We start from the raw sequence: 72,089 nt of genomic DNA, 5'->3' as shown, positions 1-72,089 counted from the left end.
GCTCTTGATCTCTCCATCTCAGCGAGGGAGTGTGATTAACTTTGTATAACTCTGGTGATGCAGATATCAACTGTCATTCGATTGGTTAACGCCACTGGAAAAAATTAGCTGGACATTTGAGTGAAAGGTGCATCAACCAATCACCAGTGTCCTTATCAAGAGTTTTGCTTTTGCTTCTTATTGCTTCACAAAATTTGTATATGTTGCTTAGCCGTAAACCAGAAGACACATTTGGGGTTGGTACATGATTTAAAGACAAAAACGTGTGGGAACGTTTATCCTCACTATATGCTTTACCACGGGGCTTTTGAATGTTTTATTCTGATGGTTGAGAAATGTTCTACATGTACGCATTATTTTTCGATAAACACACACCTGACCTGTCAAATGTCTTGAAATAACCACCAGAGCAACATCTTAGCAATGTTTGTGGTATAAGTGGAATAATTGACTGCGGTGTAATGGCATTTCCACCTTGGGTGTGCATTATTTTTATATACTTCAAATGTGCTCATCAATTATTCCCTACATATTTGATGCCATGCAGATGAGCATGTTAACAGAGCAAGTCCAGATCTGCCATGAGTGTCTTACTGTTTGAAAAAAAACTGGTCAATTAAATATAAGTTCAGGTGGAGGACCACAATTCATGAGCTTCTTTATTTTGTTATAATGTTTTAAATTGCAAAGCTTCGAGGTAACAAAATCTAAACATGTCAAAACAGGAAACCCACAAGCCCTTTAGACCACGTACAAACTCCACACATTTAGTCTTTCTTCACATCATGAAACTCACACCTATTGGACAACAAGAATACATGTTTCCATTGCTTTGTGGTTTTTGGGTGTTGGGTTAAGTATATGCCTTTACCTGGGGCAACGTTAAAAAAAGCTTTTTTTGAGATACACATTTTGAAACTACATAACTCTGTATTATATTTGTATATGTTTATTATTATTTAGGAGTATGTTTGGCTTCTGTATTATTACTATTATTAGTTGGCACTGAGGATTGGGATGTGTGGATCTTATGACATGGCAGTATTTTAGTCTTTTGTGATGTTTAGTGTATTTTGCCATGACAGATGTAAAAGGCATGAGCTGAGCTTCACTTAAATGAGTCTCAATAAAAACCATATAGAGGTAGTGTAGTGTATAAGATGTTAAATATGGTTACGTGTGTGGGGGGCATGAATAGTGTAAAATGCTATGTTTATTATGCTATAAACATGGTTTATGGGGACACAGGAAGTGAACGGCTTAAAAACCATACTAAATGGTACTTTTACATAGATATTGCGTCAATGGAATTGTCCCTGTAAACCACATATGCCAACGTGTGTGCAGGGGCACCACTAGTAATTTTGGGCCCTATGAAAGGAAATGAGTTTGGGCCCCCTATCAAACCCATTTTGCACAAAACATACTGTACAAGTGTGTGCGTGTGTGTTCGGAACTGCCCCCCAGTGGCAGAAGCTGAAACTACTGCTGAATGGCCTTAATTGAATGAGACTACTGAATAAACCTGACAACAACTCTCTTTCACATACTGTGACACTCACATGACCTATTGCTCTAGACCCCTTCACTTCCTAATCCATGAAATGTACTTTTAGAAGTACATATTCTTTATGTTAGTTGTTAGTTAATATGATGGTTTGTCCAGAAAAAGATATTTACAAACTGCTCTAAGAAAGTTTAGCTATCAGATACATAACTATCAGATATCAGCTAACCCTCATTTTGTCTGCAATATATTTAGGAAGAACAACCGTATACACTGCTGAATGAGATGCAGATTACAAACATCTGCTTGTATTTTACATTGAGCGCTGTCCAATGTGCTGAATTTCTACAGATCCTCCACACAAGAGTTTCCAACAGGGGTCGCCAAAACTCTCTTAAATAATATAAGATCATATGGTGCTGATTGAGGCTCTTTACTGGCAGGCAAGTACTCTTCTGTGTACACAGGCTGAATATAGTGTAAATTGCTAGCTGGAACACAACACAACTGGTCAAAGTTTACTGAAGCAGTTTGTATTTTCTATCATCAATGCATCTTCATCTGGTGGAATACATGGGCTTTAGTAACAGTGCCACTAAATATAATGCATTTAACTTCAAGTTCACTTACAATCAGTAAAAAAGGTCACTATGTCAATGTTGCCAGTAAATAAAGTTAAAATAACCCTTAAAAAAATAACACTATAAATTACTGATCATTTTTTTCACTCATTTCTAGATGCAAAACTAATATTATAATTGTCATGTGATGAACAAAACATGAAAAAAGCTAGATCTGTGAGCTAGTGATGTTACAGGTATTTCTCATCTGAGCTCTATGCAAAGCTTCTTTGTACATCATATTTTAAATGCTGTCTTTGGCACACTGCAGATTCCTTTGCTGGTCCCATTCCTCTTCTTCTCTGTCTTCTCTATATACACTATCCTGTTCTATAAAGCTCTCCCAAAGAAATTAAACAAATTCTGTTCATGTTAAAGTCTGTGAACCAAATGGCAAACATTTTGGGGCTGTCACACTCCTGACCAGGGGTGGACTGGGACTAAAAAGTAGCCCTGGACTTTATCATCCAGAGCGGCCCACCACACCCTGCTTGAAACATAGTACACTGGCTCATTGATGCACCGGTTATTTTTAACACCACAATTCAGAAACATAAATGCTACTTAAAAGAAGTCAAATTTATTATAAAATTATGCATTTGATCTAGGTACCAATGACATCTTACTAACCATAATAACATACAAGAAAACACCTGAGGCTTTGACTTTGAGGGTGATTATCTGTTTAAGTGCATTAAAAGTCTGAACGAAAATGAAATGCGTGTGGCCTAATTAAAAACTAAACCCCACAACATCACAAAGGCAAAAGCAAATGTGGCTCAACACCAATGAATTAGCCACATCGTAAAATATTAACGAATTGCCATGGTAAACAGTCTTTTAACATTGCACTACACAAGCCCAAAACTTAAGCAAATACTCTCCCTTGTAATTATATTAATATACTCCTAACCTACATTTAAATATACGCATATAACGTAAACCTAACACTACTGAGACAAAACCTGCCTTCATTTAAATGGATTGTGATGTGACATAAGGTGCACAGCGACCAAGCCATAGTTTTGGTGTAGTTTCATCTCAGTCCACTAGAGGGCAGTTCAGAATTTTCAGAGACAAAATGCTTCTTGTTCTTGTGGAGTTTCTATGAGACGATAGAGGCTGTTTACACCTGGTATTAATATGCATTTTGGTCGATCGGATCACAAGTGGTTTTTGCAAGATCGGATCAACATCAGCTGTTTTTCAGTCTTGTGATTCGGACCTAGAGGCTCTTGAAGACTAAAGCAGGAGTGTGAGGGGTAAGTGGGGTCACCACTATGTTGAGTGTTTTCCGGGTTAATCTACTATTGTACATGTCCAGAAGAGAATGGAGTATTTTTTTCTGCTGCCTTCACTATGCGCTGCAAGGCTTTGAGGTTGTGGGTGGTGCAATTTTCAAACCACAAAGTGATGCAGGTGGTCAGGATGCTTTCGATGGTGCCCCGGTATAGAATAAGCACATGATGGGTGCTGGGGCTCTGTCTCTCTTCAGTTTCCGGAGGAAATAGAGGCGCTGTTGGGCTTTCCTAGCCAGTGATCTAGTGTTGGTGGTCCAGGAGAGGTCCTATGCACACCCAGAAACTTTTTCTCCATGTTTAAAGAGAGATTATTGTCACTACACCAGCAGGCCAACACAGTTGTGTCGTCCACAAACATTATTAAGAGGTTGGTACTGTACATTGGTGTGGTCTGGGTTGCAGGGTGAAAAGCAGGGGGTTAAGGATGCATTCCTGAGGAGCCCTTGTGTTTAATGTGATTGTGCTGCATGTATTGTTTCTGACCCAACAGCTTGTGGTCTTCTATGAGAAAGTCCAGCAGCCACAAAGTTGCATAAGGAGGTGTTTGAGGCCAAGTCGGTCCAGTTTCTGTATTAAGTGTTGTGGGATGATGGTGTTAAATGTCGAGCTAAAATCAATTAATAGCATTAAATAGGAGTGTTTTTGTTGCAGAGAGTGGAGACTGCATCATCAGTGGAAAGGTTTGCCCTATATGTAGACTGGAGGGGGTCCAGGGAGGGGGGTTGTCTTAATGTGCTTCATGACTATCCTTTCAAAGCACTTTTAAGAGTCAGTGCAACAGGATGGAAATCTGGTATGAATGTGGTCGCTTTGAACCATGTGGGGACAACAGCCTGGTTCAGTGAGATGTTAAAGATGTCTGTGCAGAGCAGACTTTGAGCTCTTCTGCACAGTCCTTCAGCACATGCCCATGTATGTTGTCTGGACCAACTGCTTTGTAAGCATTAATCGAGGTATCTGTTTCGCGCTGGCTGAGGAGATACACAGAACATGGTTGTCGCGAGGGGGTGAAGTCTTCTGTGTAGGCGTTGCATGTTTCAAAGCTCGCAAAAAAGTTGTTACGTTTATTCAGCAGTGATATGTTACTTTCACAGGTTTGTGGGGGGGCTTTGTAATGGTCTGAATTCCCCGCCACAGACTCCTTGTGTCTCTGCCGTTTCTGAAGTTGTGGGTTATGCTCCTGGTATACTGTTTTTTGGCCTTTATAATGCCATGGGACAGGTTGGCTCAAGCTGTTCTTAAGTATACCTCATTACCATCTCTGAAGGCAGCGTTTCGTGCTCTCAGCTCTCATTACAGATTAGCCTACTGTAAGATAATGCATATGTAAACTCAGCTTTCGCCAGTAAAAACAGACAAAACTGTTTGAATAAACTTTGAAGACCAGGATGATGTGTGTTTTATGTTTACTTCAAAACCTTGCGTGTTAGAATAAGCACACGCACAAAGACCGTTGTGACCGCAGTTCAGTGTCTTTCACAACCTAAATGCCAAATAACATCAAATTATAGCACATAAACTGTGCCATTATTGTTTATTTAATAGTAAAGATTGACAATTTAAACAAAACAACTTCAAATGGGTTGAAGTGAAGAATAAACCGCAGTGAGCAAGCTGCCCTTTTTGCATTTGGATGCTAACAACACACAAAACCACATAAAAGCTAATGGAAAAAAAATGTGTCTGATGACCAGCAAAATGAAATGAAGCATGAATTCAGATCAGATAATGTCATGCAGCAGTGAAACTAAAGCATTTATCTTGATTAAGCTTTATCTCATTAATAAAATATTGCATGACATCAAATGTGTCATATTACAGTATAGTGAGACACCTACAATGTACAGTTTAACTAACAAGTAAGTGTTTAAGAGATGGCCTTCACAAGTTAAAGTTACTTAAAAGTAAGTATGACCAGGTGCATAATATAAGTTAAATAAGCATTTTAAAAGTTTTCACAATTGACCTGACACTGACCTAACATTATTTATGTTTAAAAAAGACAATTTAAACCTTTTAGGACATAACAATCTTCCTGTAACATCAGACAAGTTTGTAGTTATGACAAACAATTTGGACATCTTAAAACAGGAAACCACAACCTTGTGCACTAATAGGTGTTAGCTGGTACCTGCTTATTGCACAAATGCAAGAACTGCAAGAATTTGTGGTTATAAGTGGGTTTACACCAAGACTCAAAGCTACACAGTTCTCAGTACACATACTTTAGGACAGAACTTATGCTTATGTGTGCTATAAAATAAAAAGACAAAGAGCAATTATTAAGAAATATTTATTATTATTTACAGGCCTTTTCCTGCGTTTTTTTTTTAAGTAAGAAATGTTTTGGCCATTTAAACTTCTGCAACTTTAGACAGCTTCTGACTAATGTGTATGCAGACATTTACAAGGTAGTTAAAGAAAAGCAACATACCTACAATTATTTATCAATTGGCATAGATGAATAAAATCATAATCTGTTAACACCTAAAATGAAGAAGGCTTGGTGACACCTTTTGGCAACCCCTGTTGGAACAGCCCCCAATGCTCAAACAAGCACACATCTGTAGTCTGTGTGTAATAGTATATTACATACATATACATATATTGACAGAATATAAGGTTATAGTTCTTGAATGATACATTAGCACATAAAAAATATATACATTTCAAATATATTGAACATGTACATTCAACTGTGCAGAGAGATTTAAATCTTTTCATAGTGATTTACAGATGGCAGGAGTCTATAAGTGACTTCAGAATGATGGCAGAACTTTCCAGTCTTACTCATCTCACATTGATGTTTCTCTGTCTGATCCATCTGAAATGAATAAGATACATTTGTTTAACCTTTCCTGTCATCTTTGAAATACAGTTTAATGGTAAAGACATAAATACCTTCATAACATTTACTGTGAACATCTTTGCACTCTCATAACCTTAAAAAAAACACAAAAACACAGTGCAGTGAGAAAATCTACAATGCAATTCTGATAAAGAAACTTTTGAGCAAAAGTTTTGGGTAAAATGATGTTAAGATGTAAACATATGACACGATACTGAACAGTTTATTTAAATTTTACTTTTATTTATAGTTAACCATTATTTAGATATTATATAACACCTTAGATATTATATTAACTATAAGTTATATGTTGCATGTACATGTCACCTTACTCTCATTAGAGTATTAGTAGACTGTTAGGGGTAGGGGTAGGTAAGGGGTTAGGGTTAGTAGAATAAGTTGACATGTACTTGCAAATTTACTTAACAGTCAGTAGAATGTCTGTGGTGTGTTCGTAAATAAAAATGTAAAGTGAACTACTTAAAAAGGATTTTTTTATGTAATGAATAATAAAGACAATAAAATGATAAATATATAAGTACCTTTAGTTTTCCGCTGACAGTGGCAGTACACACAGATGAAGCAGAGGAGAAAACACACAACACAAACACTGAACAGCAGCATCCAGTGGAGGAAACAGTCTGATACAGGAGGAGGAGGAGAGACGGTGCTGCTGGACGGTCCAGAATATGAAGTTACTGAATCAATAAATCAAATACAAACAGTGATAAATATAAATAAACAACTACATTTCCATTGTTTTTATTATTGCCTATATTATTTATTATATATTATTTGCAAGAATCACATGTCTAATAAAGATGAAAAAAGATAAAATTACAAAGAATAAACTAAAAACTGTTGAAAACGTTTTCTTACCACCGAGAAAGAGACGTGTTGTTCGGTTTCCACGATAGTGCACGTTCGATACTATACTTTGATCATTTAGCCCTCTCTTGACTTCAGCACAGTAGTAGAGTCCCAGATCAGAGACTGTAATGTTACTTATATGAAGGTCTAATGAATTAATGTTGGAGTTTTGAAGTAAGCTTAAATGTGGCACAGTTTTACTGAACATTAAGTTGTGATCTATTATGAGAGAGGGTTGATGTTCATGAGAGCAGTTTCTTATCCATACGATGTGGGTACCATCAATTAAAGCACGATCACAATAGAGAGTGATGTTGTCTCCTGGTCTGACCTTCATCTCGATTACTTCTCCATAGATTATTGTCTGACTGAAAAGTAACAGTACATCTACAAGAGCAAAAATTAAATAGATATATATCTTTTTTAAATAAATATTGCAAGGATTTTTTTAAATAAGAAAAAATAATTACAACTAATTACATTTTTAGACCATAGCTGCTTAAAATATTACAATATAACACATGAAGAAGTATATTTTTTCTTACATGAAAGCGCAGTAACTCTTGATCTCTCCATCTCAGCGAGTGAGTGTGAATAACTCTGGTGGTGCAGATATCAGCTCTCATCAGATTGGTTTATGCCAATGGAAAAAATGAGCTGGACATTTGAGTGAAAGGTGCATCAACCAATTACCAGTTTTGCTCTGGTCTTGTGCTTCTTATTGCTTCACAAAAGTTTGATATGTTGCAAAGCCTTAAACCGGAAGACACATTTAGGGTCGGTATATGATTTAAAGACAAAAACATTTTGTGTGTGACCATTTATCATCACATGGGGCTTTTGAATGTTTTTTTCTGATTGGTTGAGAAATGTATTGTAGAGTTATTTTTTAATAAACGCACACCTGACCTGTCAAATGTCTTAAAATAACCACCAACGTCTTAGCAATGTTTGTGGTATACGCAAAATAATTGACTGGTGCATTTCCACCTTGGGTGTGCATTATTTTCGAATAATTCAATGGGTTGTCATCAAATTTTTCCTACATATATTTCAGCATGTTTATGGAGCAAGTCCAGATGTGCCATGAGTGTCTTACTGTTTGAAAAAATTTGTTCCATTAAATATAAGTTCAAGTTCATAATTCATGAGCTTCTTTATTTTGTTATATTGTTTTAAACTGCAAAGCTTCGAGGCAGCAAAATCTAAACATGTCAAAACAGGAAACCCACAAGCACTTTAGACCACTTACAAACTCCACACCTTTAGCCTGTTTTCACATCATGAAACTCACACCTATTGGACACCAAGAATACATGTTTCCATTACCTTTGTAGTTTTTGGGTGTTGGGTTGAGTGTATGCCTTTTCCTGGGGCAATGTTAAAAAACTTATTTTACTTTTTGTTGAGATACACATTTTGAAACTACATAACTTATTTTTCGTAGTATGTTTGGCCTCTGTATTATTATTATTAGTTGGCACTGAGGATTGTGATTGTGACATGTGAATCTTAAAACATGGCAGTATTTGTGTCTTCTGTGATGTTTAGCGTATTTTGACAGATGTAAGAGGCATCAGATCATGTCCATACATATCTTCAGCATAAGAAAATGCCCATGAGTTGATCTTCACTTAAATAAATTTAAATAAAACCATATAGACAGTTTATGAGATGTTACATATGGTTACGTGTGGGGGGGCATGAATAGTGTATACTGACATGTTTATTATGCTATAAACATGATTTATGGGGACACAAGAAGTGAAAGGCTTAAAAACCATACTAAATAGTACTTTTACATAGATATTGCGTCAATGGAATTGTGGTTGACTATAAACCACATATGCCAACATGTGTGCAGAGACACCACTAGTAATTTTGGGCCCTATGATAGAATATGAGGTTGGGGCCCCTACCACACTCATTTTGCACAAAACATACTGTACAATTGTGTGCGTGTGTGTTCGGAACTGCCCCCCAGTGGCAGAAGCTGAAACTACTGCTGAACGGCCTTAATTGAATGAGACTACTGAATAAACCGTACAATTCTCTTTCACTTACTGTGACACTCACATGACTTATGGCTCTAGAGACCCTTCCTAATCCGTCAAATGTACTTTTAGAAGTTGTTGGTTAATAGGATGGTTTGTCCAGAGAAGATATTTACAAACTGCTCTAAGAAAGTGTATATATCAGATATATAGCTATCAGTTATCAGCTAACCCATTTTGTCTGCAAAGTGCTAATGTTTCTTTAAATTCAGGAAGTACATCTGTATATACTGCTGAAATGTCTGCTTTACATTGAGCGCTGTCCAATGTGCTGAATTTCTACAGATCATCAATACAAGAGTTTCCAACAGGGGTCGCTAAAACTCTCCTGAATAATACAAGATCATTTGGGGCTATATAAGGTTCTTTACTGGCAGGCAAGTACTCTTCTGTGTACACAGGCTAAACATAATGTAAATTGCTGGTTAGCAGGGTGGTCTTACAGTGAGAAAGTCCATCAGCCAGCATAGGGAGGTATTAAGACCAAGCAGGAGTACAGTTTCGTATTAACTGTTATCGGGTGATGTTGTTAAATGTCGAACTAAAATCTATTAATTACATAGGAGTCTTTTGTTTCCAGGTGAGAGATTGCAGACTGGAGGGGGCCAGGGAGGGGAATATTGTCTTGATGCTTTGTGAGCTTTTAGAGAGGTATCTCTTCACGCTGGCTTAGGAAAGCCCCAGAACCTGGTTATCGCGAGGGGGTGAAACCTTCTGTGTAGGCGTTGCATGTTTCAAAGCTTGCAAAAAGTTGTTCATTTCATTTAGCAGAGAGATGTTACTTTTACAGGTCTGTGGTGGGGCTTTGTAGTCTGTAATGGTGTGGATTCCCTGCCACAGGCTTCTTGTGTCTCTGCTGTTTTTGAAGTTGTGGGCTATGCTACTGGTATACTGTTTCTTGGCCTTTCTGATGCTCTTCTTACAAATTAGCCTACTGTAAGATAATGCATTTCAGCTAGTGCACATGTTCAATATGTTTTAAATGTATATTTTTTTTATGTGCTAATGTATAATATAAGAAGTATAACCTTATATTCTGTCATTGTATATGTATGTAATATACTTTTACACACGGACTACAGATGTGTGCTTTTGTTTAACATTGGGGACTGTTTCCAACAGGTGTTGGCAAAACTCTTTTTAGTGTCACCAAGCCTTCTTGATATTAGGTGTTAACAGATTATGATTTTACTCATCTTGCCAAACGATAAATAATTGTAGGTAGTTAAAGAAAAGAACAAGAGGCATTAAGTTTTTGCTTATCTTGTAGTTATCTGCATACACATACCAGGTTGCTTTGAGTTTGGGTGTAAACCTATTTCTTATAACCACAAATTGCACATTTGTGTGCAATATGCAGGCACCAGTTAACACCTATTAGTGCACAAGAACAAACACAAGGTTGTGGTTTCCTGTTTTAAGATGTCCTTATTGTTTGTCATAACTACAAACTTGTCTGATGTTACAGGAAGATTTTTATGACCTGAAAGGTTTACATTGTTTGTTTTAGACATAAATAATGTTAAGTCAGTGTCAGGTTTAACTTGTTTATATTATGCACCCGGTCATACTAACATTTTACTAACTTTAACTAGTGAAGACCATCAGTTAAAAACTTACTTGATAAACCCCTGCACAGTACATTGTAGGTGTTTCACTATAATATGACACATTTGATGTCATGAAATATTTTTTATGAGATAAAGATAAATTAAGATAAATGCTTTAGTTTCACTGCTGCATGACATTATCTGATCTGAACTCACACTTCATTTCTTTTTGCTGGTCATCAGACACATTTTTTTTCCATTAGCTTATATGTGGTTTTGTGTGTTGGTTAGCATCCAAATGCAAGAAGGGCAGCTTGCTCACTGCGGTTTATTCTTCACTTCAACCCAGTTAAAATTGTTTTGTTAAAATTGTCAATCTTTACTATTAAATGAGCAATAATGACAAAGTTTATGTGCTATACAATTTGATGTTATTTGCATTTAGGTTGTGAAAGACACTGAACTGCGGTCACAATGGTCATTGTGCATGTACTTATCCTCATACACAAGGTTTTAGAGTAAACATAAAATACACATCATCCTGGTCTTCAAAGTTTATTCAAACAGTTTTGTCTTCATCTTTTCAAAAATTAATTCAAATAAAATAGAATTTATAACCTGAGAATAGCTTTGGATAACCTATATACTCAAATAAAATCTGTATGAATTTATGGAAATACAGTACATAATAAGACTTTTCTCTTTTTTTATAAGTATTTTATTTTAACACATTTTTTAAATGATATTTCATGTAATTCATATGTACTGTATATTCCTTGTTTGGTAGTTTATGTGTTTGTACCTAAATGTGGTTCACATAACTGGGAAAGGTCTGAGATAGCTGAGTACAAAGTGTGCAGTAAACAGTTTCTATTGGTGAAATCTGAGTTTACATAAACTGATCAGAGAGATTCACATCTTTTCATAGTGATGTTCAGATGGCAGGAGTCTGTAAGTAACTTCAGAATGATGGCAGAACCTTCCAGTCTTACTCATCTCACATTGATGTTTCTCTGTCGGATCCATCTGAAGTCAATAACAGATACATTTGTTTAACCTTTCCTGTCCTCTTTGAAATAAAGGGTTAAGTTTGATGGTAAAGACAGAAATACCTTTATAACATTTACTGTGAACATCTTTGCACTCTCATAACCTTAAAAAACACAAAAACACAGTGCAATGAGAAAATCTACAATGCAGTTCTGATAAAGAAACTTTCAGCAAAAGTTTTAGGTAAAATGTTGTTAAGATGTAAATATATGACACAATCCTGAATAGTTTATTTAAAGTTCACTTTTATTTATAGTTAACCATTATTTTTTATTGGTTCATACAGTAAATGTAGCATTTAAAAGATGCATGATTAATTCTGTGTGCAGTCTCTCCTGGTATACATTCTGTTCATTGACAAAAAAAACACCAACCAAGTTATACTTTAGATAGTCCACCTTAGACATTAAATTAACTATAAGTTACATGTTGCATGTACATGTCACCACTCTCAATAGAGTATTAGTAGACTGTTAGGGGTAGGGTTAGCTAAGGGGTTAGTAGAATAAGTTGGCATGTACTTCATAGATAAAAGTGTTTAATTTTAAGATTGTTTAATACTGTAATTATCAGCAGTTGCAAAGCAGTTGCAAAGCAGTTGCAAATTTACTTACTGTTAGTAAAATGTGTAAAGTGAACTACTGAAATAAAGTGTTTCCATGTACTGTAGAAACAATAAAGAATAAAATAATAATTATATAAGCACCTGTAGTTTTCTTCTGACAGAGGCAGTAGACACAGATGAAGCAGAGGAGAAAACACACAACACAAACACTGACCAACAGCACCCAGTGGTGGAAACAGTCTGATACAGGAGGAGGAGGAGAGACGGTGCTGCTAAAGGCTCCAGAACATGAAGTTACTGAATCAATAAAACAAATTCAAACAGTGAAAAATAAACAACTACATTCCATTGTTTTTATTATTTCCTTATACTGAAAAAGTATTGCATGTTTAATTTTAGATTAATAAAGATTAAACTACAAAGAATATACTAAAAAGTGTCGAAAATGTTTTCTTACCATCGAGAGAGAGACGTGTTGTTCGGTTTCCACGATATTGCACTCCTGATACTCTCTTGAATTCAGCACAGTAGTAGAGTCCCAGATCAGAGACTGTAATGTTACTTATATGAAGGTCTAAAGAATTATTGTTGGAGTTTTGAAGAAAGCTTAAATGTGGGAAAGTTGTTTTGTACATTAAGTTGTGATCTATTATGAGAGAGGGATGATCTTCCTGAGAGCAGTTTCTTATCCATACGATGTAACCATTAGTTAAAGGGCGGTCACAGTAGAGAGTTATGTTGTCTCCTGGTCTGACCTTTATCTCGATTTCTTCTCCATAGATTATTGTCTGACTGAACAGTAACAGTACATCTACAAGAGCAAAAATTTAATTAAATATCTTTTAAAAAATAAATATTGCAAGGATTTTTTTTAAATATATGAACAAATAATTAAAACTAATTACATTTTAGACAATAGCTGCTTAAAATATTACAATAAATAATAACACATGAAGAAGTATCATTTTTCTTACATGAAAGCACAGTAACTCTTGATCTCTCCATCTCAGCAAGTGAGTGTGAATAACTGTGTATAACTCTTGTGATGCAGATATCAGCTCTCACCTGATTGGTTCACGTTAATGGAAAAAATGAGCTGGACATTTGAGTGAAAGGTGCATCAACCAATCACCAGAGTCCTTATCAACAGTTTGCTCTGGTTTTGTGTTTCTTATAGCTTTACAAAATGTAATATGTTGCTAAGCCTTAGACACATTTGTCAGATGCAGATGAGCATGTTTACGGAGTCAGATGTGCCATGAGTTTCTTCCTGTTTGAAAAAAGACTGTTCCATTAAATAGGACCATAATTCATGAGCTTCTTTATTTTGTTATAGTGTTTTGAATTGCAAAGCTGTGAGGTAACAAAACAGGAAACCCACAAGCCTGTCAGACCACTTACAAAACGTGAAACTCACATCTATTGGACACAAAGAATGTGTGTGCGCGCGTGCGTGCGTGCGTGCGTGTGTTCTGAACTGCCCCCCAGTGGTAGAAGCTGAAACTAAACCTGAAAGGCCTTCATTAAATGAAATTCTCTTTAATTTACTGTGATACTCACATGACTTGTTGCTCTAGAGCAGTGGTTCTCAATTCCAGTCCTCGGGACCCCCCTCCATAATGTTTTAGATGTCTCCTTATATGAAACACCTGATTTCACTCATCAGGCTCCTTAATTAACACACTAACAAGCTGATGAATTGAATCAGGTGTTTCATATAAGGAAACATCTATAGCATTCTGGAGGGGGGTCCCGAGGACTGGAATTGAGAACCACTGCTCTAGAGCAGGGGTAGGCAAGTTCGATCCTAGAGAGCCGCAATCCTGCATTTTTTAGCCTAAGCACTGATAATGTAACCTGATGTCTAAATCCTAAAGACATTGATTAGCTTCTTCAGGTGTGTTTGATTAGAGTTGGAACTAAACTCTGCAGGACTGCGGCTCTGTAGGACCGAACTTGGCTACACCCGCTCTAGAGACTCTTCCCTTCCTAACTGTCAAATGTACTTCTGAAGTCCACCATCTTAATAAATTAATGTTGGTTAATATGATGCTTTGTCCAAAAATTATATTTACAAACTGCTTTAAGAAAGTAGAATCAGATATCAGCTAACTCCCATTTTGTCTGCAAAGTGCTAATGTCTCTTTAAATATGTCCTGAATATTCAGGAAGTACATCCGTATATACTGCTGAAATGAGATTCAGATTACAAACGTCTGCTTGGATTTAACATTGAGCGCTGTCCAATGTGCTGAAATTGTATAGATCCTCTACACAAGAGTTTCCAATAGGGGTCGCCAAACTCTCCTAAATAATATAAGATCATTTTGGGGCTAATTCAGGCTCTTTGCTGGCAGACAAATACAGGATGAACATCGTGTAAATTGCTAGTTTGTAAAACACAACTGATTAAAGTTTATTGAAGCGGTTTGTATTTTATGTCATCTGTTATAATATATTTCATCGACTTTAGTCACAATGCCATTAAATACACTTAACTTCAAGTTCACTTACATTCAGTAAAAATGGGTCACAATGTCATTGTTCCCAGTAAACAGGTTCAAAATAATCAATTTCAAAACAGAACACATAAACTGCATGAATGTCATGAACAGTTGTTTTGGCACCTGATCATTTTTCATTTTCACTCATTTCTAGATGCATGTGAGCTAGTGATGTTACGGCTGATGATCTTTTGGGCAGTGCACTTTTCTATGCTACTTACTGCTGCTAAAATATGTGTAGGGATGTTCACAAGCATTCTCTTTTGTGATAAGAACCATATTGGTCGTATTGGTCGATGCTACTTTATTAATTTTTAAGGTTGTCACACTCCTGACAATTTTTTCCTTGCACCAGCAGGTGGCCCTAGCGTGCATTTAAATCATAGACTGTAAAAAATAGATTTAAACAAAGCCAGAAAATTAAATGTCTCGTTTGTAAGTCACTTTGGATCAAATGTTAGTTTATTTGGTTGATGTTTATTTTGAAATTAATATTGATTTTATTGTAACCCCATTGTACTCAGTACTAAAATGATGTTAATTTGCATGCAATATATGAGTAGGCCTACACAGATCACGAGAGGGCGCACTTCCGCGTATTGACTCCTATCATTTTGCTACCTAGACAATCCTCTATGTTGCCTATGCAACAGGCAAGCACTAAATGTTTCATCTGACTGAATGCAAAAGACACAAAATCCCCACGTCATGGGGCTTTCCTTTGATACTTACTAAAATCTAAAGCATGGGGTCTGTTGACTCAACTTTATTTCTCTGTGATGTTCACACAACAAAATACACATAAACTCTAAACTACAAACTGAATAACAATTATACAATTTTCATACAATTTATCAAGCATTTGACTGTTTAAATAACTTTGTATAGACCTATTGTAAAGATTTGATAAAAGCAAACTTATAGTGACCCCACCCCATATTCATATTGACTGCTTTGACCACTTAAAGGAGATATGTTTCAGACATGATTAAGAAATATTTCGTGCATTTATAACTGACTATCCAGTGCAAAAAAAAAATGTAGATGCAATAGGTAGAAGAAGTATATTCAGTTCGACTCAGTTTGAGTCTATTTGCTGATATTTCTTAACCATCAGAGAGTGTACAGGAAAACTGCAAACACAACATGCATACAAACTGATTCCACCACACACTGACCACATAAGCAAGCACACACAATGTCACATCTATTTCTGTCTTATATGTGCTGAACTTCAGTGGAAACAATTGTGGTTACGACTGTTTATATGACTGAATGAAAGACCCTTGCCCAAAAAACACAGCTTGTGAAATTAAATAAAATATCTTAAAGATCTATGTGGCGTTTCAAAAAAATATACCTGTACTAAAAATGAAAGTATGTTTTTTTTCTACAATTAAGTAAAATTATTCTGAGGACACTGTAATTGCCATAAAGGCAGGTTTATATTTTGCAGGCTTGATCTTTCAATAAGCTGAGAAATTATTTTAAAAATAAAAAGAGTCAGATAAATGTTTCTTACTTTATATCTAAAAGAAATATACATTACTAAACCAGTGTTAATGCACACAGGAAACCCACTATAACATCCTGTTATTCAGCTCATCCTTATTCGCTTCAACAAAGGTCAGTGACGCATACAACACAACAAACAAAAAAAGAGAAAAAAATAACTTTTAATTTTGGAAACACATATTCACCAACAGAGAGTGAAAGGGTCAGATGCCACAGCCCACTATATCAACACAGTCAATGAATGCTTTAGGCTTAAAGGGGCCATGTCAAAAGACTTTTTAACATGTCAAATAAATCTTTGGTGTCCCCCACATATGTGAAGTTTTAGCTCAAAATACCAAAATAATAATTTATTATAGCATGTTAAAATTGCCACTTTGTAGGTGTGTGCAAAAATGTTTCGTTTTGGGTGTGTCCTTTAAAATGCAAATGAGCGGATGAAGTGCAAACACTGATCGCAATGATGGTGGTTTGCTGCAATTGAAACTCAATTGTGCTGTGAATTATTTTCTCTCTCTCTCTTTATCTCTGCACCAAATGGCAGTGCTGTGGTTGGATAGTGCAGATTAAGGGGTGGTATTATTATAATAAGAGCTCCTTATGACATCATAAGGAGAGCCAAATTTCAACGACCTATTTTTTCATATGCTTCTAGAGAATGATTTACCAAGTTACTGGGTTGTTCTTTTTCAGATTTTATAGGTTGATAGAAGCACTGGAGACCCAATCATAACATGAAAAAAGTCAGATTTTCATGCCATGGCCCCTTTAAGAGACACAAATGCAATATATTGGAGGATGATGAAGTCAGCACTGACGATTAAATGTGATTTATAAGTTGTACATCCTTTAAACAGCACAAATTTTTTAAACTGTACCTTACATTTATTGTTACAGTCTAAACTTTTCAAATAACGGCACCTGGATCTTTTCTAACCATCAGAAAGGTCATCAGAATCCTCATCAGAAGTTCTGTACCGTGTCTGTTCTAAGTGGAGCATAAAAACTGAAGTCAGAAGTCTGCTGTTGTTTCTTCTTGAGTTGTTTCTGTCTTCTGGTTTTCACATCCAAGGAAGCATAAGACACTTCTTCATCATCACCCTGAAATGCAGATTTTTCCTACTCTGAATTAATTATTAAGGTATTTTAGTTAGACTAGAAGTTAAATTGCTAATTTTGTTCAAATAAATATTTGTTAAAAAAAATTGTGTGGTTCATACCTCAAAGCTATTTCTACTAGGCATGTTTATCTTTTCTTTAGGATCTGTTACAGCATCTGAAATGAGTTGTTAAAATGAGACCACCACTTACAGTAAATACATTCATTTATGCAATTAAATTGCATGACTAGCCAATTAGGTGTGCAGATCCATATTCTGCTTATTAATAGATATTTAATGAATGATTGGATTCACAATTACCTGTAGTTTTCTTCTGACAGAGGCAGTACACACAGATGAAGCAGAGGAGAAAACACACAACAGAAACACTGACCAGCAGTGTCCAGCAGAGGAAACAGTCTGATACAGGAGGAGGAGGAGAGACGGTGCTGCTGGACATCTCACTACGGCCAGACACTGGATTTACATAGATGTAAATGTCATTTTAATCTTCCTCATTAAATGTTTAGACAATTAATTTTTAAATGATGTGAGTGTCAGTGCCACTTTTCTGTATGTTTGTTTCTCATGTAGAATTATGGCTAAAGTAAACATCCTCCAATATTATCAACATGAACAAAAGCAGAAAAGTTTTCTTACCCAAGACAGTCAGATGAGTGCTCCTGTTTCCATACTGGTACTCAAACCTTGAGCTTTGGATGCCACCTATTTTCTTTTCTGCTTTTGCACAGTAATAGATTCCTTCATCAAATACGCTGATGTTTTTAATATGTAGATCATAAGAGTTACTGGAGCTGTTGTGCTCAAAGTTAAAACGTGGAAAGGTCCCCTTGAAAAAGTGTTCGGCATTTATCAAAAGCGATGGCTGATTTTCATGCGAGCAGTTTCTAAACCAAACAATGAAGTAACTAAGTGGTATGGAAGAATCACAGAAAAGAGTGACATTGTCTCTTGGTTTAACGTTCATCTTCACTACTGTCCCAGAAATTCTCTGATGTGCAAAGAACCAAACAACTGTGGAAACAGAAACAGATTTTAAAACTTAAATTGAAGATTTCATTAAAATATGCATCTTTCTCAGTTTACAATTACTCTTAATTCAACAACATAAAAAAACTGGACTTACACGCAAGTGTGATGATGGTATTTTGCTCCATCTCTATGAGAAATTGAAAGTGACTAGGGGTCTTCAAAGTAAATGTCAGATGTGATGTGATGTGATTGGTTCGTTCTGGTGGGAGGTATTTCTTCTAAAAGGATTTGATTTTCTCTAAGATGGGAATTTGTGTCTCATTCAGATCAGATGTTTTCCTGTCCTACTGTAAACTTTTCTTTTTTTCAAAAACTATGCAACTTCACCATTCATCAACCAATAAATAGCTTCACAGACATTGATATGATTATTACACATCTGATATTATTATTCATTTGGTTGGCTTCTAAGCATTTTTTAAGTGATCATCCTCACGGTATTTAAAAAGAAACTTTTGTGTTTTCATTGTATCACTGATAATAACAGGTAAGGTGATTTCAAGAGTGGCAAGAGAAAATTGTAAAAAATAAAGCCCCATGCAGTAAAGTCACCTTGAGAATAACCACAACCCTTCGCATTTCCCACTGCATAAAGCCTACAATATATACAACACTGTGTATTTAATTTCAGGGAACAAACAGTATGATAAAATAGATACTCTGAATGCATTGTTGCTATAAGAAAAGCATCTGCCAAATGCATGTCTCAACATTTTTATATCAATTTAGCTTAGTTTGACAACAACATAATGGCTTAATGCTCATTCAGAAAAAAATATTAACATTATGTTACACTTAAAGAACTGATGTGTTATGGCATCTGGACCGGAAAGCTGTTTATTTAAAACCAAAAAAAATTTGAGATGTACTGAAGGACAGAAATTAAAATCAATCATTTTAATATCAGCAGTCATGTTTGTTTACAGCATCTGCTCCTTTGAATTTATTTAAATATATATATATATACATTTTAATTTACAAAATCATAGAAACCATGCGTGTAGCTTACAAAGTAAAAAAAAAATGCATGCACAACCGTATACAAGAGGACAGTCATAAAAACCACTGGAAACATTTGTGGTTTGAACAAAACAACTAGAATGCCAGAGGCTCTTTAGCAGCATAACAATTCACACATATATGAAAACCACTATACAGTACTACATCCTGTGGCCTTAACAACACTGCTGTATTTTAAAAACCTGTTTACACATTTTTTTTACACAATTATGCAATAGCTAACAATAACCTTTTATTATGAACATTAAGGTAAGGACATAAATGTAAACTAAATTTACAGGCAGTAATGTAAGTATTTCAGTTGAGCCCCTCCTTGAAAGGCAGTTTGCCTTGTCCTCTACTGCAGATATCAAATGTTACTGATTAATGTGCTCATCTCCATAAATAAAGAAATAAACATCTGTATGTACATTGTTCTACTTTATTTACTCACATTTAGTCTTTAAATAAACATAATTACAATGTTTATTTGCCATGCTTCTAGAAATAACATTAAAGGAATACAGAGTTGTTTTAAATTAATTACTGCAATGTCTTTTATTATTAAATCAATGTCAGAAGGTTTGATCATAGACAATACATTATACACTTATCTTCAGGACCTAGTGAGAATGACTTGCTGGATGGCAGCCCCATCCTGTGTTAAAACATCATTCAGATGAAAAAAAAAACACATGGAAAAATGTACATCATTACATGAACATGAATTCTAAACGTGCCCATAAAAACTAAGAGGATATTCACCATTGTTCTCCATCTTAATTATAAACACTCTTTTTGGCCTTCCTATGGCGGACAATGATTAAAATGAGCTGGTTTAAGCTGGTCCTCCCTACTAAAAAATCCAGCTAAGACCAGCATAAGCTTGTAGCTGGTTTTAGGTGCTTTAAGGTGGTGGTAGCTGGTTTAAGCTTATCCTCCCCGTCTGACAAAGCTGGTCAAGCTGGTCAGCCAGCTACACCAGCTTAAAAAGTGACCAAAATACAGCTAGACCAGCTTAAAAAGTGACCAAGCTAGATCATCTTGCTACACCAGCAAAACCAGCTAAAACCAAGCTGGGAAACCAGCTTCTCAGCTTATGCATATCAAGACCAGCTTGCTTAACTAGCTAAAACCACAGTATAGGCGGGGCAGTTTTCACTTTGTCGGTACAAGCAGATAAATCTGAGACAGCCTGTAAGTATGTTTGAGTATAATGGACGTTTAATAGGATCATAAAAATAAAACATCATTGATATTTTACACACGAGGTAACTCTAAACATGCTACATGTTCTTTAAAAATGTTGCACTTTATGCTCCCAATACGCCCATTCGTGACGTCACTGTTTAAGACACGCCTCTCCGTTGAACTCACGCTTCCAGCCCCGCCCACTAGATCCAGAGAGGGGAAGCTGGAGCTCCAGCAGCAAACTACCTCTCACGCTATTTGCATAAAAGCAATCCCTGTATGAGAAGCACAGAGTCTGCCAAGTTTTACAATGTCTGCGCCAAAGAAGCGTTATAGTTGTTAGGGTGTACTATAAAACACAAACGTCTCCATAAAGTCCCGCCATCTGAGTCAATGAGAACAGCGTGGTTAAATTTCCTTTTTGATGGAGATATTCCGACGAGGACCAATAAAATATTTCGCGTTTGCGCCAAGCATTTTACATCGGAATGCTATTTTAATGAGGGTCAGTTGGATTAACATCGAGGTTGCTGCTCAAACAGGGAGCAATACCAACACTTCGCGATGAACCCTTGTATCCAAAAAAGTAAGTTATGTATCACTTCATATGTGATAAATCTTTCGAAATTGCCTTTCTGAATGTGTTGTGGCACGATGTACGGCTAATGTTGCTAAAGCTGCCCTCACATTCTATAGGAATTATCATAGTTTCCCCAGTTAAAATTGTACATAGGCTTGTTCAACTTCATGTGGTATCGCAAGAACCGATCGGCGAATGACATAAAAATATCGCGTGAGCTGTTGGAGAAATAGGGCGGAGTCTTCTGTCGAATCGCTCTCGCGGTAATGTGATGTAATTCGCATGTCGATTTCTTGCGGCGCCATGTGAAGTCGAACAAGCGTTCTTTGAGGCTCTTTGAGATTTTTACAATACATTTTTTTTAGAGAGGGCTTGGATGATAGCTATTTCATTATTGGCCAGACGTGCGTTTCCCCAGTTCATAAATTTGTATTTTATATCGGTAGAAACTGTTGAAGTAGCTTTGATAGCTTTTTGTTTCCCTTAGGAAAACAAGTAATGCTAAAGTTGCCACAGCTTTTAGTTTTACAATTGTTACAGCACAGCCAAACTTGTGTTATTTTGTTAAGGCAGATAAAGCAAAAACAACATATAACTGTTAATGACTAACTTCTAGAGCAGGGGTCCCAAAACTTTTACTTAATAAAAAGTAATTAAAACACCCCAAATGCCTTACCTTAAAACCAAAATATTTCACAAACGTAGCATTTTTATCTTGTGTTTGCGCACTAAAATGTAAGTTTTAAGTCTAAACAACATTTTTAGTGCAAAACATTTTGGGCTTCTGGGAAGTTAACTACACAGCAAAATCCCCAGTGTTAAATTAACACTGCTCGGTGTTTATATAATCCACACCAAGATTGGTGTTAAAAAAACACTAAATCAGTGTTAAAGTTAATAAGATAATGAAGTGATTGAGTCATTAATAGTGAACACCTGCTGGTCATTCCGTATCAAATCAACTCAATTTTGGAATGGTTCATGTCTTAAAATTTTTATTTTGTTGACTCTTTTTCTGGAGAAAGTAATCCTAAAATGAGGAAGAAAGCCAAATTATTAAATGCAATAGATGAAATCACCATTGGTAAATGAACACTATCATCATCTCTGTTTGAAAACTAAAATTACAACTTGCTTGCAGAGTTACATGGATGATAGGTTTAACTTCTAAAGAACTGCTGTAAATCTGGTTAATAAAGTAAGTCACCATTGCTCCGATTAGTGTTTCCTTTAGTTGGGTACTTGGGTCTTGAAGTTTAGTGTTAGTTTTCTTCTGCTAATTGTGGCAGTGTGTTTATAAAACACATCTGTTAAAGCAGAGGAAGATGAGAGAAATGAAGTCTATAACTGTTATTATGTTAATTATTATGAAAGTATAAGTCTTGGGATTCAATGATATCATAAAAAAGTAATCACTGAATATAAGTGTTTAATTTATGTTCTGCCAATCCTGTGAGGCTCCAATGAAATCCAACAGTGCTGTAAAAGTCCACATACCCTGAAGAGTTAAATATTGTTTACCCAAATCTAATCTGTGGTGTAAGTCAGACACACTGAGACATCAACAATCAGCCTATAAAACACAATCATGGTGACAATCAACAACAAAGCCGCAATGCATGCTGGGTACCAGGATTGTAGAAAACTCATTCATAAATCCCATCATGCATTGCAACATGACAAAAATATAGCAACTTTCTTACCATTAAATGTCACCATTGTTGAGATTTGTATCAGAAATCATGAAGTCTCTCTTAAGCAAAAAACAACAACAACAAAAAAAAAACACTAAATATTCAATGTCATTTGCATAGAGCTTTTTATATGCCTGTTTCTTCGTAATTAATTTGTGACCAAATGTTTCAATGATTTGTAGAGTAGAATATAATAAAAATAAACAATCTGAGAAGGTCTGGAAGGTTTTCCTCTACATGAAGCAATGAACAAGTGGTCTTACTAAAACAGTGTTGCTATTGCTAAAAGAGCAGAGCTAGATCAATGAAGGTCAAGGGACAAATCCCTAACTAAAGGAAACACTAATCACAGTAATGGTGACTTCAAATGAACTCATAACAAACACAAACTTAAGATTTAATGTGATACATTTTGTGATAAATGTCTATTTGACTTGTGAGACATCAAGTCAGAAAGAAGATTTGTCTACTAAATCACACGTGTGGATGCTGGAATAGACGAGCACTTGTATTTTGTTCTGACAGCTGTTTAGAAGTTAAACTTATCCATTTAGAAAATAACTCTGCAAGTTATCATTTTATTCAAACAGAGATGCTGATAGAGAGGCAAACGTGAAAGATTGCAGCTTTTGGAGGCATACACCCAACAGTATTCATCTATTACATTTAATAATTTGTCTTTCTTTATTATTTTAGTATTTTCTCCAGAAAACGAGTCATCAAAATAAAAATTTAGAGACAGGAAAATGTGCAAAATGTAATTGATTTGAATGACCAGCAGGTGTTCACCATTAATGTCTTAATCATCACTTCATTATCTCATTAACTTTAACACTGATTCAGAGTTATATTTTTAACACCAATCTTTTTTAACACCGATCTTGGTGTGGATTATATAAACACCAAATAGTGTTGATTTAACACTGGTAGAGTTAATTTAACACTGGGGATTTTCCTGTGTACGTACTTTCATTGTACTTACGAGCATTTTCGTGAAACCCCTGGTGTGTATCTGAGCCTGCACACAAATCAAAAAGCGCTGGCTCCTCTTCACAAAATTAGTCTTTTGTCATTGTCCTGCTGTAATAAAATGCCACTGGCTTATCATAAAATATCATATTTCAAAGCAGTCCATCAATTTAATGTGGTGCCAGCAGGAGTTTAACATCTGTTAGGAATGAGGCCACGTTCTCCCTCTATATCTTGCTGTCTCTTGTCCTGTCTCTTTCTTGATCCCTTTCTTTGTCCAGTCCCTTCTTTTTCCTTTTGATAGGAGCAGGACTCATTATGCTTTTATTAGGACAGACTTGCCAGAGGTACGTGTGTGTGTGTGTGTGTGTTGGTGTGCCTGCCTTTGCAAAGACATCACTAAGCCAAAATGTCATTTTACAGTGGGATGTGACTGCCGACAGTTTTTCCTGCTGTAGTTCTTTTCGCCATTTTCGTATACTCCACTTGTTCTACACTGCCAAACAATATGGTGACAAGATGCCCATTTGACCCACAGTGAGCCCATGCAAAATATGCATGCGCGTGAGACAGAGAGGGTCGAGAGACAAACATGTCCATCACGTACGGTCATGAAAGCTGGATGGATTTGAAACTAGAATCGCTATTGTTTGCCATTCGACCAGGGCAGGTGGAAGTGTCTTCAGTGATGTCAACATGAACTTATCACAGTGACACACATAGCACAACAGTGATAAATCATGACTCACCCTATGGGGTCTGACAAGCAACGTTTCGATTACCAGTCTCATTAACTTGTGCTCTGGTTTTTCCTTTGCACACAAATAATATTATAAATATAAATTGTAGGGCACAGAGGCAAAGATATTTTATATAAGAAGACTGGAAGCTTTTACCACGTATACACAATTTTATGAACAATTTGGTACCAGTTAAAGTCTGGGGTATAAAACAGTAAACTGTACCTTTAAAGGTAGACATTAGACTCTTGGGTACAGTAATGTATCTAAACTGCATTGCATGTTTTATTTTGTGCAAATTAACCTTTAACATTTCGTGGTTCGCTTAATTTTTCAGAGCATTTTAACCACATGCTTTCAAAAAGTGGTGGGGACAAAATCAGCCATTTCAAAAAGTGGTGGGGACATGTGCCCAGCGTCCCCAGTGTAAATGACACCTATGCTTCACCTATAGCCTGGTAAGTAATTAAATGTTTTGCTGTAAACAAATGCAAATATTGCATATATTTTTTAAATGTTTTTTTTTAATGCTACCTCGTGGATTTATTGTATATGATGACTTTGTACCTGCGGATATGATTAGATGAGAACCGTTTTTAAGTAATGCTTTTCTCATGTTTGTTACAACTAAAGTATTTTTAGAGAACAAAACTTTTCTTGGATATTTGTAATTAGTTTTTTTTTTTAAGATAACACAGATCATTTTGACTATCCATTCATTTACAGCAATTAAAAGTCTGCTATTTCTACTTCCATGACTGAAAGAAAACGACTTTTAAAGGTTTTAATACAAAAAAAATCAGTTTCAATACAAATGAAAACAGTTTTTTTTATATCAATATTAACCTGTTGGTCCCCCTATTAGTTTTTCAGTTCACAAATTCCGCCATCTAAATAGGAAATCGGCATGGCGTCAACGCAACTGGCTTTTAAAGGGGATGAGAGCTGAGACTCTCATTGGTTTATTGCACATTACGCCCAAAGCCCACCCATTACTCATTACGAGAATATGAACAACCCTTTTAGGCCGCGCGCTTGGCACACAAACCATTTTTTCCTTCGTTAAATTAGCAAAAGTGGAATCGGATACGCCCGTTTAGGCCGTGCACTTTAGACAATATTCTTTGTTCATATTGTTCTGTCGTGAGTCCAGCAGGTGAAAGTAGTGGAAACACAAAATGGAATTTAAATTATATGGACTCGGGACAGTTGACAGTTCCTAAGCCTAGTCCCGGACTAACTCAAATGTTAGTGTTTTCTTGACTGAAAACAACTCTGAAAATATCTTAATATATATCAGTGCGAGTGTTGTGTCTGAAGATGCACATCAGTAATGTTTAGTTATAAATTATGCTTTAAAAATTACTTAAAAATTAATAAGGCCTAGTCCTGGCTTGAGCTAATTCCTAAAAGTAGGATTTGAGAAAACAGCAGCGTTGAAGTCAAGGCTGTTGTTAAAATGTGTAATGGAGTTTAATGTATTAGTGCATTTATCTAGTGGAATGGATAAGATTAATAGATAAATTAGAGAAAAGTGCTTGTCACACTCACATATAATGTTTCTGACACCCATGAGGGGTTGGAATGGACACACAAGCCAAACAATCGCATGGGTTGAAATAAAATATTTATTTTGTTCTAGTGAATTTTTAAATGAGGCACATTAAAGACATTGAAGGCACATTTAAACTATTCAAACTATTTACCAAATAAGTTGACCATGAAATGATGCGGTCTTATTCTGAAAAAAACATCTGTAGTTATGATTATTTTGGTCATCACTAAAGCGTTAAAGGTGCAATGTGGAACTTTTAGAAGGATACTACATAACTATATTAACAGTGGTGTGTAAACACCTTACAAAATGAACTATATTGTTTTTATCTACATACACCGCCAGTCTCCTTACCTGGAAGTAACCGCCATGTTTCTACAGTAGCCCTAAATAGACAAACTATTCTACAGAGCACGTTTTGTCCCTATGTTGTCTCAGGGGCCAATCACACCAAACGCATTAATGGCAGTTGCAGGTGGCTTTTTAAAATGATATATTTTATGGGCAGTGAGCGTAAGCACCCTGTTTATGCGTGCCAAACGCCTTGCGTTTTTTTTGCCGACGATCGCAGCACGCGTTTTTGAAGGAGTGCTGAGAGCGGAAATGCACCCGACGTCATTCATGTCTTTCCATTGTCCTTTTTTTTTTTTAAGGCAGTGCGTCGCGCCTTGCGTTTTCAAGCATTTTAGCCCCTTAGACTACGTCATGTTTGGCCTGTGGCAGCTACCGTAGCTTCTCTTTGCACTTCAATATTGACGTTTTTGCAATTCAATATCTCACCGTTTAATGCCATTTAAACCCACATTAAACCTTTAATGAGAAGAGAAATTAAATAAAAAGCAGCTTTACAGAAATCAAACACTACATACAGAGTTTACAACCATTAACAAAGAACTACACAAGATAAGCAACAGGTAAACCAAAATAATATTTCATAGGGTCAGATAGCAGATCTGTCATATTTTATTAATATATGAAAAAATAATTAAACGTGAATGTTAAAGAAACAAATTAGCATGCTAAAACTCCTTAAAACACAATATGTGACATTGTCTGTGTAATCCAGACTAAAGTCTCATAATCTGATTATTAGATTAGGACCATAAAAGTTTGCTTTCAATAATTAATTTCTTGTTGATTTCAATGAGTGTTAAAGATTTCAAGGTTATATTCACAAAATGTTCTTTATATAGATAGAAAACAGTAAAAAATATAAAAGACTTTAGCTGGTTTTTCAAAGATTGTGTCACATTTGTGAAACTGCATTTACATATATTAGGTTTCTCTAATGATCTAATTAATCTGGTGTCACTGCTGTTTTACAGCATCAGGCATTTGCAGGACTATCTGCATTAGCACGTTCAGTGTCATTCTCCACACCACTACAGCAGCACGCCGGCAGTTTTCCCTGGGACAGATATAAAATCGGCTGTATGACACTACTAAGGTCCATGAAGCCGAAGACGATGTATTGTATGTAGCATTTGAAAATGTCTGGAGAAAAATAGTCTTGGAATGGATAGAGAACCACAGGTGGCAAGTAGTTAAAGACAACGATCATCAGAATGATGAGCACCATCTTACAAGCCTTTTTCTTGATAGGGTGTCTCTTGTCTCGTCCTGGAGCCGACTGTCTTAGAGCCCTAAGAATGGAGATGTTACAGAACACCATGAAGACGAATACGGTGAGGATCATGACGGTGAAAACTCTATCAAAGTCTGGAAAGGTTCCTACACACTTCCCTGCAGAGCAGACCAAAATCACAAACCATGTGACACCAATGCAAACAGGACGGTGCCATGTGTCCTTTAGTTTGGTGAAGATAATGGGATGCATTACAGCCAAATACCTGTCTAAAGAGATACAAGACAAGAAGAGGGGCGAAAAGTCTTTGACACCATAGAAAAAACGCAGGACGTACCAATTGGTGCTGGTAGTCAAATAGACAATGCTTGCAAATTCCAGAGGAAAAATGAGACAGAAGCAAACGTCTAGCACAGAAAGATGGGCGATGAAGATGTCTGATGTGGACGACTCACGCCTTTTCTTCTGAATGAGCCACAGAACTATTACATTGCCTGGGATGCCCAGGAACATGTTGAGAAACCCCAAAGACAGGTAGAAGAAAAGTCCTGCTGGTATGTGTGCACAGATGGCGTAGACAGTCTTATCGGTCTGAGATGAGTTCAGAGGACGATGACTGATGAGCAGGGAAGAGTTGATGTAGGTGAAGTTGTCCATTATCACAAATGTCTGTAAGCAAATACAAACAGCTGAAAAATACAGTAGATTTATAAATATTGGACTCATTTTATTCCATTTCATTTTGACTTTTTTTATTTAGAATAATCATCAAAACTATATGAAATACCACAAATGTAATTTTCTAGTGACCAAAAATGTTGAAAAGATTCAAAGAGAAAGACCGTTTGACCAGCATAAGTTTGTTGAATATTAGTTCTGTATTTTGTCACACAATACTCTTTTTTTCTTTTCTTATTTTAAGTTTTTTTCTGCAAATCAATATTATTATATATAAAACATCATTATTACACACATTCACATACACACTTGCTCTCTAATAGCGGGGCGTGTTGTCACAATGTAATATTTATGTTGTCAAGTGTTAATTTAAGGACACCTCTATCTATATAGTTTATTATTATTATGTAGTTTTATCTTTTCAAGTTAATTTTATTGTAATTAATTGTGAAAATACATTTGTAATTGTAATATTTATTAACTGTTTTGGCCATTTTTTAAAAGATACGATATAAAATAAACAGAAAAATATCTACTCAATTATGTACAAAAATAAAGTTAATAATATTATGATCATAGTGTTGGTTCTGAGACGCGGTAAACACCTTTTTTTTAGTTACCTGCAAAATCAGTATTGCATCAGGTCAGTATTAAAAAGTCAATTCTTAATTTTACGCAAAATCTGATAACCGCCGTGTTATTCTGTCATCTTTTCTAACTTTTTTCCAAACCACGAAAAACGCTAGTTCTCCTTCTCTGCAGAATGCAACCAATCACAGCGCAGCATTTCACGCATTGTAACAATAATGGTGGCGTTTTGAATACACTTTCTCATCTTCTTTGTACTTCGTGATCAACAAACAATCAAAAACAAAATAATACCTCGAATAATTTACATGATAGGCATTCGGGCGAAAGAAATTTGTCAGCTGTTGCTTGTTCTCAACAGCATCAAGCTTCTGTCATGCTAACACATTGACCCCAGAGGATCTTAAGATAAACTTTCCATTATTTTACTCAAAGTCAATGAAAATCAGCCAGGACCAAAACATTTTACAGCTGATCGCTGATGGTTTAGCGACGACGTCCCAAAGATGACAGCAGCAATAACAGTGTTCTTAACATGAGAAAGTAAGTCTTTTGATTAATGCCATTAATGTTTTTTATCAGTGTATACCACTAGTCAACTAAATGAATATAACATTGCAAAGATGAATGCACATTTATATATTGATTCAATAGATTTATAGAATAATAAAAAAAAAAACTTAAAAAATAATAATAATGAATATTTTTATAATAATGGATTTGAACTTTTAATGTTATTATAACCTAAAGATGCTATGTGAAAGTTTGTAAAAGAAAATAGTGGTTTTCATTTTGTCACTTTCTTGGTATAGAAAACATGTTTTTACCCAAATTAGTCAAAATGGATTTATTGCATTTTGGAACCAATGCACGGTGAGTCGCTTTGTGTAAAATATGTGTAATGTTAATGGTTCAATAACAAACTAGCTTGTAAAAACACATAAATATATATTATATACCATTATTATTACATTTTTGAGTTAATGTTTTTCAAAAATTTGTGTATTGAATAATATTTAAGTATATTTTAAGGTTTTTTTCCACAATAGTTTGATATTCCTATTTAAATGGGTCAGGTGGTATAACCAAGCAGTGTCATTTTATTTGCCAGATAAGTTTTCATGCACTCTCTGTGTCATGCTGATAGTGGCATTTAAAATGAAAATCCTAAAAATAGTTTAAAACAACTTTACTATAAAACAAACACCTACAAATATAAGTATGACAACCTTACCTTGCATTTATTGAAAAAAAAATATAAGCTAATTTATTAAAATTAAACCATTAGAGATAAATAGTATCTCATACCTTTAGTCTTTACAGAAGTGTTGAAATGGTCCTCTTCAGAAGTCTACAACAGGATCAGATGAAGTTTGTAGATACAAATACAGATTCACTCCCATGATTCAACACCACAGAGATCTTCAAGAACCAATCAAACTAAGGTATTCTTGATCCTAAAGGCCACTATGAAAATGACCTCTGTCAAATAACTATTTGTATATTAATGTGTTCACTGACCATATAACATCAGCATCTTGATATATTGCTGATGAACTTTGTGGATAGTGAGTTACTTTGATTTTAGTAATGTAAAAAATCATTGTTGCACTTTTAAGTTTAAAAAACTTTTTTTTTGACTATAGTGATGAGTTGCTATAAGTGATGTGGAATGACTTCGAGACCTTTTTGAACTTGATTTGGCTTGTCATGTTAATTTAGCCTATTCAGTCTCCGTATGTTCTGTATGCTATTGTGTATGGTGTAAATAACTGTTTGTTACTTTAATGTATGTACGGACAACTATTCAGCCTGCTGTTCTGTGCTATTATTTAGTTGAATAACATGCCTTTTCAGATTAAAGGTCTGTTCTTCGGCTTCCATTTATGCCTCTTTGGGATCGTTTAGAGTCTTTTTAAACTGCAATTTTAAACTGCATTAAACTGTTAAGTGTTGGGGTACATTAAAGTCCATTAAAATTAGAAAAATCCTAGAATGTTTTCCTCAAAAAACATAATTTCTTCTCGACTGAACAAAGAAAGACATCAACATTTTGGATGACATGGTGGTAAGTAAATTATATGGATTTTTTTTTAAGAAAAAATTGACTAATCCTTTAAGGATACATTCCTTAACAGCACGGATAAATAATTTTGATGCATTTTGAGGCTTCATTCTATCCAGATAGCATGCGCATGTGGGCCACATCAGGCAAAAATGCAGCACTGCTGGCCTTCTTACGGCCCGAATAAAAACCTAATGTGGCTCACATGTAAAATGGCAAAAATGGGCCAAATATATCAAACCACATGTGGGCCTTTTTAGGCAAAGATGCAGTGCTCACGGCAACATGTCATCTGAATATGAACCAAAAGTGGCCCATCCAACAAACAGTAAATATGGCCCAAATATCAAACAACAAATATGTGCCACCTTTGGCAAAAATGCTGCACAACAGACACAGCCTAATCTTGGAATAAACCAAATGTGGCCCTCACATGTTGCAGCAAATATGGCCCAGTTCTTTACAAACGTGTCTGGGTAAGCACCGGCTCATGTGGGTGTGTGTCTAAAGTGGCCACATGTGATGTAGCAAATGTGGCCCAGTTCTTTAAAAACATATCCGGGCCAATTTTCAGATGTAACAAGTGCCATCAATCCATGCCAGGTGTGGGACAGAGAAAGTTGTTGAATCTGGGCTGAATTTGGGCCAAAATTTTAGCCAACTATTACCCAGATTTGGCCAGACCTGCATTATTTGCTTTTTGCTTGGCTGACATGTGGCTTTTCCATGGCTTGCTTTCTGGAAAACAGCGGTGGACCGCTCAAGTGCCATCATTCCATGAAAAAGGTGGGCCAAATCAAAGTGTCAGATGTGAGCCAGATCTGGGCCAGGAATTTTGCTATCTGGGTAAGCATCCTTTGAATTGGACAGCCTTACTAGCCTCAAGTCGCGCTGCTGTGACGCAATCAGTCTTAAAATAAGTCCTTTAGAAGGTCGCAGCCTTTGAATTGGGACAAAGCTCATCTTTTGGCTTAAACATTTTATTGTATTCGGTCTTAAAGCCCAAAATTCACTAAAATAATTATTACAATGTATTCCTAATGACAAACACAAGTCTTCTGCATACTGATATGGTTTTCTGATGTATTAAAATTGATACATGTAGAGCAGAGAAATAAGATTTTTTTTCCTGGGGTCCATGCCCTAAAAAATAGCTATATGAACCTGTGTATTTATAAAATCCTGCGTACGGCCCTGAATGTAAGTTGATTAAACTGTACACTGTAAAATAAAAATGCCACAGTGCTGCATGCAAGTTTAATCAACATTTTTATGCAAGTCAATTGAACTTATTATTTTAAGTTTTTGACTTAATATATTGTTTAATATATTGATATATTGTTGACATAACTCATAAAAGAGTTTAAATTATTAAACTTCATTTTTTAAGTTATTGTAAAACAAAACTTATCTTGACATGATTTTTTTTACAGTGAACACTGTACGTGACATTTGTTTAAAAAACATGAGTGAAGTCAAGCAGCAACTTATTTGTCTTATATCAGCCTAATGCAAAACAGTCAGATGCAAAACATCAGTCTGCAACAGTCAGATGCAAAACATCAGTCTGCTACAGTCAGATGCAAAGCTTATCAGTGATACAAAGCAAACGTGTAATGTGGCTCTGTGTAATGTGTTATGTGGCTCAACGGAAAAGCAATGGTAAGCCAGAGGTGGATGTGAACAAATGCTTACTTGAGTGAAGTACAGATCCTACTGGCCAAATGTTACTTCATTGCAAGTAAAAGTTGTAAAGACTGATTTTTACTTACAAGTAAAATACCAGAAGTACTTGTTATTAAAAATACTTATCAAAAGTAAATGTCAACACATTTTTTTACTTTGGTGTGATACTTACAGTACCTTATGGCTCTACAGCAACCTAATATACTGACCAGTTTGTGGTACCTGTAGAAGACTTTAGAATGATATACAGAACTGACAAAAAGATATAGTTTTTTTTATTTAATACTCCTACCATCCCCACCATTGCGTTAACTATCATCATTACCAATGCGTTAGCAATCATGACCACAGGGGCATGGGTCTATGTGGTGGTCAGGGTGGCACTGGCCCCCACTGAAAACAGCTTTGGTTTTCTGTCACTCAGCTTTAACAGTGTGTGCTATGATTCAAGTTCATTGCTACAATCTGGTGACAGTCATTAACAAAATCCCTGCTATCACATTCGAAATATAATTTTTAAAAGAAAACATTTGTTACATATTAAGGACTTTAAACATGACTAGATAACACATTTCACTTACTAACAATCAATAAACTCATTGAGATGCACCTCATGAATGTAGACAAATGGCTGCCCGCATTCAGGAGTGTAATAACATTTGAGACTTACAATAAAAGTGATTACACCAAATAAGTTTTATTTAATCTAAAATATCAAATGGTTTGTGCTCTCTATCACTAAACACTGTCACAGCAAATCACGCCGGCTACTACTGCTGTTGTGGTTTTCCTTTTCCTCAAATGAAACAATTTTCAGTCTTAGGTTTTGATTTCAAGAGATAGACTTTTATTATCTGGACAAATAAAAAGCCGAGGCCGCCCTGATGAATCCCCCCAGAACCAAAGTGTGGTCCTGGGAGGATCCTCCAAAATCAGTCTGACCCTCTGAGCCATGGCTTGGTAAATATATAGGTTTTGGCCCCCCTCCATGCTTCATACAATATGTTTCTGTTCAGGCTTGTAACATGAAGAACCACATGACATCACTTTTGTAAGGGTCACCATAGGCCATTGCTCCTCAGACCAGTGTCTCCTTTCTATGACCTATTTGACCCTAGGCTACTCATTATACTTAGACCCACCTCAGGCTACTCATATTAAGACCCCAAACTATGCAGTAGGCTTTCACAATGTATGCCAAACCTTCCCACACATGATTGCAATGAATATATATAATGGTAAATTAATTGATACAGATAATATATAATGGTAAAATGATTGATACATAATATATAATGGTAAAATGATTGATACACATAATATATAATGGTAAATTAAAATTCATGTAGATTGGGATTAAAATAAACTTCTTCACTGCTTGCAAACACATACAAGTGCATGCACAGGGTATGTGTTAATACTATTGATAGTTTTCATATGTCGTCATGCACTTACAGTAGGGGGACGCCTACTCAACGAAGAGATAGTGGAGAACCTGGGCAAAAATAACATGGGACGAAAGTAACAAATCGATTTTCTACAAGCCTTGATAACATTTGCATTCCAAACTATAACAACATCTTTAACACACAAACCCTTGACAGACCTGACAAATATTGTATTATTTACTCACTGTTTTCCACGTGTAGATCTAGAAAGGTGTTTTCAACCATGATTAGTAAATTCCAAAAGCGGTCATTTTTTTCTTATAATGCGTTGTGTTTCTTGTTTCATGTGTTTCAATACTGATCAATCTACAGGTTATTTAGTGCTCTAACACACCCTGAAGTTTGACTTCTTAGAGTTTTTCAAAATAAAAGTAAATCCAGTTTAAATGTGAAGAGACCCGGTTCGGGACAAAAGTAACAATTGTTGGGTTGGTGAGATTCTCCTGGTTGATGAGCTCATCGATATCCCAAACGATATGGCTGACAAACATGGCTGGAGGGGGTATGGGTTCGGAAGGGAGATCCTCAGAAGAGGAACCATGGAATTCAGAGAGGATGTCGGCCTTCAGGTTCTTACTTCTGGGTCAGTAGGTTACCCTGAAGTTGAATCGGGTAAAAAACAAGGACTAACGAGCTTGACCTGGGTTCAACCTTTTAGCCTCCCGAAGATATTCCAGGTTACGGTGATAACTTCAAAAGGGTGATTAGCCCCCTCCAGCCAATGTAGCCATTCTTCCAGAGCTTACTTAATGGCAAGCAACTCACCATTACCAAAGTTGTAGTTCCGCTTCGCCGGAGAGAGTTTCTTGGAAAACAAGGCACATAGATGGAGTTGGGAGGATTCCCCTGCCGCTGAGAGAGGATGGCCCCCACTAAAGCATCAACTTTAACTATGAGAAGGATGTCAGGATCTGAATGTACAAGGATGGGGGCAGACAGGAAGGCTTCTTTGAGAAGACGGAAGGCATCTTTGGCTTCTGGAGATAGAGTGAGATTCTTGGGAGCCTCTTTTAAAGATGAAGAGAGTGGAGCACTGATATGACTGTAATTCTTGATAAATCTGCAGTAAAAGTTAGCGAATCCAAGGAATTTCTGTAAATCCTTCACAGCGATGGGCATGGGCCAGTTATGAATGGTTTCCACTTTCCTCTGGTCCATTTGTACACCTTGTTGATCGACGATGTACCCCAAAAACTGGACAGAAGAAATATGGAACTCACATTTCACAAGCTTTAGGTACAGTTAATGCTCTCGTAATTTCTCCAGTACACGGGTTATATGATGCTGATGTTGGGTAAGTGTATTGGAGTAGATCAATATATCGTCTATGTAGACGATGACAAATTTATTCAGGTACTCACGAAAGATCTCGTTCATGTATCCCTGGAACACAGAGGGAGAGTTAGATAATCCTAAGGGCATGACCTTGTATTCATAGTGGCCTAAGGGGGTCACAAAGGCAGCTTTCCATTTGTCGCCTCGATGGACGCGGATTAAGTTGTATGCTCTTCTTAAGTCCAATTTTGATAAGATGTGGGCTCCTCGTAGCTGTTCCAAGGCAGCAGGGACCAGAGGAAGGGGATATCTGAATTTTACAGTCTAAGAATTGAGATGACGATAATCAATACAGGATCTCAAGCTTCCGTCCTTTTTGGCCACGAAGAAAAAGCTGTATGCGGCAGGGGATGTAGATGGTCGAAGGAACTGCTGGTTAAGAGCTTCCTCCACATACTCCTACATGGCGTACTGTTCAGGAATGGATAGGGGGTAGAAACGTCCCTTGGGTAGTGAGGCTCCAGGTAGCTGGTCAATAGCACAGTCCCATGGGCGATGTGGGGGAAGTTGAGTAGCCAGTTGCTTGCTGAAGACATCCTGGAATGCCCGGTATTCTTTAGGTATTTCCACTTCTTTGGAAACACGAGGGCTTTTGACTATAGTAGATCCGACTGGGAGGGAAGACTCAAACTCGGGTTGACTGAGGAGGATGGAGAGTCCTTTGGACGGGTAAAAGGCAGGATTGAAAACACTTCTCGTCCCAGCTGACGATTTCTCCACTGCGGCAGTCGATGCTGGGTAGATGTTTTGAAATCCAGGGGCGTCCCAGGTTGATCTCTGCAGTGGAACCCTCCAGCACCATAAATGACATTTCTTCGACATTAAGACATCCAACACGAAGGATTAAATTTGGTGTGTAGTACCTTTGCCCAACGGTTTGCCTTGGATGGTGTGCACTGTTAAATCTTGTAGGTATCTGCGTCTTATGATCAGTTTTTGAAAGAGGTGAGTGGAAATAAATTTCCCCGCAGATCCCGAGTCGATAAGAGGTTTCGCTGGAACACAAATACAAGAGGTTAACAGGAGTATAGGAGTACGATTTAAAGCTTCAAAGTTTTGAAATGAGCTTACCGTTGGGCAAGGAGGTCGAACTGGACAGTCGGCGATGGCATGCTTTTCTCCACCACAATACAAACAGAGCTTGTTGCAAAAACGTCGTTGACGTTCAGACAAGGACAGATGTGTGGAATCCACTTGCATTGGTTCAGGTGCTGGAGGAACCGGGGGTGATGCTGGAGGCAGAGGTTTAGCAGCAGCAGGCACTTCGTCACAGGCTGTCAGACACTGAGAGACAGTGTGTCTATTAGTGCAGTATCCTTGGAAAATAGATAAGATTGCATTTGGAAATACATAGAAACCTTAAGCGGAGATCTGCTGCAATCCTCCGCCTCACCTGAGTATGTCACTGGTCAGGCCATGGGACTGGCAGAGGCAGTGGGGTTTTGAGAAAGTAAATGTTGCCGGGCTGAGTGAAGGATATCTTAGGGTACGGCAGGAGGGTGACTGTGTGGTGATGGAAGTAATGACAGATGTACAGCTTGTACCAATTCCGCGAAGGGAATGCGAATCTGGTTCCCTTCGGTCTCCGTGGTGTTTTGCTTTTTTGCAGGTCTGGTCTTCTGTCACGCTGTGAACCAGGAAGGAGATTGAATGTAAATAGAAATTATCTTTATTGTAACACACACGGGTATATGAAGCTATGGTAGATTATAGAGAACTTAGCTGATGGTAACAAAATCTTTGTTTGCAGAAGCAGATGATGATCAGAGTGGTTGGTTCAGAGATGAAGAGTTCAAATGATATCCAGGTAAGTGTAGCAGGTGAGTCTAGCATTCTAGTGATTGGACCAGATGGGGACTGAGTGTGAAGGTGAGTTATTTATAGGGGTATGGTGATGAGGCACAGGTGATGGTGATAAGTATTCAGGGGAATGTGAAAGAGTGGGAGGAGTTTATGATGAGGTTGATGGTTTTGGAGATGGGATCCTGACAGTAAGTTTGTACTGTTGGTTGCTTTTGAAACATTTGATAAAACTGAAATTTAAAATAAAAATGTGATTTCATTATTTTTTACAAAGAAAAATGACAAAAAAAGTTACATATTAACAAGGTCATAGTCATGTATATTTAATAAAAACAAGTGTAACAGAAAAATCTATCTTGTTTTGTTGAGTTACTTTTGATCCACCTGTGTGTTACTTTCATCCCAGCTGTCAGGGGTGATATTTTTTTAAAATTCCACCTGGCATTGATAGACCACACTTGTGAGTTACTGACCACAGCAAAAATATATCTCTGTCTAAAACATTATCTTTTAAAATAGTTTTTCTGAAAAATGGTACTTTCGCCCCTGCTCTTCCCTAATCATTAAAAAATTGTTCAAAGTGTCATGTGTGTGGTTCCTTTTTCCAAAATGTGTGTTGTGCGCCTCGAGAGATCCTGTGTGCATCATGTGTTTTGTCAAAATAAGTCCCTGATGCACACACGTCAAAACCGTTTATGATAAAAGAGATGCCAAGAAACTCCCTTAACAGTAAACTCTGATTACGCATGAGATTATGCGAGTATCTGGCAAACGTGAGTGTCTCTTTTATTATAAACCCTTTAAACGCATCTGTAGCAGGCACTTATTTTGACAAGACACGTGATGCACACAGGATCTCTCAAGGCGCAGAACACATATTTTGAAAAAAGGAACCACACGTGACGGGCTACATACATGTTGTGACGAACTTCGCATCGAGCGCCCGGCCGCCACTGACTTCTACTGGCCAAAAAAGAAAATCCAACCAGATTAACTATGTCACATCTTTATTTATACACATTTATTTAACATTGCATTATTATTAATTATAAAGTCTGAATTGCATATAATTCAAACAAATTTTTTTCATCTTGCCATATCACCTCCCTTCTTCTTTCATCCTAGTCCTTTTCACCAAAACTGTCCTAGTCCTTTTCACCAAAACTGTGCACTGTTTACACCTGTTTTCAGGTCTTGTCACTTTTAATACATCTTTTAACATCTTGTCACTTTTAAAACCTCTTTAAACATATTTTGTTTGCAACATAATACTTAATTCTGTGTAACTGGAACCTGTTGTACACAATCATGGACAATTACACTGCTTTATGTTAAAAAAAAATTTGGTTCATAAACAAATTTGATTATAATTATTGGTTCTTCCTAACCCCAAATAGCTGGAAGAATCTAAAATGCAAGCCAAACCAAAGCTGGGGTCTTAGGAGGTTAAGCACAAAGGTTCCTGGAGGGCACCTGTTCTGCAGATTTCAGTTCCAACCCAAATCAAACACAGTGGTCAGACACTGGAACAGACAGTGGTCAGGGCAAGCCGCAAACATTCAAAGGTGGTCAGACAGACAAAGTTAGTGGCAGGCAGCAAACACTCACTAATCCAGGGATAGACAGAGTTCAGGACAGGCAGCAAAAAAAAACACTCCAGGTCAAAACACAGGTAATCCTTAGAATAAACACAAGAGTAAACCACTCGGTATGTCGCTGGGCAAACAATAATTCACAGAGACTGTTGCGGAGAAGATAAATCTCCTATTGATTGATGGATTGACTGACGGGACGATCGGCAGACACGCCGATTGACAGACGCACGGAATAAGAGTCTGGCTTTTATAGGGAAGGGTGTCATATGTGTTGAGTAATTAGAGTGGTGTGTGGGATGATGGAAATTATAGTCCTAATACACCAGTGAACTTGACAGCTGAAGATCGAAGTGTTGGAGGCATTCCTGAGAAATACCCCTTAAAAGCATCTGCAATGTTCATGATGTTCAATGCACTTTATTGGGAAGAAACAGTAAACAATGTCATGCACTTAGCGGTCTGTAGGTGTAGTGGCATTTACATTTTTAAAGAGACATGACAAGCAGCCTACACTCTTAAAACAGTTGTGGAAAAACAACAAATTTTATGTCACATCAGTGTTATTATTGGAGCAACACATTTTGTGTCGTTTTAACACATTTTGTGTGGTACCTTTTTTATTTGAACAAAAAATCAACACAAAATTACACATAGGGGCAGTTTTAGTTATATTAGGACATTTATGTAGTTTTTGGGTCAGTGACAAAAAATGGTTTGACAAGATGAGAAATTCAAAAATCTTAAAAACAAAAAACTTGTTTTAAAAGCACGCATCAGTTTTATTTCAATGCACTTATTGTATGTATGTTAATTTTATGCAATAAAAAAATTACATTTGCACCAATTTTATGAAAGTTAAGACTGAATGGACCTGAAAATGTAAAATGGTGTAACCGCCAATTGCACCAAAGAATTATAAATATTAAATGTTTTATTCACCTTGATAGTATCTAAGCGTAATCATCAAAAAAAAAAAAATTAAATATAATTTTATTAGTAGATTTATGCAGATTTTGACAGACGCTTTATCCAAGGCGAGTTACAGAACATCTAATGCAGTGGTCACAACCCTGTTCCTGGAGATCTACTTTCTTGCCTACTTTAGATCCAACCCTGCTTTTTTCAGCTTTTTTCCAAAAAAATATATTTGTAAAGAAAGATACCCATATTTAAGAGTTTATAAGCATAGAAAAAATATAGATAGGATGAAACGTTTTTTCCCATTTTGTTTGTTTGTTTTTTGTTTGTTTGAAAGCAGAGGGTCTGTTCTTTTATTTGATTTATTTGTATGTTTATATATTTTAAGAAGAAATATTTTTCTGGAAGGCATTTTGTGAAACTTGTGAAAATCACAAAAAAATGCTGGCGGGCAACTTTTCAAAAAATGGCGGGGAATGAGTTGATTTTTGGGTAGCTGTGAAAAGCTTGATTAACAGATTTAGGTGTGTTTGATTTGGGTTGGAGGGGAACTTTGCAGGAAAGTAGGGCTGCGTCTGAAACCGCATACTATACAGTACATACTATAGGCAAAAATGCTAGGTGAGTAGCATGTGCAAATTCATAATTCAAGTGCCCGGATGAACTACTACTTTCGGCAAGATCCTGAAGTGTTTATTCAATGGACCATCCTGTGAGCCCCCGGAGAGGAGTTGTCCAACGAAGAAGAAGAAGATGCGTTGTTTTATTCAAAAATGTCCAAACGTTGCTCATTTCAAATCTAAATACATATATTAAAGGCAGGGTGCATGATCTCTGAAAGCCAATGTTGATATTTGAAATCACCTAAACAAACACGCCCCTACCTCAATAGAATCTGTGAAGTGTGTTTTGGTACTCGGCCCGACTCCCTTTTCCAAAGTGTTTTTTTTTAAATCATGCACCCCGCCTTTAAACTGCTGTTCTTGTGGTTAAATTGTCAGATGTGTCATGAGTTTCTTATGTTTGAAAAAACTAGGACCATATTTCATGAGCTTCTTTATTTTATTATAGTGTTTTGAAATGCAAAGCTGTGAGGCAACAAAAAGGAAACCCACTAGCCTGTCAGACCACTTACAAACTCCACCCCTTTACTTTTTCTACACATTGTGAAACTCACACCTATTGGACACCAACAATACATGTGTGCGTCCGTGCGTGTGTGTGTGTTTTCTGAACTTCCCCTCAGTGGTAGAAGCTGAAACTACTACTGAAAGACCTTCATTAAATGAAACTGCTACATTAAATAAACCTGACACTATTAAACTCTCTTTCACTTTCAAGTCATGTGACACTCACATGACTTGTTGCTCTAGAGTCCCATAACTGTCAAATGTGCTTTTAGAAGTGCATGATTTTAACAAAAGAATGATGGTCAACAGGATGTTTTGTCCAAAAAAAGATATTTACAAACTGCTCTAAGAAAGTAGAATCAGATATCAGTTAACCCCCATTTTGTCTGCAAAGTGCTTATGTCTCTTTAAATATGTCCTGAATATTCGGGAAGGACAACCCTGCGGAATACGTCTGCTTGTATTTAACATTGAGTGCTGTCCAATGTGCTGAAATTCTAAAGAGCCTCTACACAAGAGTTTCCACCAGGGGTCGCCAAAACTCGCTTAAATAATATAAAATCATTGGGGGCTAATTCAGGCTTTTTGCTTGCAGACAAGTACTCATGTACACATAGTGATCAACTGTTCACATTTTATTGAAGCGGTTTGTATTTTCTGTCATCAATGCATCTTCATGTGGTTTATTAAATGGCATGGACTTTAGTCACAGTGCCAGTAAATATAATGCACTTCTCCCTACTGAAACATCCAGCTAAGACCAGCATAAGCTGGTTTAAGCTGGTCCTCCCAGCCAGGCAAAGCTGGTCAAGCTGGTGAGTTAGTTGGACTCCCAACCTGAAGTCCAGCTAGACCAGCTTAAAAAGTGACCAAAACACAGCTAGACCAGCTTGCTACACTAGCAAAACCAGCTAACACCAAGCTGGAAGACCAGCTCACCAGCTTATGCTGGTCTTAGCTGGATTTTTCAGTAGGGTTAACTTTAAGTTCACTTACAATCAGTAAAAATGGCTCACACTGTCATTGTTGCCAGTAAAGAGGTTCAAAATAATCAATTTCAAAACAGAAAACATAAATTGCATGAATGACATGAACAGTTATTTTGGCACCTGATCATTTTTCATTTTCACTCATTTCTAGATGCATGTGAGCTAGTGATGTTACGGCTGGTGATCTTTTGTGCACTGCACTTTTCTATGTTACTTCGTACTGCTGCTAAATGTGTAGGGATGTTCACAAGCCTTCTCTTTTGTGATAAGAACCATATTTTCTGATTGATGCTACTTTATTCATTTATTTTTAAGGCTGTCACATTCCTGACAATTTTTCCTTGCACCAGCAGGTGGCCCTTGCGTGCATTTAAATCATAGACTGGAAAAAATAGATTTTAAGCCAGAAAATTAAATGTAAGTCACTTTGGATCAAATTTAAGTTTATTTGATTGATATTTATTCGGAAATGAATACAGATTTTTTGTAACCCCATAGTACTCAGAACTAATAGGATGTTAATTTGCATGCAATATATGGGTAGACGGGCACACAGTAGGCCTACAATGACTATTGACTCCCATCATTTTGCTAGGCAATCCTCTGTGTTTCCTATGCCACAGGCCAGCACTAAATGTTTCATCTGTCTGAATGCAGAAGACACTAAATCACCACGTCATGCTTTCTTAGTACCCTGTTGACTTAACTTTATTTCTTTATTTGTTGTTCAAATAACAAAATACACATAAACTCTACAAAATGAATAAGTATACAATTTATCAAGCATTTGACTGATTTGACAAAAGCTATCATATAGTGACCCCCCCCCCCCCCAGACCACTGCTAAAACTGTCCACATTGGCTACTTTGACCACTTAAAGGAGATCTCTTTCAGACATAATTAAGAAATATCGGTTTTCATACATTTATACTCTATAGACTATCCAGTGCAAAAAGTAACAAAAATGTAGATGCAATTGGTAGAAAAAATATATTCAGTTCGACTCAGTTTGAGTCTATTTGCTGATATTTCTTAACCATCAGAGAGTGTACAGGAAAACTGCAAACACAACATGCATACAAACCGATTCCACCACACACTGACCACATAAGCAAGCACACACAATGTCACATCTATTTCTGTCTTACATGTGCTGAACTTCAGTGGAAACAATTGTGGTAAAGATATGACTGAGAATGAAAGACCCTTCACCAAAAAACACAGCTTGTGAAATTAATTAAAGTGATACCTTGATAAAGATCTCTGTGGTTGTCAAAAAAAATATACCTGTACTAAAAATGAAAGTATGTTTTTTCTACAATTATTCTGAGGACACTGTACTTGCCATAAAGGCAGGTTTATAGTTTGCAGGCTTGACCTGCAGGCCCAAACTGCTTACATCTTTTAACATGCGGAGTAAAAAAAAGTCTTTTAATGTTTTTACTTTATATCTAAAAGAAATATAAATACATTACTAAACCACTTTAGATGCACACAGGAAACCCACTATAACATCCTGTTATTCGTGTCATCCTTATTCGCTTCAACAAAGGTCAGTGACAAAACAACAAACTAAAGAAAGAGTTTTTTTCATAACTCTTTTAAATATAGAAACACATATTCACCAACAGAGAGTGAAAGTATCAGATGCCACACCCCACTATATCAAAACAGTCAATGAAATGTATTGTTACAGTCAAAACTTTTTAAATAAAACGGCACCTGGATCTTTTCTAACCATCAGAAAGTTCTGTACCGTGTCTGTTCTGACCGGAGCATAAGTCTGAACTCTGCTGTTGTTTCTTCTTGAGTTGTTTCTGTCTTCTGGTTTTCACATCCAAGGAAGCATAACACACCTCTTCATCATCACCCTGAAATACCAATTTTTCCTACTCTGAATTAATTATAAAAGTATTTAATAGGGCTGGGTATCGATTCAGATGTTCCAGATCGATTCAATTTCGATTCACAAGCTATCAAATCGATTCGATTTCGATTCTCGATTCAATTTTCGATTCCGATTCTCGGGTTGGTTTTTATACTCGATTCTTGATTCAACTTAATGAATATAGATTTAATACAAATACTATATTAATAAAAAATAACAATGAACATAAGTTTACAAGTGGGTAATTAATAAAAAGAAATTAAAAGCCACAACACTAACCTTGTCTCTTGCTTGCAAAATCAAAAATGCTTCTATACCTCTTACTTTTTATGTGAAGGTAGCATCAACTTCGATGAACCCCATTTTAAGCACTAAATGAAAGAATGACAGGCTCCTTGGAAACACCACGCAAGGCAAAAAAGAGGGTGACATCTAGTGAAGAAGACTAGTAATTTGATTAACGTTAATCTTACGTTCAATGTTTGCACAAAAAAATATGGGGAAAAAAATCGATTCTGCTCTCTGAGAATCGATTCTGAATCGACCACGTTTTAAAAAACGATTAATTGAAAAATCGATTTTTTGCCCAGCCCTAGTATTTAAGTTCTGCATTTAGACTAGAAGTTATATTGCTAATCTTGTTTGAATAAATATTTGTTTAAAATTGTTTGTGTTGTTCATACCTCAAAGCTATTATTTGAAAAGAACGAACCTGCAAATGTCTCAACTGACCAATCAGAATCAAGCATTCCAGAGAGCCGTGTAATAAATAGTGGATAGGGAGCGGTTTCAGACGCAGCTCTTGTGTACATATCTATGATTAAAAACAAGGAAACGCGGCGACATTGGGAGGGCATTATTTGCAGATGATGGGGCAATATGGAAAAGAGGACGTAATATTGCATGTGTGTCCCAAAGATTACAAAAAGCTGTAGAAAAAGTGGAGATATGGGCAAATATGGAGTTTTAGATTATCTGTCGCTAAAACTCAGGTTATATGTTTTACTAAAGGGGAAAAAAGTACCTGAAGTTAAGTTAAAGTTGTACAATCAGGAGCTGGAGCAAGTCCCGGTGTTTAAATATCTTGGTGGATGGATTTATAGATTGACGTTTGTAACTCATGCTAAAAATCCACGTTTAGATTACGGAAGTATTGTTTTTGGATTTGCATCTGAAACTACTCTGAAAAAGATTGAACAATGCAAAATCAAGCTTTAAGAATATGTTGTGGGGCGTTTAAAACATCTCCCATTGCGGCTTTACAGGTAGAGGTAGGGGAAGCTCCTTTACACCTTCGTAGGTATAAATTGAGAATGAATTATTGGGTTAATTTAAGAGGACATAAAGAGTCTCATCCAGTAAAGGGGGTAAATGTAGAGTGTTGGGAGCATGGAAATAAAAACATTAAAAGTTTTGGATGGATTGCTAATAGGGAAGCAGAAGTAGTGGGTATTGCTGACTGCAATGTTAGTCCAACTGTGATCGTATCTAGAATCCCACCTTGGTTTTTTCCTATGCCGTTTGTAGATTTTCAAATTCATATAAAAATGAAAAAGGAGGAAGATACCCCTAAGAACATTATTGCACAACAATATGTAGATCAGAATTATTCATCATGGTTACATATATACACTGATGGTTCGAAAGACCCTATCTCTGGTAGAACTGCTGCTGCAGTATATATTCCGCAATTTAAAACTAGTATTAAAAAAGAATATCAGATCATGTATCTGTGTACACAACAGAATTAATTGCTATGGTGGTAGCCCTTCAGTGGGGAGAGGATGTACCATTCAACTGCAAGTAGGAAATGGAAGATATGTTGTCAGGAACAGAAAAGAAGATACAGTAATTTCACGCATCCGAATGGGTCATACTAGATTGAATCACTCTCTGTTTAAAATAGTAAAACATGAATCAGAGTAATGTAATTATTGTAATCAGCCAGAAACCATAGAACATGTATTAATAAAGTGTAAGAAATGTGAAAATGAAAGGTTAAAACTCATTAATGAAGTTAACAATATGGGTGTTGAAGCATTCAATTTGATAAATCTTTTGAAAGAACTAGAAAAACAAAGTATTATATATGGTTCTATTATAAAATATGTTAAAGAAATAGGACTATTTGATAGAATGTAACCTTTTTTTTTTATACTTTTATGCGAATGTCATAAGCCTACCAACGCTTCACACTCCAGTCCAGTTGGTGGCGGTAAATGCACCATAAGTTGGTTTGCCATCCCACCATAAAAAGTCAATAGAAGAAGAACACGGCGCACACGTCACTACGGCAAGCAGCAGGTGTCTGGCTTGACGGCTCCGTCTTCAGTTCCCCCGTCGATAAACCTCGCCGATTTGGATCGGTCTGCGCAGCGCCGGATGATCTCGAACATACCTAATGTCTGCGCCAAAGAAGCGTTGTTCCGTTTTAGGGTGTACTATTGAACACGAACGTCTCCATAAAACCCCACCATCTGAACCAGTGAGAACAGCGTGGTTAAATTTCATTTTTGATGGAGATATTCCGACGAGAAACAGTAAAAGATTTCACGTTTGCGCCAAACATTTTACGTCGGACTGCTTTGTCAATGAGGGTCAATACAAGGCTGGATTTACATCGAGGTTGCTGCTCAAACAGGGAGCAATACCAACGCTTCGCGATGAAAAAGTAAGTTGTGTGTATCACTTCATATGTGATAAAGACTTTCTGAATGTTTTGGTACGATGTACGGCTAATGTTGTTAAAGCTGATGCTGCCCTCACATTCTATCGGAATTTTTCATCGTTTCCCCAGTTAAAATTGTACACACAGGCTCGTTCGACTTCATGTGGCGCCGCAAGAACTGACCGGCTAATGATATAAAAATATCGCGAGGGCTATTTGAGAAATCATAGGGAGGAGTCTTCTGTAGAATCGCTCTCGCGGTAATGTGATGTAATTTACCTGTCGGTTTCTTGCGGCGGCACGTGAAGTCGAACAAGCTTAGCGTTTTTTGAGGTGCTTTGAGATCTTTACAATACATCATTCTGGAGAGGGCTTGGATGACAGCTATTTTATGATTGTCCAGACCTGCGTTTCAGTTGTATTTTAACACCTTCAGTTCTGCTAAATGCTCATAAATTCGTATTTTTATATCAGTAGAAACTGTTGATGTAATTTTGATAGCATATTGTTTCCCTTAGTAAAACAAAACGTAATTATAAAGTTGCCACAGCTTTTAGTTTTACAATAGTTACAGCTCAGCCAAACGTGTGTTGTTTTGTTAAGACAGATAAAGCAAAAACAACATATACTGACTAACTTCTAAAGCAAAGGTCTTTAACCTTTTTGTAAGCAAGGGCTACCACAATGGATAAAAACAATTTGGAGGGCTACTTTTTTGACGTAGTCTACTAAAAACTTTTTTGTTTTACTTGTGGATTTTTATTTTATTTTACTTGTTAACATATATAAAAGATACCAAGCAATATAAAAATATGTAATAAATAAATAATAAATTGAGGCTATTCTTAGAATGTACTTTGGGGGGCAACACACAGACTCCGTGCGGGCACCATGTTGAAGACCACTGCTCTAGTGTCTAGATACAAAATGTAAAGATCTGAAAATGCCTTTCATGTCCTCTTTACAGCAGACACCTGTAGTTGTTTATCTGGATTCCTCAGATGATCCAAACAAAACTACTGAGAACAATGTAGTGAAAGTAGAAAGCTGTAGTGACGAATACCTCCATTTCTGTGACCAAGACACAACAGCAGAAGGGAGGTTTATTGATGGTCTTGACCCCTTTCTAGATCGGTGAGTTTTCTGCATGTATTGTACCATTTGTCTCTACTGGTAAAGTTTAGGTTATGTCATATTAAAGGATGTGATGCTTGGTAAATCAAATAACAGTTTGTTTATATCTAATCCTGTGGTTATGTTTTCTTGTCATGCTGTAGGCCTTCAACTGAGGCTGATTCACCAGATGCCAACTTACATCAGAACAAACGACCCCGTTTGTCTTTCCTTAATGAAGCTAACAGGGAAAATGAAGAAGGTGGCGAGTCCTCAAACGAAAGGTGGCATAATGCAGATGAGGCAGATGATGAACCACCTCATCCGGACTTCACACCTGTCCAAGCACCTGGACCGAAGTTTGTGTCTAAAACATGCAACAATCCACTGAAGTTTCTTCGGCTCTTCTTTGTAAGAAAAGTGTTGCATGAAATTGTCAGTAACACAAATGCATACAGAAAAAAATGCCAGAGGGTAGGGGCACAATGGGACAAGATTGGTATGAAAGAGCTTAAGTCATTCATAGCACTAATAATTTTTATGGGACTTTTTAAATGCTCATCGCTGCAGGATTATTGGCGAGAGTCGGCGTTCTTTGGTCTGTGCTTTCCTGGACGAATCATGTCTTTCCAGAGATTTCTGTCAATCTCCAACACTTTGCATCTGAGCAGTTCCAGTGAAGACGAGAAGAACAAGAAGAGGAAAGGAAAATCCGCCTATGAACACCTGGGTAAAATTCAGCCGATGTATCAAGTTATCAGAGAGGCGTGCAAGACATATTTTCATCCATTTCAGAACCTCACAGTTAATGAAAGAATGGTGCCGTCACAGAATAGGACGGGACTCAGCAAATGCACAAAAAATAAATCTACAAGAAATGCATATAAACTGTTTGCACTGTCAGACTGCAGTACTGGCTATACCTGGGACTTCTTCGTTTATGAGGGAAAGTCGTGTGCATCACAGAGCCAGGGTCTGAGCTATGAGGCTGTTATGGCATTGGTGGATGAAAATTTTCTGGGTACTGGGTATAAACTTTTTGTCGACAAATTTTACTCCAGTGCCACACTGTTCAGGGACCTTCTGCACAAAGATGTCTGGGCCTGTGGTCCTGTTTGGGCAAACAGAAAAGGATTTCCAAGAACTAGAGTCAACAGTTTGCCAAGAAACGCTACTGATGGAACAATGCGTTGGATTAGAGACAATGAGCTGCTGTTTGTTCAGTGGAAAGATTCGCAGGAACTGCAGATGTGCTCCACCTTCCATAAAGCTAATGGAGGAGACACTGTGCAGAGAAGGGTGAAGAGAGATGATGGATCTCATGCATTTGTGGATATCCCCGTTCCTGCTTCAGTGCTGGAATACGACAGGCTAGTAGAATTATTACACTTGTGTTTAGGAATCTTGTACAACTGCATGAAGTCTTTTTGTATGGTTGTAAATGTGAGTAGTGTTTAAAATATATGCTTACTCTGTATTTATATTTCCATACAGAAATATGGAGGCTGTGGATGCATCTACCTCCATTTCTGAAAATTTCAGACTTCTACACAAACCAAGAAAATGGTATCAGTCTGTTTTTTATCACTTTTTGGACATTGCTGTAGAGAATGCATTCATTCTGCAGGAAATGACTGCCAAGGCAAAAAAACAAAGAGTTATGACCCGCCGGGCATTCCTAGAGATACTCATTTTACAGCTTATTGCAGGGGCCCAAGTTCCCTCGGCAAGGACAAGAACTCCTCCGTCTTCACCTGCCCCATCTCCTGCTTTATCCTCATCTCCCTCCTCTCCTGCCCCTGCTTCTACTTCATTCCACAAGCCAAAGCACATCACACAGGACAGCACTGCTGCTGGGCGGGAGTGCGAGCTGTGCCACCTGGAAACTACAGTCATGTGTGTGACTTGTGATGTGATGTTGTGCTTTCAGCCACAGCGTGACTGTTTCAATGAGTGGCATGAAGAACAAGGTTTATAAATGATGGCTGCAATAAATGTTAGTGGTTATGGATAATGTTAATATTTTTTTACTGCAACCTAAATGCTCAGTAACAAATGTTATGATGGGATCCTTCATGCTGTGGTACAGCTGATCTCATCTGTGCACTGTATAATGGTAAAATGGGACTAAGCATCAATTCTGTTTTAAAAGGGACCAGGGTTTAGTTGTTTGAGATTTGAAAATGCCTGCCTGTATATAAACAAACATTTCTAAATGAGATTATTTAATAAGTACATTTATTTTCTGCTTTGGAAATGCAAAAAAATCATGTTTTCCCAGTATGTATCAAGGTACAATGCACTGATTTTAATATTTTCAAATTGGTCATTAATAAAATAGTAAAGTAGCACCTGTCTAGTGGTGTTCACATATACACCAGCGGTATATATTTTATATATATATTTTATATATATATATATAAACATTTAACATGTAATCATATTTCTCATCAATTCTCATTTTGAACAATTAAATGCACTTGATTATGTTTTGTGTTTCAGAGATATGTTTCTATATCTCTATATAACACATTTACAGTTGATAAACAGTCAGGTGATAAAGAAATAATTTATTGATTACAAAATGTCTTAAGGACAGTTGTTAATAATTGACATTGTTAATGGTCAGAAGCTGTTCACTTTGCTGAATATAGAGCTGCTCTAAAGGTGAGTCAGATCCTAAAATACGTTGTGTCATGTAGCTGTCCATGAATGTAAACCCAAAACGTGGACGATAAATAAAGTTATTGGCTTCTAAACTAGGGAGTCGACTCTTAACCGAGTGAACGAGTCATGCTAGAAAACATTAAACCACTAGGATATACTAGGGTATCACATTGGAAATGTAACTTTCTTTCTCAATTGTAAGACTATCAGCCTGGAAACACCTCATGGATTTGATGCTCCACACCCACCCAACAGTTGGTGGCGGTAATGCACCATGTTGGATTGCTTACCGCCAGTAACAACTGAAGAAGAAGTTCCGCTGGTTTGCGGAGGGTTTTGTGTATCATGTCGAGAAGTTGTATTCTGAATTGTGAAGGAAAATTCGTTTCATTTTCACTACCAAAAGAGCAGGATGTGAGGAATCAGTGGATAGAATTCGTTTTTTCAGCAATGCCACAGCAGTATAATCCCAACCTTTTCTTGTGTTCCCGTCATTTCACTGATGACTGTTTTTCCAACATCGATAATGTGAACGCGGGATACGAAAAACGTTTGTCATTGAAAAATGGGTCAGTACCCACTTTATTTGGACAATGTACCTCCGAAACACAACCCGTAAGTGAGATCAATAATTTGTGTGAATATTTTTTATGGGTTGTTCAATATTTGTGTGTTGTGTAATGTGGACACAGTCTCTGGCTTACTTATTATTGAAATAGTTACTGAAATTGCTGTGGCCCGCTAGTCTAATATCGTGTCTTTTTTATGAAAATGTGTCTATCGTTTTTAGTACTTTGAGTAATGATAAAGGATGTATTAAGATTTTGGTTTACGCACTGTTGTATCAGTCAGTCGCGTTTGTGCTATGCTAACGTACGATTATTGTTTTGGCAAGTGTTATTACTGCTGTCAGAGCAGAGTAGGTTCACTGGAAGTGGTTTAAAATTAAATGCAATGCCATAAAGTATGTGGGTGATTCTCGCGAATTTAGACTTATGAGGTGTCATGAAACTTTTTGATAAAAAAGTAAAGCAAGTATCAAAATAAGAAGCATACAGTTACAATCTCTTCACGCACTATTTGCACATGATTTTAAATGATATCATACAAACCAATGTTGTTGTTGTTGTTGTTGTTGTTTTTTACATTTCCTAATGAAAGGAAATTTTCATTACCGCAACTTGTCCATGACTGGATTTGTTTTTTTGACATGGAAATATTTGTAATTAAAAAATCTAAAAAATAAAAAGCTTCAGTGCACGTTATACCATAAACATTTACAGTAAAGAAACATGTTGTATATGGTGATCATTGGTAAATGTAGATGCAACAGGAATTAAGGAATATAAATGTGTCCAAGAAAAAATGTCAATAAATTTTCAATCATTGTTTAAGCCCTCAATGAACTAACATTTTCAAAAAAAAAATGTTGGAAGGGACATTGTTACGTGTCTTAACGTTCCATTTTAGAATGTACAAGTTGTGTGGAGTGCTTTCTTCTTGTTCCCCCCCTCTCTCTCTCTTTTACTCTCTCTCTCTCTCGAGCTCCGTGCTTGTTTGTGTGAAAGCAGGTGCAGCTGATTTCGTTTGGGCGGAGCTAACAGCTTGCTATATAAGCTTTGCGGGAAGCCTGGCTGGCGAGTTCTCTCTCCTGCTTCCTTGGGTGTAGCATGCGTGTGAGCGTGCATTGCAGACTTTGTGTGTAGCCGGAGTGCCGGCTTAGTATTAGTATCTCCTTGTGTGGAGTTTAAACTGTTAGCGGTATAGGCCGGTATATGTCATTTATGTAAACTTTTGTTATTCTTTTGGTGGACCAAGTATGAGAAGTGGGAGGCCTTTTTGTTTATAACTTTTTCTCTTGTTTTAAGGTTTAGAAGGGAGGTAAGACGCTTGTATTTTATTTTTGGTTATTTCGTAGGTAAGCCCTTTTAAAATTAGACAGAATCTTCCCCTTTTTGTTTATTGTGTTGGCCGACTAGCCCACTTACTCTGAGCCACTCTTCTTTCACATTAAAAGAAATATCCTACCCATAAAAGAGAAGAAATAAACTTCCTCTATTTAATTTAAAAACGTTGTGGAGTGTTTGTGGGAGCAGGAGACGGGACTCCGGGCGGCACACGTTATCGGGTGCCGTCCTATGTGTTATGTCCTAATGTTGTTGGCACAGTTCATAACATAATGGGGGCTCGTCAAACTTCATAACGACGTTGTGTAATCAGAACAAGTCTGGTGAGTAACTTTAAATTTGTCCTCTCATCTAATTTTGTATAATTTCAATTTTGGATAAATGACAAGTATGGAGGCTGATATTAAAACTTTCATTGAATCTCCAACTGTGCAGCAATTGAATCGCTTTCGAAAAAAAGAATTACTGCAGATAGCTAAACACTTTAAATTATCACTTTCACCCACGGTAGTAAAAGCAGACATTAAAGCAGGTGTTTTGGCAGAATTGGTTTCCCTCGGTCTTTTAACAGAAGGTGCTGAGGGTACCCCTGTGCCCGAAATTGATCCTAATATAGCACTAAAATTAAAAGAACTAGAATTGAAAATAAAATGCCAAGAATACGATACAGGTATGTTACGTTTACGTGAGTTGGAGTTAATTCGTTTAACTAAAGAAGAGGAACGAACGCGCCCTGTCGGTGCTGAGCCATCTGACAAGTCAAACCAATTTGATCCCACCCGATATATGAAACTTGTTCCTCACTTTCGTGAATCAGAGGTAGATGCATATTTCACTGCTTTTGAAAGGGTGGCGGGGAAATTGTGCTGGCCGAAAGATATGTGGGCAGTAATGTTACAGAGTAGCTTCGTCGGCAAAGCACAAGAGGTTTGTTCTGCGTTGCCCATCGAAGACTCTCTTGATTATGATATAGTGAAGGCCACAGTTCTAAAGGCGTATGAACTTGTGCCAGAGGCATATAGACAAAAGTTTAGGAACCATACAAAAACATCCAAACAAACTTTTGTGGAGTTTGCGCATGAAAAAAAAGCTATGCTAGAAAAGTGGTGTCATGCGTCAGAAGTTACATCATTCGAGCGCCTTCAAGAATTAATATTATTGGAAGATTTCAAGAACTGCCTTCCTGAAAATTTAGTCTTACACTTAAATGAACAAAAGGTTACAACTTTATCGGAGGCAGCAGTATTTGCTGATGAGTATGTGTTAACTCACCGTACCGTTTTTTATACGGCACGTCAGAGTCAAAACTCGAAAGGCTATACAGAAAGAAACGCAAGTGTGCGCGTCTCGAAACCTGATGCTCGCATAAGCACGTCCGGGGAAAATGCGTTAAACCGTACAGAGTCTAAACGCGTGTGTTTCTACTGTCTAGCTCCCGGTCATCTTATTGCAGACTGCAAGGCATGGAAACAAAAGAATGCAGCTTCTAGAGCAAAAAGCGTGGCACATGTGGTAACGGAACCACTGACTGAAGCGATAGATAATAAAGTATCTCCGGGTACTGACGTGTTTAAGCCTTTTCTTATGAGTGGTTCTGTATATATTTCTCCGGGTGATATGCCAAAAACTGTGTCTATTCTGCGCGATACCGGCGCTGCCCACTCGCTTATTTGTAAAGACACACTGCCTTTGTCAATGGAGACGTATACAGGCACTGATATTTTACTACGTGGAGTTGAGATGGGATGCATTAAAGTTCCCGTTCACTCCGTGTTCTTGAAGTCGGAGTTAGTCTCAGGGCAAGTAGATGTAGGAGTGTGTGCTAAACTCCCGGTTGAGGATGTAAATTTTATTCTTGGAAACGATTTGGCAGGGGGTAATGTGTTTCCTTTCCCTCTGGTGTCCGAGTGCCCTATACAAGAGTCGGCTCTGCCATCTAGCTCCTTGTCGTTTCCAGCGTGCGCTGTTACGCGTTCTCAATCACAAAAAAATGCAGACATAATTGATCTCTCTGATTCTTTCTTGTTGCGCTCTGACCCTACAGAGCTGTCTCTGTCGGTGGATGACAGTGTGTTAAAGACAAACTCTTATGTGCCTGTTAAAGACAATCTAACGGTTGGCATCGGACGAAAGCAGCTCAGTATCGCCCAGAAATCTGACCCAACCTTGTCTCGCTGTATTGATACCGCTGTGAAAATGAAAGATGACCTTGCTCGTGTAAAAATTGGCTATTTTTGGGATGAAGATGTTTTGATGCGCAAGTGGCTCCCGGTATCGGCGGAGGAAACGAATGTTGACCCTATCTATCAAATTGTGTTGCCCGTATCTTATCGTGCAGTAGTGCTCGAGCTGGCTCATGATCACGCAATGGCAGGGCATTTTGGTATCAATAAAACCTTTCAGCGTGTGTCAAGGTATTTTTATTGGCCGGGCATAAGAGCTAGTGTGGCGAAATACTGTCGGTCCTGTCATGCATGTCAGGTCGCTGGGAAGCCTAACCAAGTCGTGCAACCGGTACCTTTGCATCCAATTCCTGTGGTGGGGGAGCCTTTCGAACGTTTAATTTTAGATTGCGTAGGCCCGCTTCCAAAATCAAAAAGTGGATACCAATACATCCTTACGCTGATGTGCGCGACTACTCGGTTTCCCGAAGCTGTGCCGCTGCGTAATTTAAAAGCAAAAACCATAATCAAAGAACTCATCAAATTCTGTTCTCTCTTCGGTCTGCCTCGTATTATCCAAACAGACAGAGGAACAAATTTTACGTCCAAGTTGTTTAAGCAGGTATTGGCTGGAATTTCAGTAACACACAAAATGTCTAGCGCTTATCACCCGCAGTCCCAAGGTGCGTTAGAACGTTTCCACCAAACGCTTAAAACGTTGTTGCGTATTTACTGCACAGAAGAAGGAAAAGACTGGGCTGACACTTTGCCTTTACTACTATTTGCGGTGCGAGAAAGCGTGCAGGATTCCCTTGGGTTTAGCCCAGCTCAGTTAATATTTGGACATTCAGTCCGTGGCCCTCTTAAACTTTTCAGTGATCAGTTGCTTGTGAGTGAACCTGCAGTTGTACCAGTGTCCGAGTATGTCGAGACGCTTCGCAAGCGTTTGAGACGCGTTTGTGAACTTGCGCAATTGAATCTTGAAAGCTCACAGGCAGTGATGAAAAAGTGTTATGACCGCAAGAGCGTTGTGCGCTCCTTTGAACCAGGGCAGTCTGTTCTAGCCCTGTTAACAGTACCGGGTTCGTCTCTCCAGTCTCGATTTACTGGACCCTACGTTGTTGAGAGGAAAGTCAACGACACAAACTATATATTGAGGACACCCGATCGCAAAAGGAAAACGCGTCTTTGTCATGTCAACATGTTAAAGCCTTATCATGCGAGAGATCAAAGGGAAACGCCAGTGAAGCCCGTTGTGACGATCTCGCCTGTAACGCGCGTGGAAGGCGATGATGACGCGGGACTAGAAGTCCCTGTATTGGGAAATAATTTGCAAAATTCTCACATTCTCAAGAATTTAGACACCTTCCTGTGTCATTTAACAGACTGTCAAAAGAGAAGTATTGTGAAACTGATTGACGGTTTTCCTGGCATTTTCACAGATGTTCCATCTCGTACCAATGTTTTGTTTCACGACATAGACGTAGGTGACGCTGCTCCAATTAAACAACATCCTTACAGGCTTAATCCACATAAACGTGATATAATGAAAACCGAGGTAGAATACATGTTGCACAACGGTTTAGCAGAACCGAGTCAAAGCGCCTGGAGCTCTCCCTGCCTTTTGGTACCGAAGTCTAATTCAACTTTCCGATTTTGTACAGACTATCGGAAGGTAAACGCCGTGACAAAAGCAGACTGTTACCCGTTGCCAAGGATCGACGACTGTATTGATAGGGTCGGTCCTGCCAAGTTCGTTACAAAACTTGATTTATTAAAGGGGTACTTACTGCCCGCGCTGCTGAAATTTCAGCATTCGTCACCCCTGACTACTTTTGTCAATATTCCGTGATGGCATTCGGGATGCGGAATGCGCCTTCGACGTTTCAGCGTCTAATGCAATTGGTATTACGAGGGATACAAAATTGTGAGGCGTATCTAGATGACATCGTTGTATATTCTTCCACATGGGAAGAACATGTTGAAACATTGTCTGAAGTTTTTTCTCGTTTGGCTGCTGCGTCATTGACGGTAAACCTAACAAAATGTGAATTTGCTAAGGCATTTGTCACCTACCTTGGCAAGCGTGTGGGTCAGGGTCAAGTTTGCCCAGTAGATGCTAAGGTGTTAGCTATATCTGAATTCCCTGTGCCCACAAATAAACGCGGACTACGTCGCTTCATCGGCATGACCGGCTATTATAGGGGATTTTGTCGGAACTTTGCCAGCCTGATTGCACCGCTAACCGATCTCCTCCGACCGGCCCAGACTTTTAACTGGTCTCCTGCGTGTCAACGCGCCTTTGCAGGAGCAAAAGATCTTTTGTGTAACGCTCCAGTCCTGACCGCCCCTTGTTTCGACCGGCCTTTCCAATTGGAAGTTGACGCTAGTGCTGTTGGCGCGGGTGCTGTCCTTCTACAAGCTTCGGAGATGGACATTAAAAAGCCGGTGTGTTATTTTTCAAAGAAGTTCAGTCGCAGTCAGTGCAGCTATAGCACTATTGAAAAAGAGGCTCTAGCCTTATTGATGGCATTAAAACATTTCGAGGTTTACCTGGGTGGTTCTATGTTTCCAATCAAAGTTTATACAGACCATAATCCCCTGGTTTTCCTTAACCGGATGTACAATACAAATCAACGGTTAATGCGTTGGTCACTCGCTTTGCAAGAGTTTAATATTGAAATTGTTCATAAACGCGGCACAGACAATGTAGTCGCGGATGCGCTGTCCAGAGCTCATAGTGCTGAAATTACTGATTAAAGGTTCTAAAGATTAAAGTCTTAATCTTTTTGGGGGAGGGGAAGAGTGTTACGTGTCTTAACGTTCCATTTTAGAATGTACAAGTTGTGTGGAGTGCTTTCTTCTTGTTCCCCCCCTCTCTCTCTCTTTTACTCTCTCTCTCTCTCGAGCTCCGTGCTTGTTTGTGTGAAAGCAGGTGCAGCTGATTTCGTTTGGGCGGAGCTAACAGCTTGCTATATAAGCTTTGCGGGAAGCCTGGCTGGCGAGTTCTCTCTCCTGCTTCCTTGGGTGTAGCATGCGTGTGAGCGTGCATTGCAGACTTTGTGTGTAGCCGGAGTGCCGGCTTAGTATTAGTATCTCCTTGTGTGGAGTTTAAACTGTTAGCGGTATAGGCCGGTATATGTCATTTATGTAAACTTTTGTTATTCTTTTGGTGGACCAAGTATGAGAAGTGGGAGGCCTTTTTGTTTATAACTTTTTCTCTTGTTTTAAGGTTTAGAAGGGAGGTAAGACGCTTGTATTTTATTTTTGGTTATTTCGTAGGTAAGCCCTTTTAAAATTAGACAGAATCTTCCCCTTTTTGTTTATTGTGTTGGCCGACTAGCCCACTTACTCTGAGCCACTCTTCTTTCACATTAAAAGAAATATCCTACCCATAAAAGAGAAGAAATAAACTTCCTCTATTTAATTTAAAAACGTTGTGGAGTGTTTGTGGGAGCAGGAGACGGGACTCCGGGCGGCACACGTTATCGGGTGCCGTCCTATGTGTTATGTCCTAATGTTGTTGGCACAGTTCATAACAGACATAATTGACTGTGACACTCGAGATGGCTACCAGGTTAGCAGTTCTAGATAAAACCTAGGCAACTTTTTAGTTCTCATTATCGAAACATGAGTTTGTAAATCCATATATTTAATGTAATATCATGTTGCGGTAATGATAATTTTTTTATAATGATAATCTAAATAATGTAAATAATTCTATAGGAAATATTTTTTAAATCCTCTAAAAATAATGGTTATTGTAAGTTTAAACCTCAATCTTATATGTGCAAAAAAATTTGGCTTCAAGGGCTTTTTTATCTGATGCTGGACACCTTGTACAGCCGCCTTTCCACTGCACACGACAAACGACGGCCGTTAAACCGGAAGTCATTCATTTCCTAATGGAGAGTCCCAAAGGGGCTGCGTGAGGTGCCGACAAAATGCGGATGTGTAAATTTGGGATCAGTTTTGAGTGTTGGATCCGTTAAAAAATTTGAACTTGTGCGACTGCACCGCATGCGATATGCTGACCGGAAGTGATGTATTTCATTGTATTCCAATCATAAACTGTGTGTGATGTGAAAAAGATTATTCCTTTTTGTTTAACAAAAACTATTGATTACTGATAAATAATTAATTATGAATTTAATTTGTGTACGTTGTTATTTTAATCTTGTCTTCATATGTTCTCTCCAAAAAATATTGGCAATCTTTGTCATATATACTGGGGCGGCAGTGGTTCATGTAGGTTGTCTACAAACCTTATGCAAGACACCAAACCCCAGCTGCTCCCGACGAGCTGGCTGGCGCCTTGGATGGCTGACACCGCCGTCGGTGTATGAATGTGTGAGTGAATGGGTGAATGTGAGGCAAAAATTGTAAAGCGCTTTGGATGGCCATAGGTCTTATTGTTTCATTCTTTTGCATTAATTTATTTATTCCACCATGGTAAATCTATTACAATGAAGCCTCTTGCGCTAGAAATTCTCCCATATACGATTAAACTGAAACTTCATTACGACTGCCACTAGGGGGCGAACTCCGACTGTCGTTTCCGTATGTCGTGTGCAGTGGAAAGGCGGCTTAAGTCTGGATTTCATGAGAATCACCCATGTATGTTTTTTGCTATGATAAATTATGTACATTTTAGTGCGTAGCAAATGAGGGAGCAGGCCCAGAAGTGCACCTATTTAAGATTGGACAATCTTAAGAACATTTAAGTGGACCTCTCTGTGATATTTTGAGACACTATGAATATGAACTAAAATGTGCTAAAGTGTATTTAGGTACCACTTGTAAACTTAAACCCATCTTTGTTTGAAAGTTGTGTTCAAGTTTAATACAAGTTTTAACTAAATAATTTTTTTAATACAGAGATGGTATGTTAAAAGTGCATTTTAGTTCATATTCATGGTGTCTCAAAAATGCACAAATAAGTACACTTAGATAATTTTAATAAAGAAATGCTAAAAAATAATTTTTAGTATTTTATACCTTTTAATACAAAGTTTTCCACCCGTTTTGTTCACAGGTCCAGGTAGCGAAGCCTTGTTTTAGCAGGCGTTGGACAATAAGGCAGTCCTATAAAGCCTGCTCTGTGTTCAACTGTAAAGGTTCACATGCATCTGTACACCGAATCCCAGTCTCAGAGGAAACAAAAGCAAAATGGCTTGATTTTATATTTAAAGGAAATCCCCCAGAAAGCGTGGACAAAAATATGGTTGTGTGTTCTAAACACTTTTCACGAGACAGTTTTTCAAACCTGGGCCAATACGAAGCTGGACATGCATCAAGGTTGATTTTAAAGAATGGAGCCGTGCCAACTAGCTGTCCCACAGATGTAAGTGTTTTTTTGTAATTCTGTTTGTGTTTTTCTTTTGGTTTATGCTAGCAAACATTAACGTCTGACATAGTAGCTTATAGTAAGGTAAGGTGACCAGATTTTTTTTATAAAAACTTGGGACATTTCCTAGTTCAATGGTCAAAATATAATTAAAATCTCATTTGTTGTTATCTAGCAACTAAAAAACAGGGACAAAACTTTTTTCTTACTTTTTTCTTTTCTTGTTTTCAGTACAAACATCTAAAAATTCTTAACTTATTTCAGCAAAATCAAAAGAAAATAAATCTATAGCTTTAAGACAAAAATATAAAATTTAAGTGAATATGTGCACTTAAAACAAGCAAAAAAATCTGAATCCTGAATTTTTCGCAAATTAAGTGTAAACTTATTTCAAGTTTTTTTTTCTTGCCTCATTGGTTTTTTGCTTGTTTTAAGCACAAATTCTAGGGCTGCACGATAAATCTGTACAGATATGTGGGTAAATTCTACACTTACACCTTTTACAACAGGCATCTGCAGAGGTTAATCTGCATTCTTCGGATGATCCAAACCAAACTAATGAGAACGACTTGAGGAAAGGTGTGGGATGCAGTGACGAAGACCTTGATTTTTGTGACCAAGACAGTGTGGCTTCCAGTGTGGACACAATAAGAGAGGAGATGTTTATTGATGGTCTTGACCCTGTTCTAGATTGGTGAGATATTTGCATCTATTTTACATTTTTGTCTTTGGCAAACTCTTCATCCAAAGTATATATTCTATCCAAAATACATTCTTTCACAAAAGATCACAAAAGGATCTCGTCACAAAAATGCAATATAGTATACATAACTATATTATCAGTGGTGTATTTAGACCCTACAAAATGAACTGTATTGTTTTTATTACCTTAGTATGATACAATTTTATCTACATACACAGCGGGTACTTTTTTGATGTCGTGTTTCTACAGTAGCCCAAAATGGACAAACTGCTACATAGATCGCGTTTTGCTATAACGTTGTTTAGACGATAACATGTTTGTCCTGTGGTGGCTACCATAACTTTATTTGTGTTTCAAATGTGTTTCAAAAAGGATGGGTAAGCTGTGGACAGTTTGAGCCATTGGTTGCAATTCACAGTCTCACCACTAGATGCCGCTTAAAGTCCCACGTTGCACCTTTAAGTTTCTTTACCAATGTTTTAATTATTTATTAATTGTATGATTTAATGACAACTCTTGTGACTAATGTCACTGTTTAACTGGTACCTTGTAATAAGTACGAAAATGTTAGTAGGTGCTGGTTCATTTCTAATCCTGTTTTTCTGTTTTCTTGTGTCATGCAGTAGGCTTTCAACTGAGATTGATTCACTACAGGAAGATTGGGATTCAGACGTCACCTTACATCAGGATAAACGCCCCCGTTTGCATTCCACATCTGATTTCCCTGAAGAAGCGGACGGGGAAAATGAAAAAGATAGCAAGTCCTCAATCGAAAGGTGGCATAGCGCAGATGAGGCAGATGATGAACCACCTCATCCGGTCTTCACACCTGTCCAAGCACCTGGACCGAAATGTATATCTAATTCATGCAGCAATCCACTGAAGTTTTTTCAGCTATTTTTTTCAAAAACCATCCTACAGGAAATTGTTAGTAACACAAATGCCTACGGAATAAAATGCCAGAGAACGGAGGAGCAATGGGAAAACATTTCTATTAAAGAGCTTGAGTCATTCATAGCACTGGTCATTTTTATGGGATTATTTAAATGCTCTTCTCTGCAGGATTATTGGCGAGAGTCGGAGTACTTTGGTCTGTGCTTTCCTGGACAAATTATGTCCTACCAGAGATTTCTGTCAATCTCCAACACGCTGCATCTAAGTGAAACCAATAAAGATGAGGAGAACAAGAAGATGAAAGGAACGTCAGCCTATGAACACCTGGGTAAAATTCAACCGATGTATCAAGTTATCAGAGAGGCGTGCAAGACATATTTTCATCCATTTCAGAACATCACAGTTAATGAAAGAATAGAGATATCACAGCCTAGAACTAGACAATGCATGAAAAACAAAACAACAAGTGATGGGTACAAACTGTTTGCACTGTCAGACTGCAGTACTGGCTATACCTGGGACTTTTTTGTTTATGAGGGAAAGTCGTGTGCATTACAGAGCCAGGACCTGAGCTATGAGGCTGTGATGGCATTGGTGGATGACAATATTCTGGGTACTGGGTATAAGCTTTTTGTCGACAAATTTTACTCCAGTGCCACACTGTTCAGGGACCTTCTGCACAAAGATGTCTGGGCCTGTGGTCCAGTTTGGACAAACAGAAAAGGATTTCCAAGAACTAAAGTTAACCATTTGCCAAGAGACGCCCCACGTGGCACCATGCGTTGGATTAGAGACAATGAGCTGCTGTTTGTTCAGTGGAAAGATTCGCAGGAACTGCAGATGTGCTCCACCTTCCATAAAGCTTATGGAGGAGAAACCGTGCAGAGAAAGGTGAAGAGACATCAGAGATCTCGGACCTTTGTGGATATACCCATTCCTGCTTCAGTGCTGGAATACGACAGGCTAGTAGAATTATTACACTTGTATTTAAGAATCTAACTTGTACTAGTCTTTTTTGTTTGTAATTTCAGAAATGTGTATAGTAAAATATAACACTCTATTTTTATATTGCACACAGGATCATGGAGGCAATGGATCCATCTAGCTGTGTCACCAGACAATTAAGACTTATACACAAACAAAGAAAATGGTATCAGTCTGTTTTTTATCACTTTTTGGACATTGCTGTAGAGAATGCATTCATTCTGCAGGAACTGACTGCCAAGGCAAAGAACCAGAGGGCTATGACCCGTCAGGCATTCCTGGAGATGCTCATTTTAAAGCTTACAGCAGGGGTCCACGTTCCCTCGCCAGCCTCATCCTCATCTCCCTCATCTCCTGCATCTGCTTCATTTCACAAGCCAAAGCACATCACACAGGACAGCACTGCTGCTGGATGGGAGTGCGAGCTGTGCCACCTGGAAACTACAGTCATGTGTGTGACTTGTGATGTGATGTTGTGCTTTGAGCCACAGCGGGACTGTTTCAATGAGTGGCATGAAAAACAAGGTTTATAAATGATGGCTACAATAAATTTAAGTGAATGTATAGATGATATGCACAGTAACAAATGGTATGACAACAGTTCATCTCATTTTCCAACTTTACAGTGTTTCTCTATTTTCCGTAGTACTGTAAATTTTAGCCTCAATGCTTTATCCAAAGAGACCAAGGTTTGGCCATTTGGAATTAACCAAATATTTGCTTGTGTGTAAATGAAAGTGTTAAAATAATATAATTTGGGAATTAATCTGGTGGGAAATGTTTTCGAATTAGTAGGTCATTATTTGAAATGTAGCAGGCATCAAATGTGCAACACATTTATCTCTATATTCTCGATCATTTTTTGATTTTCAGGTAATAATAAAGCAGCACTTTTGAGTGGCAGATAAATTATAAAACTACAACATTTAGACTGTCACACATTTCACAGCCGTCTTTATTGGGTGCCAGTAATACTTATATACTTCATACTTTGTGTGTTCTTGTTTGTAAATATATTTAACGTTTCTATGCTTTGGCAGTGTAAAGACTTTTTTGCAATGCCAATAAAGCTATTTAAATAGGAATATTTAGTAGAAGGCAGTGGTGTATGGACCTTACAGTCTATGGTCCGGACCCACACCATAATTTTAATATCACCAGTAGATGGCAGTGTTACCTCAAACTACTGCGGCCTCGGATAACTCCGAAGTCCGCATCATTTGATCATAGAAACCGTATGTACGCAGGTTATTTCCCGCTTGGAATTTAATTTGCTTGCATTAAGTTGCTTACCACTTCATACGTACCAACGAAAAGTAGCCTACAGATATATCGGTCCCTGATATATAACATAACATAAGTAAATTTTACCACTGTAACTGTACATTATGTGATCAGGACACACAATCTTTATGTGTCGTAAGAAATGTTTGCGTGTATAGCATTTGCCACTCATATTACTTACGGGAGGGCGTTTGTGTTATAGAGGATATCAAGCGCAATTTTAAGCGGTTGACTGATAGGCGGATGACGTCAAAGTACCGCGAGAGCGATTAGAGAAATACGGAGAAGTCTAATTACGACTAGCTCTCGCGGTACTTGGACGTCATCTGCCTGTCAATTCTTGCAACGCCGCGTGAAGTCGAGCGCATAGTTACGTCACGTCCCCAAACGTCATTTCCTGTCATTCTCGCGCGAGTAACATGCATCGTTTGGTTGTTGGCGTGTAGTTTACACTTGTATTGTTTGTGTAATATTTCGAAATCGTCTGGTAGTTTTGTTTTAAAACTGTTCTTTGTGTTTCACACTTGGTTTTTTTTCTTCTCAGTATTAAATAAAAGTGCATTTAGGCCGATTTTGGGTGCATTATTGAACGGGCTATTACATTCGTGATTCGGTTAACTGTTAACAATAAGATGTTTATATATACTTGGGCATGTTATGTAAGCTGCTTCTCAAGGATTTAATCATGCACATTACTTCGCTGTAAAATTACTCGCGCACCTGTTTAACCTGGTTAAGTCGCCTTTGTCGTGAGGGGTTGACAGGTGAGGCAGTCTGCAAAAGTAGCAAACGGGGTTGATTGTTTTCTCGGCAGATAACGTTAGTGCATACTATTTTACATTACCAAACAATGGTAATGTATATACTGTGCATTATGCTGTGCATTATCAATACAAGATGGGGACGACAAAATCATATCAGCAGAATCTCTTTATATAAATAGAAAGAGGGTTTGTTAATGTGTAAATGTTTACAAAACATAATCATCCAATCACATAAGTTTTAGTTTAGTAAAATATTTTATAACATCAAGAACACTTAACAGTTATTATCTGGATGCTCTTTCCACTGACCCATTGTTTTTCAAACGATATGCAATAGCAGATATCTGCTGAAACAGTGATGGATCCGGAAAACACAGAGAATGGTGTGGAGGAAGCTGCAGGCTTTAATGATGAAGACCTTGAGTTTTGTGATGAAGAAAGTGTGGCTTCCAGTGTGGACACTACAACAGAGGAGATGTTTCTTGATGGTCTTGACCCTGTTCTAGATCAGTGAGTTACTACAAATGTTTAAACATTGTGTTTATTATTTAGGTCTTACATGCAAGACATGGTCCTACTTTAAAAGCATAATTTCGGTAAAATATACATAATATAAATATTAATCATTATTTAATATGTGACGCATTAGCATTGTAGCTGTAATTTTTTTGCTAAAAAAGTATATTTATACCTATTTTATCGAATTTTTTATTAAATAAATGCTAAAATTTTCTAATTACTCTGTTACAGACCTAAGATGGACTCACCTGAGAAAGACTTGGATTCAAAGGCTGACTTGCAGAAAAGAAAACGACCCCGTCTGTCTTATACATCCTCTTCTTGTGAAGAAGGGGACATGGAAGATGAAAGCGAGAAGCATTCTTTACCTGATGTTTCCTCTGCAGCCTCCAGAGAAAGGTGGCATAATGCAAATGAGGCAGATGTGGAACCACCCTGTATATTGTTCACACCCATTGAAACACCTGGGCCAAAGAATGTACCCAGTAATTGCAGCAGTCCTCAGCAGTTTTTTAAGCTTTTCTTCACAAAATCTGTGTTGCAAGGAATCGTAGGGCACACAAATGTTTATGGGACCAAGTGCAAAGATAAAACAGGCAAGCGGTGGCTTTACATTTCACATCAAGACTTTAAGTCGTTCATAGCAATGGTTATTTACATGGGTCTGTTTAAGTGCTCTTCTCTAAAGGACTATTGGAGAGAGTCTCGGTACTTGAGTCTTCCCTTTCCAGCTCAAGTCATGTCTTATCGGAATTTTCTGATTATTTCCAATGCCTTGCATTTAAGCAATACCAGCGAGGATGAAAAAAATGAGATGATGAAAGAAACATCATCCTATGAAAGACTAGGCAAAATAAAATCGATGTATCTAGAAATAAGGGAGGCCTGCAAGAAGTATTTTCATCCTTTTCAGAACATCACGATCGATGAAAGAATGGTGATGTCACAGGCTAGAACTGAACTCGGAGAATGCTCGAAAAGCAAACCTGCAAGTAGGGGTTACAAACTGTTCGCACTGTCAGACTGCACCACTAGCTATACGTGGGACTTCTTTATTTACGAGGGAAAGTCTCGTGCACCGCAGAGCCAAGGCTTGAGCTACGAGTCGGTTATGTCATTGGTTGATGAAAATTACCTGGGTGATGGCTACAAACTATTTCTGGACAGATATTTCACCAGCCCCGGTCTCTTCAGTGACCTCCTGCTCAAAAAGATTTGGGCTTGTGGACCTATTTGGGCAAACAGGAAAGGTTTTCCACAAACAGTTTTCAATAAATTGAAGCGAAACGATCCACGCGGCACAGTGCGTTGGATTAGAGCCAATGAGCTGCTGTTTGTTGAATGGCAAGATGTACAGAAAGTGCAGATGTGCTCCACTTTCCACAAAGCTAATGGAGGAGACACCGTGAAGAGGAAAGTGATGGATAAGGATGGAAATCGGACCGTCGCTGATATTCCCATTCCATCTGCGGTGTTGGACTACAAGAGGTTAGTACAATTTATTCCTTCATGTTATTTGATATTATTTAACCATTTGTTTATCATTCATATATTTCCATTTTTCTTTCCACACAGGACTATGAGTGCACTGGATCCATCTGATCGCATTACCGCACATTACAGAACGCTACATAAACCGAAAAAGTGGTACCAGTGTTTCTTTTATCATTTTTTGGACATTGCTGTAAACAATGCATTCATCCTACAGGAACTGATTGCCAAGGAAAGAAACGTGAAAGCTTTGACCAGAATGGAGTTCCTGGAGACCCTCATTGAGGAGCTTACAGAAATAGGTTCACAAAAAAGGTTCCTGATTGCTCTTTCTGCTCGGTCTCAGAAATCTACCTCTGCTCCGCCCTCGACCCCTTGCCTACCTGCCCCCTCAGATACTCCTGCTTTTCCCCACAGGCCGAAATACATTGCTCAGGACAGCACTATCGGTAGGCGGAAATGCAAGCACTGTCGCTACCAAACTCCAATTGTATGTGAGACCTGTCATGTACCATTGTGCTTTCAGCCCAAGCGTGACTGTTTCGGTGAATGGCATGAACAGCAATTGTTATGATCTGTGGCTATAATACTTGCATATAATATGTTTATTATATTTCCCCACCACCATTCTTAAGTTCATATGTGGTGCATTTACCATTATTTGAATATACTAATATAAAGTGTTTTGTTGACTTTGTAATATTAAAATGGGGAAAATTTGTCTCTTGTTCATTCTGTGCATATACTGTAGTCAGCATTGTGCTGAATCAAATGTCTTTGGTCTGAATAGCATTTCTGTAACAGTTTATACCGCGTCATTCCAGGACAAAACAACAAATTTTTCGAAAATGTGAATATTTGTTACTCTGTCGAAAATTTGTAATGATCAGCCTTACAGCCTAAATATTTTTATCAGGAGTGCAACTGTCTATTTTGAAATTTATTGTGAGGAAAACAATAAAAAAGTTTACTATTATGACAAGTCTGCTATATTCTTAAATAAGCCATGCTTGTATTCAAATACGGGTTGGTAACCCTGACAGGGCTTATCGTAGTCCCAGACTAAAATGCCTGTTTAAGCTGCTTTAATTTAAAAACATCTTGCCTTGACTAATTTTAACATATATTGGTGACAATGTTTTGTCTCAAGATGCACACCTGTAGTGTTTTATTTTTTTTTTGTGAGTTATGTTGGTAAAAATGTATAAATTAGAATAACCTAAACCCTGTTTGGGAAATCGCCCCTAAATCTATATCTTAAGATTAAGAATCTGTTTGAATTTCAGTCCATTCTTTATTTGTTGAATGTTTTAGGTTCAGATTTAATTTTACTGTATTCTTTGTTTTAAAACAGGCTATTCAGATGTTTATCTTTTTTTTAATCACCTCTTTGAACTGTACTTGGACGGCTAAAATGTATAATTATAGTAGTATAATTAGTAGTAGAGATGTTCAGGTTTGATAAAATATACATAATCTTCACAGATGAACACAAAAATTAATTTTGAAGTCTAAAGGGATTTGCTAAAAATCAAAAATAATAATTTAGACTTCAAAATTACAAAAAAATGTTTTTGTCTGTAAAGATTGCCTTGTTGGACAAAACTTGTGTCATAAACTTTTGTCAAACAACTTATTTGTTTCGATAATTCAAAAGTCTATGGGAAAAATAAATGGGCTTTAGCAAGGAAACTAGTGTCATCCTGTGGCACTCTGTTATCATTACTTTATTGATGATACTCAGAATATGAATATTTGTTGCAGGTCAAGCCACATTTAAGTTATATCTATTGCTGGTAGAAACATTATAATATCTTGAAAGGTCATCTTCATCAGGTTCAAATTGCTCTTAATGTGGAAGAGGCCTCCTCTAAATCCTCTTGTCTTTGTTTATATGTAAGCAAATGTGAATTTTTCCCCATAAAAGACTGCAATGTATAATCATGGCTAATATTCCAGTGGAAAAATTAGTGACATTTGTGGGTTTAATATTTTGAAAGATCAAAACTCCTGGGGCCTTATGTATAAAGCGTGCGTACGCACAAAATGGGGCTGGAAACGTGCGTACGCCAGTTCCCACGTAAAGGTTGTGATTTATAAAAAACAAACTTGATGGGAGAATGGGCTTGCAGGGTGGGATATTAGGATGATTCATGTACGCACATTTGCAGGTGATCTGTGATTTATAAAGGGAACATTGCTTTGTTTTAGAAGTCTTCATAATTGTTGGTGTATGCCATTTTTTGCGTACGTAGACTTTTAGTAAGGATCTTACGCACCGTTTTATACATGAGGCCCCAGGTGTTATATACATTTTGACCCCATTCTCAAGAAAACAAAGGCAAAGTTAAAACATTGGGTATTGGGGGATCTATCACTAAAAGGTAGAGTCATGTTAAGTAAGGCTCAAGTACAATTGATATTAGTATATGGTGCCACTTCACACAACGTTTTAAATGAGATCTTCTTTTTAAACCCTAATTCTTTATAGAATTTTTATACCCAACTTTTTTCTGAGAAAAAATGCAGCATGCAGTTTAAACAACTTAATTTTGCAATTCAATTCCACCTACTTCTTAAAATTTTGACCTGTAATAAGTTGAAATAACTTAGAAAAACAAGTTTAAATTCTTTAACTTAATTTGTTAAGTTGAAGTAAACTAAAAATATATGTTGACATGATATCATTTTAAGGTGGCCTTAGATTTCTCTTAGCTTGCAATAACAAAATTGATACAATTCCATAAAAAATGTTACTTGCCTGGTATCTCTTATATAAACATTATTTATACCCCATAAATATTTAATCTGGAACAATTGCAATATTTTTCTTAAAAATAATCTTTATTCTTTGAGAATTGGTTTTCAGCAGGCATAGTGCAAGTTAATCAGTTATTAATCAAGAGGGCATGCTGTTGACTTTCTTTGAATGCCTTGCTGTCCATAGAATTCCCCAAAGCAGTTCTGTATTGCCATGGATGCAATTCCCACAGAAGTAATGTTATTCAAAGCTAATTGTCAAAATAGGAAAACTTCTTTTTAGCCCTGATGTTATTAATGTTGATTAAGTTATTATTTCATGTGTTTTTTATAGTATATGTTTTTTGCAGCAAAGAATGAGTTATTCAGAATAACTCATTCTTTGCTGCAAAAAACATTGTCACTACCCCAAATTGTGTATTTTACTGGAATAGATTGATGGAAGGTTTAGATTGGAAGGCCATCTGTAGTTTACCTAGCAAATGTTTATTAGTAAATAAAGGAAATTTCTTTCTAACTATTACATAGATATCCAGTGAATACATTTCTTTTTAAATTATAAAAGGATATTCATTTAAACTGTTTTTTTGTGATACAGCAGCAGAAACTTTGTTTAATTTATTTTGCCATTGCTCTTATGTAAGAAATCTATGGAAAGATTTGTCTAGATTAATAATTGAACATACTGACCCCACTTTTTCTTTATATTTAGACAATGTTTTGGTTTTGGTTATACAAAAGTCCCCTCCAATAAAAGGAACGAAAATTTTATAATTAACTTTGTTCTAGTTTATGAAAGATTTTATATTCATAACTCCAAATAAAAATAAACGTTCTTGAAAAAGAAATTGAAATGTAAATTAAGACATTTTTTTCACAAAAAAAGAAAGCAAATAAAACAAATGAAATATGTAAATCTATAATATATTTGTATACTGCTTGATTTACCCCGCTGGCTTTATGTAGGTTTTATGTATTAATGTATTATTTAATTTAAAAAAAATGCTTCGTTGATGTTACGTCACGTCCCTTAACGTCATTTCCTGAATTCTCGCGCGCGCACTCGCACAACATTCCGTTTGTTGATTTGTAGCTCGCACGTGAATTGTTTAATGTTGTATGGTAATATTTCCAAATCGTCGGGTAGTTGTGTTTTAAAACTATTATTCCCGGCGTTTCCCACTTGTTTTTTCCCAATGTAAGTGCAATTAGGCCCGTTTTGGGCGCGTGATTGAATATGCTATCATAGTCGTGACTTATTGTCCTTTTAACAATGGGATGTTTTATACACATTTGAGAGTAGGCATTTTTCAGCTAAACCAGGAACGGGTGAGTCATTTTGCTAATAGTAGCAAGCTGGGTTAATGTATGTTTCCCAGCAAATATTGCAAAGTTTGCATACTATTTTACATTACTACGTAATGTAGACTAAAGTATATACGGTGTAGTATGCGCTACATTATCACTGCATTAACGTTACTAATATTCCTGTTATGTAATGTGCAGATATGACACAATCATATCAGCAGACTCTCTTTCGCTCCATATAAATGTGTATATGCTTCCAGAACATAATTATCCCATCACCTAAGTTTTCTGTTCAGTTTAGTAAAACATTTCAAAACATCAACAACACTTAGCAGTCGTAACAGTTATTTTCTGGATGCTGACCGCATGCACTTTTTTACTGACCCATCTGCTGAATCAGTAATGGATCCAGAAAACACAGAGAATGGTGTGGAGGAAGCTCCGGGTTGTGATGATGAAGACCTTGAGTTTTGTGATGAAGAAAGTGTGGCTTCCAGTGTGGACACCACAACAGAGGAGATGTTTCTTGATGGTCTTGACCCTGTTCTAGATCAGTGAGTTACTACATATTTTTAAACTTGTGTTTATTATTTAGGTCTTACATGCAAGACACAGCCCTATAAAAACATACTAATTTTACCACTGCTTTTATTAAACAAATGCTAAAATTTTCTGATTACTCTGCTACAGACCTAAGATTGACTTACCTGAGAAAGAGACAGACTTACAGAAGAGAAAACGACCCCGTCTGTCCTCTACATCCTCTTCTTCTGAAGTAGATGAGATGGAAGATGGAGGCGAGAATCAATCCTTACCTGATGTTACCTCCAAAGAAAGGTGGCATAATGCAAATGAGGCAGATGTGGAACCACCCTGTATATTGTTCACACCCATTGAAACACCTGGGCCAAAGAATGTACCCAGTATTTGCAGGAGTCCTCTGCAGTTTTTTAAGCTTTTCTTCTCAAAATCTGTGTTGCATGGAATAGTAGGGCACACAAATGTTTATGGGACCAAGTGCAAAGATAAAACGGGCAAGCGGTGGCTTTACATTTCACATCAAGACTTTAAGTCGTTCATAGCGGTGGTCATTTACATGGGTCTGTTTAAGTGCTCTTCTTTGAAGGACTATTGGAGCGAGTCTCTGTACTCAAGTCTTCCCTTTCCCGCACAAGTCATGTCTTATCGGGATTTTTTGAAGATTTCCAATGCCTTGCATTTAAGCAATACCAGCGAGGATGAGAAAAATGACATGAAGAAAGGAACATCATCCTACGAAAGACTGGGCAAAATAAAATCGATGTATCTAGAAATAAGAGAGGCCTGCAAGAATTATTTTCATCCTTTTCAGAACATCACGATCGATGAAAGAATGGTGATGTCACAGGCTAGAACTGAACTCGGAGAATGCTCGAAAAGCAAACCTGCAAGTAGGGGTTACAAACTGTTCGCACTGTCAGACTGCACCACTCGCTATACGTGGGACTTTTTTATTTACGAGGGAAAGTCGTGTGCACCGCAGAGCCAAGGCTTGAGCTACGAGT

At 37.3% G+C, this 72,089-nt stretch overlaps 3 protein-coding genes across 4 annotated transcripts; all 3 read right to left on the bottom strand.

Annotated features, from left to right (window-relative positions):
- Positions 1-11,598: 11,598 nt before the first annotated feature.
- On the bottom strand, positions 11,599-13,417 carry LOC135735507 (uncharacterized). Its single transcript, XM_065253931.2, has 5 exons — positions 13,340-13,417; positions 12,823-13,176; positions 12,507-12,662; positions 11,863-11,903; positions 11,599-11,776 (listed from the first exon to the last, which is right to left on the bottom strand). The coding sequence occupies exons 1-5, from the start codon at positions 13,368-13,370 to the stop codon at positions 11,663-11,665; spliced, it is 696 nt and encodes a 231-aa protein (XP_065110003.1). The 5' UTR covers positions 13,371-13,417; the 3' UTR covers positions 11,599-11,662.
- Positions 13,418-15,812: 2,395 nt separating this feature from the next.
- On the bottom strand, positions 15,813-18,727 carry LOC135735505 (uncharacterized). 2 transcript variants are annotated; one of them, XM_065253929.1, is made up of 5 exons: positions 18,632-18,727; positions 18,145-18,519; positions 17,806-17,961; positions 17,605-17,660; positions 15,813-17,503 (listed from the first exon to the last, which is right to left on the bottom strand). In XM_065253929.1, the coding sequence occupies exons 1-5, from the start codon at positions 18,660-18,662 to the stop codon at positions 17,348-17,350; spliced, it is 774 nt and encodes a 257-aa protein (XP_065110001.1). In that variant the 5' UTR covers positions 18,663-18,727; the 3' UTR covers positions 15,813-17,347. The 2 variants fall into 2 exon arrangements, with proteins under 2 accessions (XP_065110001.1, XP_065110002.1); XM_065253930.1 differs by having other exon boundaries at positions 15,813-17,485.
- An 8,865-nt stretch (positions 18,728-27,592) lies between these two features.
- Positions 27,593-28,513, bottom strand: LOC135736142 (uracil nucleotide/cysteinyl leukotriene receptor-like). Its single transcript, XM_065254929.1, has one exon. It carries the CDS (start codon positions 28,505-28,507, stop codon positions 27,593-27,595), a length of 915 nt encoding a protein of 304 aa, XP_065111001.1. The 5' UTR covers positions 28,508-28,513.
- Between the last annotated feature and the right edge of the window lie 43,576 nt (positions 28,514-72,089).

The sequence above is a fragment of the Paramisgurnus dabryanus genome, chromosome 4 (genome assembly GCF_030506205.2).
Source record: "Paramisgurnus dabryanus chromosome 4, PD_genome_1.1, whole genome shotgun sequence".
NCBI classification, from domain to species: domain Eukaryota; kingdom Metazoa; phylum Chordata; class Actinopteri; order Cypriniformes; family Cobitidae; genus Paramisgurnus; species Paramisgurnus dabryanus.
The sequence above is the reverse complement of the archived record's forward strand: the minus strand, read 5'-3'. Positions and strand labels throughout refer to the sequence as shown.

What these genes read in the sequence shown, in the direction of transcription:
- LOC135736142 (XM_065254929.1), bottom strand. Translation starts at nt 28,507, where the DNA reads ATGGACAACTTCACCTACATCAACTCTTCCCTGCTCATCAGTCATCGT.
- LOC135735507 (XM_065253931.2), bottom strand. Translation starts at nt 13,370, where the DNA reads ATGGAGAGATCAAGAGTTACTGTGCTTTCAT. An exon ending in AAGAGTTACTGTGCTTTCAT is followed by an intron (nt 13,177 to 13,339) that starts GTAAGAAAAATG and finishes TTGCTCTTGTAG; the next exon opens with ATGTACTGTTACTGTTCAGT. An exon ending in TCACAGTAAATGTTATAAAG is followed by an intron (nt 11,777 to 11,862) that starts GTATTTCTGTCT and finishes TATTGACTTCAG; the next exon opens with ATGGATCCGACAGAGAAACA.
- LOC135735505 (XM_065253929.1), bottom strand. Translation starts at nt 18,662, where the DNA reads ATGGAGCAAAATACCATCATCACACTTGCGT. An exon ending in CTGTCAGAAGAAAACTACAG is followed by an intron (nt 17,661 to 17,805) that starts GTAATTGTGAAT and finishes AACTCATTTCAG; the next exon opens with ATGCTGTAACAGATCCTAAA. An exon ending in CTAGTAGAAATAGCTTTGAG is followed by an intron (nt 17,504 to 17,604) that starts GTATGAACCACA and finishes AATTCAGAGTAG; the next exon opens with GAAAAATCTGCATTTCAGGG.